This window comes from Primulina eburnea, chromosome 14, assembly GCF_022965805.1.
Source record: "Primulina eburnea isolate SZY01 chromosome 14, ASM2296580v1, whole genome shotgun sequence".
Classification (NCBI taxonomy): domain Eukaryota; kingdom Viridiplantae; phylum Streptophyta; class Magnoliopsida; order Lamiales; family Gesneriaceae; genus Primulina; species Primulina eburnea.
This window is the reverse complement of record NC_133114.1, coordinates 21342475-21412413: the sequence shown is the minus strand read 5'-3', so window position 1 is coordinate 21412413 and position 69939 is coordinate 21342475. Positions and strand designations below refer to the sequence as shown.

The 69939-nt window shown below is 35.5% G+C and overlaps 3 protein-coding genes and 1 pseudogene across 3 annotated transcripts; 1 reads left to right on the top strand and 3 right to left on the bottom strand.

Annotated features, from left to right (window-relative positions):
* Positions 1–19384: 19384 nt before the first annotated feature.
* On the bottom strand, positions 19385–20353 carry LOC140812007 (NAD(P)H-quinone oxidoreductase subunit U, chloroplastic). Its single transcript, XM_073170167.1, has 3 exons — positions 20052–20353; positions 19854–19984; positions 19385–19764 (listed from the first exon to the last, which is right to left on the bottom strand). Exons 1-3 carry the CDS (start codon positions 20260–20262, stop codon positions 19519–19521), a joined length of 588 nt encoding a protein of 195 aa, XP_073026268.1. The 5' UTR covers positions 20263–20353; the 3' UTR covers positions 19385–19518.
* Positions 20354–21924: 1571 nt separating this feature from the next.
* LOC140811252 (probable pectinesterase/pectinesterase inhibitor 21) lies at positions 21925–40865 on the bottom strand (annotated as a pseudogene).
* A 1900-nt stretch (positions 40866–42765) lies between these two features.
* On the bottom strand, positions 42766–50219 carry LOC140811661 (probable acyl-CoA dehydrogenase IBR3). The gene is made up of 17 exons (XM_073169691.1): positions 49848–50219; positions 48931–49065; positions 48649–48789; positions 48392–48523; positions 48093–48278; positions 47867–47944; positions 47654–47773; positions 47167–47265; positions 46932–47046; positions 45691–45953; positions 45349–45543; positions 44641–44783; positions 43930–44014; positions 43641–43850; positions 43401–43553; positions 43177–43281; positions 42766–43089 (listed from the first exon to the last, which is right to left on the bottom strand). The coding sequence occupies exons 1-17, from the start codon at positions 49980–49982 to the stop codon at positions 42898–42900; spliced, it is 2487 nt and encodes an 828-aa protein (XP_073025792.1). The 5' UTR covers positions 49983–50219; the 3' UTR covers positions 42766–42897.
* A 6583-nt stretch (positions 50220–56802) lies between these two features.
* On the top strand, positions 56803–57785 carry LOC140811251 (uncharacterized). Its single transcript, XM_073169120.1, has 2 exons — positions 56803–57083; positions 57162–57785. Exons 1-2 carry the CDS (start codon positions 56991–56993, stop codon positions 57783–57785), a joined length of 717 nt encoding a protein of 238 aa, XP_073025221.1. The 5' UTR covers positions 56803–56990.
* The last annotated feature ends 12154 nt before the right edge of the window (positions 57786–69939 follow it).

The following is a 69939-nucleotide window of genomic DNA, read 5'->3' as shown; positions in this document are numbered from 1 at the left end:
GTCCGAGGCACACAAGTCAAAATTTTCACTCCACCCCGACAGTACCAAGATGTACAGTGTAACGGACCGTATTTTTACTACTCAAAATTTGCGAAAAAATTAAAAATTTTCTTAATTAAAACGTGAACATTCAAAATTCGATAAAAGAATTAAATTGTACGTCTCGCAAGTTGTTGCAACAAAAGATTTGAAATTTAAAGTTTGACAAAAGTATTGAATGTTTTCATAAAACTTAAAACATGGCGGTCCTCGAGTTTAGACTCCCGCTCAGTCCAAGCCTGCTCTTTGGTCCCCACCTCCAGCCTCCTCATAAACATCCTCACCTGCATCGATCAAGTTTAGTGAGTCTAAAGGCTCGACACGTATAAACTGGAAGTAACAAGTAATACGTAATAAAACCACATGCAACTTTAAAATAGAACATACATACTTAAAACCTGAACTTGCATATCAAAACCTGAACATACGTACATACCTACTTAGATGTGCCATCAACATAAACTTTTCTTAAACATGCTTGTATACTTGAACATACATAACTTCATCATTTTGCGTAGAGGCATGTTTCAAAGCAAGTGACCCATAACATAAATCTCCTGATCAGACTAAACCACAGTACTGGGTTGACAGGGAAAAATCCACTTCCACATACATGAGATCCTCGTTCATAATTTAACGAGCTGATTGGTCCGCGTTCATGATTTAACGCTTTCCAATCTTGATCTAAACCCGTTCATAATTTAACGGGTGTGTTGGTCCCCATTTATGATTTAATGCTTTCCAACCCCATACATGAATGGGCCACAAGACATTTAGCATACCTAAAAAACTTGAAAATATTTTCTTGCACGTCAACATACTTACTTGGCATTGAGGGATTCGTTGAATTTCGTTTGGAGCCGCTGCTGCTCATACTAACATGAATATAAATACATAATTTGCATAACTTAGACGTAGGTACACATGCTCACCACCGAATTCCATAAATAACTTAAAGACATTCTAAAACACTCGTGACTTGACCTAATTTTTAATCATCGTACTAAACCCAGACATGATACTCCCAAGCAAACAATCAATTTTTTTTCCAAAGTCATGAAGTACATGGACCCCGTACCTGGGTCCGTGTACGGGTCCGTGTAGGTGCGCAAAAGGAATACCGAAAATAAGGAAGGGCACGACCCCGTGCCAGGGTCCGTGTAAAGAAAACGAAGGCACGGACCACGTGCGGGGGTCTGTGTACCTGCACGACTTGCTAACCCACGAAAATTCAATACATGCAATGCTTATCATTCTAGACTCGATTGTCCGGACCATGAACCGACACCCCGAGAGCCATCCTAGTATGCCATAACATCGATCCAGATTCGTAAAAACACCCAAAGCAACGACGTCCACCCTATGACACATACAATTAAAAAACGTGGCAATTGACACCAAATCGTTTCCTATGACTTCTAATGTATTCAAGTGCCTATCGACACTAACCCACAATTCAAATGTCAACCCAACGTCATACTAAGCATACCTAGATGCAACAACGATCACCCGTCGTTACCCAACGAAGCCTGCAACAAATAAACTTCAAGAACGCATCAATATCATCGTTTTCTGAAAAACGCAGTTTGAGCAGTCCCACGAAAAACCTCATAACTCACTCAATTTTTATCCAAATATTTCGATTTTACTGTCAAATCGAAGGTATCAAAAATCTATACAATTTTATTGTTGAAAGTTTTCTCAGAATCACGACCGAAAAATCGCAGTATTTAAAAAGACAGTAAAAACATAATTTAAGATTTAGAAATTGTTTCAAAATTGATATAAACATAATTGCTCAAACTTCTACACATCACACATGTATTTTTACGCATAAATAACAACACAACATATAATATGATGAGATCGATGCAAAAATAACAGAATATACGTGCCTTTGATATGAAAAACTCACGATACGGCGATACCGAAGCGGAGACGGAGTGAGGCTTGATCCGAGACGATGGTGGCTCGATTTTCTTTGAAGAAACTACACGAAAATTTGCTGGAAGATGGAGAGGGGAGGGGGCGGCTGCTGATGGCTTAAGAACACTAAGCCTTCTCTTCTCAAAATAATAAAAGTTGGGATGAAATATGTGTGTGTGTGTATCGGTATGTGTGTATGTGTTTGGCTAAAATTAGGAGAATTGATTTGCTTAATTACCCCATTAACAACTAATTAAAATCCTTACCTTCCTCTAACTTTTAATAACACCTCTAGATTTGAAATAAAATGTACAAGTGGCGAATATTTAAAAGTTACCATCATAAAAATCACATAATCAATATATTAGGCTTTTTAAATACCAAAACTCTATAATTTATTTAAAATGTCCCATCCTCAACTTAAAATAAATTACCACATTTTAAATTGCCAAAATCGTCACCGCTCTCTTTTCCTCAGTCCCGCATCGAATAATCGCCTGAAACATGAAACTCGAGAAAACATTTTAACGTGCATCACATAAACATTAAAATAATGCAATTTAAATAAATCATGCATCACTAAAATCATTTTAAACTTAAATAAAATATTTAACAATTAAATAAATGCGTGGGTTATACGTGTACTGAATTTGTGCTCTACATACAGAGATTTGAAGAAAAACTTCTGGTAGAGTGGAATGAAAAAATATGTTGCAATGTTTGTCTTTAAGTGTCATGTGTGCCAACAAGTCAAAGCTGAGCACCAAAGACCTGGAGGACTTATTCAACTTTTGGAAATACCGGAATGGAAATGGGAACATATTTCCATTGATTTTGTAGTCGGTTTACCAAAGTCGAGACAAGGACATAATGGAATATGTGTAATTGTAGACTGACTCACGAAATCTGCACACTTCTTACCTGTACGCATGAATTATAATATGGATAAACTGGCCGCCTTATACAAGAATGGTATCGTACGATTACATGGAGTTCCAACCATCATAGTATCAGATAGAGATCCAAGGTTTGCATCCCGTTTTTGGAAGAGCTTTCAACAAGCTATGCGAACTAAAGTTACTCTTAGTACAACATATCACCCTCAAACTGATGGCAAAACTGAGAGGACAATACAAACTCTTGCGAACATGCTGAGAGCATGTGATATAGACTTCAGTGGTAATTGGAGTAATCCCATTTCTTATTAAATTAATTTATCGACGTGCTATCAGTGTCCTTAATCAAGTTTACATACAATAATAGTTATCACAACAGTATTGGAATGGCACCGTACGAAGCTTTGTTTGGACGAAAGTGTCGATCACCACTTTATTGAGATGAAGTAAGAGAAAAAGTCATCGTTGGACCCGAGCTGATCCAAAAAACAGTGGATAAAAATGAGACTAAAAACTGCACATGATCAACAGAAAAGCTGGGCTGACCTGGAAAAAAGTCCCGTGGAATTTGAAGTGGGGGAAAAAGCATATGTGAAAGTGTCACCCATGAAAGTTGTAATCTGATTCAATAAGGCTGGAAAACTGAATCTCAGATATGTCGAACCTTTTGAGATTCTAGAGAAAGTGAGAACACTTGCTTACAGATTAGCACTTCCACCCGATATCTCAAGAATCCACAATGGTTTCCATGTTTTGCAACTAAGAAAATATATTTCCGATCCAAGTCATATCCTTGAGGCTAGATCACTTATGGTTGAGGTTAATCTAAATGAACAACTAAAGTATGAAGAAATTCCAATTCGAATAATAGATACCAAAGACTAAATACTTCGGCGACGAACCATTCCATATGTCAAAGTAAAATGGTCTAATCATACCGAAAGAGAAGCTACTTGGGAACTTGAAGAAAGAATGCGCAGACATCACCCCTACCTTTTCAAAGACCAAGCTAATTCAAGTTTCGATGAAGAAACTTTAAACAAGGAGGGAAGGATGTGAAGACCCAAAATTTTACTATACAAATAGACAAAGTGCAAGTTGATGTTAGTGTTACATTGAAGATGAATTATTTCATGGAGGATAATAAATTACATGTAATAAATCATACAACCTTTGGCATGGATGATAATAAATAGCATGCAATAAACCATGCAACCTTTGGCATGGACGAGGATAAATTACATGCCATAAATCATGAAACCTTTGGCATGGAGGGGGAATGCCTAAAGTCATATTGGTGCCTATAAATATTGGCAAAAGAATGAGTGAAATCACACCAAAACAACATCAAATTTATCTCCAAAATTTGCAATTTTTGAGTATCAAAAATTCTGTCCAATTTCAGAAAGTTTTGCTCATTGTTTTACACGTTCAAATCCTATCTCCACCGTTCAGACTACACCTACACGGTTTTGAGCAACATATCCAAAATTCAAATCAATCCAACGGTTTAATTAGGCGCAAACATTTTTGCAAGGTGACTGATTTTTCAGTGTCAAACTCCAACTTGTTCATTCCAAGAACAATCTTTCAAGTAAGTGGGTTTTAGTCATACTTTTATGTACACTTGCATTTCATAAGTGTACTATTTGATATATATATTGACATACTTGTTTTTCGTAAGTGTGTCCACATTTGCTTAAAAATAAATTATGTATGTCCTTGAAATTCGATCGGTATAGTATATTCGTTTATATTTGTTACGAAAATCCTTGAACAATTTGTTGTTGATATTAGTTATAATATTGAAAGCATGTTGAAATATTTGAAATACACTGTAATTATTCGAATTAGAAATGGCAAGGAAATTCCGATATTTTATATGTTTTGTTTAAGGCTATGATGCGGTGGGATATGATAACCTTTCTTTTGGCCTCGCCCCTTAGAGGAGTAACATATAGGGGACTGATCAGTAAACACTAAAAATGAGATTATTTTTAGTGCTATGTTTGTATCTTGTTTATATTCGATTCAACATGCTTATTAATGAGGTTATGATAATGTATTTGTATAATTATAACCTTGATATTTGTTATGCACGATCGACCCTCATTTACTAAGTATTTTCCAAAATACTCACCCCTTACATTCACACCCCAGATAAGAACGAGGAACAAATCGAAGATAAAGAACAAGAACATTTATGGAGATGGTGATGAAGCCAATCCAATTCAAGAACAGTCTTGTTATTCTGTCTTTTAGTTAGATTATCGTATTTTATGTTTCCGCATTTCGTTTCAATCGTATTGTAAATACGATTATTGATTTATGTAAAAGACTGGATTTTTGGTTATTTGATGTACTACATGGCTTGTTGTTACACGATTTTAAATTGTTAAACAACGCAATGACACGTCTCGGTTTTAGGACGTGACATGATTGATATTAGAAAAAATGATAAAAGAATTAAATACAATTATTTCTAATAAATAAATCATGTTTCATTAAAATATTTAGATAATATTTATTAAAAAAATTATTGAGCACAATCAACTTTATCATCATTATAGTTTCTATTGAATAATAATTATTATTAATATATTGTTATCAATAAATTATTGGTATTATTGAGTTAATTTTTAATATTATTGAATTGATAGTCACTTGTCAATATCTGTATGTTAACCATGTATTAAAATGTATTCTTCTTTGTTCTAGTTTTTCCATTATCCTTTCCTGATGTGCGATGTTATTATGAAACCTGGACATTTACTTCTGCCACTAATGGTAATAAAAAGCTCCAGAATTGTGTGCTTTTTTGAATGAGGGGAATGGTTTGCGACACATCCCTATTCCTTTTATGGCTTGTAATATAAGGAGAAGTTACGAAGTTAGGACAAATATATCTATATAAATTATGCTATCAACTAAGCAACTATCAAATTTTTTTTATTTTTACGCATATTGACTATAATTTTTTTGATTTGCTTCCGGTTATTCTTCTGTTCTCTTTTGCTTTTGAGTTAGTCTCATGTGAGACCGTCTCACGGATCTTAATCCGTGAGACGGGTCAACCCTACCATATTCACAATAAAAAGTAATACCCTTAACATAAAAAGTAATACTTTTTCATGGATGACCCAAATAAAAGATCCGTCTCACAAATATGACCCGTGAGATCGTCTCATACAAGTTTTTGCCTTTGCTTTTAATTGGTTAATGTTTGTTTGTTTGTTTGTTTTTTTTTTTTTTGAATTATGGTCCATGTTTGTGTAGGATATATCCACCCGTGGAGACCATGCATATGGTACTCGTGGGAACCAAGGACATGTAATCATCCCAACTAGGTGAAGTATTTTTTCTAAAAAAGTAGTCATGAAATTCTCTTGTACTTTTGTCTATTTCCCATTCATTTGTCATCTTCTCTATGAAATTACGTTAGAGGCAACTACTTTTATCAATCGAAATCTTTTAAATATTTGATTGATTGGTGTTTTATTACTGTTTAAGGTGCTTAGTCGATTTTTTTAGTCATTAATTTTCTAATTAGTGTTTTATTAATATTAATATTAAGGCGAAATTTTATGCTTCTTGTTACGCAAGATCAACCAGCTCTAATCTACCAATAACTGATCAGAACTCTGTTAAGGCTAATGAGTTGCTAAAATATTTATGGAAGTACATAAATTTACGTTACCCTTTTTGAAATATCGTGTGCTGGTGCTTTTGATAACATTTCAAACACAATATTCTCAAATGAGATGCAATAGCTCGTATTCTAAGAATATTAACACCGATGAATTAAATCGAGTTTGGTTAAAAACCAAGCGGAAGAAACTCGAAGTAATCCTTCATGAAGAAGACTGATGATTAGAAAACATTTTAACTTGTGTAAAATGAATAACAAAAAAGTAGGGGATCAGTTGTCACATTTATCAGTTCACTTATGGCAAGAACTGAACTGACGGATGCTCTAACTGATCAAGTCAGTTTGAAAACAACAGTTAATCAGTTAAATACACAAGATATGTTTATGGATATTCAGAGACTTCAATTGCTCCTACGTCACCCCTTCTACTACCTCAAGTAGGATCCACTAGAAGACTTTGATTCATACAACTACTTGTATAATCCCACCCAGCTCAGGACTTACCCTCTGCCTAACTGAATTTCTAGTCTAGACTGAAGGCATCACCTTCCAGCCAACACTTCTTTAACGTCTATGTGAGAAAGACTATATACACAAGTTTAACTTCTTTGTACAATAGTGTATTTGGGTGGAGGTGAGTGTGTTTGTGTGTGAGAACTGAACAAGGATGTTCTCACACAACTAAACTAAGCTGATATGGCTGAGAATAATTCTCTCTGGGCTGATTGCTTCTGAAAGCTAATATGCAATAAGCGTGCCCTTTCTTTTTATCTTCACACTCTTGTATCTCTTTCTTGTTCTATCTGTTTTGTTTTCGCTGATCTCCTCTTTATATAGACGGGAAACTGATCGTACAGTGAGACTCAATTATTGTAGCTGTTGCATCTTGAATTCATTCATTGTACTTTGTATCTCGTCTTTTTAACTGCCTTTCTGAAACGTTTGTCTTTAATAATTTGATGCAACGTTCATTATTGTCCTTTGACTGAACAATTGCTTTGTACCTTTGTGTATAGCTGTAATCCACTGAATGAGTTTTCCTTCATCTACAACTGAAGGATTCTTAACTGACGCTCTAAACTAGTCAGCTGAACTGATCTTCAGTTGGGCTGGTGAAATCAGTTTGACTCTTCAGTGTAATTGATTTCACTCTCGTTCAGTTGAACTGATCATCTGGGTTTTTTCATCAGTTGAACACTCTTTCGGCTGGACGGGCTTATGAGGTTCTCTTGCTGAATCACCTATCCATTGGACAATCAGCTGAACTACTCATTTGACGTATCAGTTCTCTTGATTCAGTTTGTGCGATCAGTTGTGTCTTCAGTTTGCGATGTAAACAGCTCTAACCGATCCTAGCTTCTGTACACTTAGGGTAAAACATTAGTAACACAAAATAAAAAGTTTTGTTAACATAAAAATTAAGATTTCGAACTTGAAAAGTTCCAATAATTTTTCTATTTTTCTTGCACTGATGTTTCAATCAACAGATTCAATTTGTTGTAAAGATATTGGTAATGAATAAATTACACGAAAATCAATATGCATTTTTTAATATTAATTTAACTTGTGGTATGTTGATCTTCTTGGTATAAATCCAGTTCTTCAACTTGATATGCAAAAAGAAGAAAATAGAAATATTATTGGTGATTTTTGTGAGCAAATAGGCTTTCAACCAATACAATATCCTAAAAGGGATAAGAAAAAGAAACGATTTCCTTTTAAAAGAAAGAAACATTACTTAAAAGATAAAGAAAAATCTAAAAGATATTCTAAGAAAAGGTTTAAAAAACCTATAAAAAATGATTCTAAAGTTCCAGTATGCTGGAAATGTGGAAAAATTGGACATAAAGCTAATAAGTGTTATGTTAAGAAAAAGATTAATAATCTCAATATAAACAATGATTTAAAAGAATCATTGATAAACATTCTTCTAAATAAAGAAGAAGATTCAAAACAAAAAGATTTCTATATTAATATTATTGATGAATTATCAGAATATTCTAATAGCAGTTCAGATAATGATTCTGATAATGAAATAACAGAAAATAAAATATGTGATCCAAATTGTGATTGTGACACCTGTCTCATAAATTTTATGGGATTAGAAATAAATGTTATATCAAATGAAGAAACTTTCATTTTAGATCTCATAGATCAAATTAACGATCCTATAGAAAAAAGAAAAGCTATAGAACATTATTTAAATATGACAAATCATAAGCCTACTAAACTTGTACAAAATACAGTACAAGAACATGAATTATATTCTTACAATAAAATATTAGAAAAGGCTAAACAAAAAGAAAGAGAGCCTACTATTTCTGAATTAAAAGGAGAAATAGATCAGATAAAATCTGAAATAAAATATTTAAAAGAAAGAGTAAATACTCTTAGTATCAATAATAACACTTGGGAAAAAGATTCGACTTCTGATGAAGAAAAAGAAGATATTTTACCAAAAAATGATAATGATCATGAAATAAATCAAATGGTATGGATCAATAAAATTGATCAGATTATTTCCCAAAAATGGTACTCAAAAGTAACATTAATTATTAATAAAAAATTTAAAATTACTATTGAGGCATTATTAGATACGGGAGCTGATATAAATTGTATCAGTGAAGGAATTGTTCCTTCCAAATATTATAAAAAGACTACTCAATTTATAACAGCTGCTAATAAGCAACCTCTTATAGTTAATTACAAATTGTCTGATGTGGCAATATGTAATTCTGGAGTTTGTTTAAATACAACTTTTATTCTCATTAAAAATATATCTACTCCTGTGATTTTAGGAACTCCATTTTTCCAAATGTTGTTTCCTATTAATAAAATTAATGAAAAGGGTTTATATACCAACATTAAAGGTAATGATTTATTTTTTCCATTCACAACAATACCAGTTTCAAAATCTATTAATATTTTACAAAAAATAGTGTGTAATAAAGAAAATTTTATTACTTCATTAAAAGATGAAATTCATTTTAAAAATATTAAAGAAAAATAAATTTTGAAAAAATTCAAGAAAAAATAAAAATTATTTATGAAAATATATCCAAAGAGATATGTGCTGATGTTCCTAATGCCTTTTGGAATAGGAAAAAACATCAGGTCAGTCTTCCTTATACAGATGATTTTAATGAGGATAAAATTCCTACAAAAGCAAGGCCTATAGCTATGGGGCCTAGACTTTTAAATTATTGCAAAGAAGAAATTGATAGTCTTCTTAAAAAAGAGTTAATCAGACCAAGTAATAGTCCTTGGAGTTGTCCAGCTTTCTATGTTGAAAATGCAGCCGAAATTGAAAGAGGAGCTCCAAGACTTGTTATCAATTATAAACCGCTTAATAAAGCATTAAAATGGATAAAGCATCCATTACCAAATAAAAGAGATTTACTAAATAGATTATTTAAAGGAAAAGTTTTCTCTTCTTTTGATTTAAATTCGGGATTTTATCAAATTCTTCTAAAAGAAGAAGATAAATATAAAACAGCTTTTACTGTACCATTTGGCCATTATGAATGGAATGTAATGCCATTTGGATTAAAAAAATGCTCCAATGGAATTCCAAAATATAATGAATGAAATTTATAATTCATATATAGACTATATTATTGTCTATATAGATGATGTCCTTATATATTCTGATAATATTGATCAGCATTTTAAACATTTAAATATATTTATTCAAGTTACTAAAAAAGCTGGTTTGGCAGTAAATCAGAAAAAAGTAAAACTTTTTCAAACTAAGATAAAATTCTTAGGACATTATATTGAAAATGGAATAATAATTCCTATTGAAAGAGCAATTGTTTTTGCTGAAAAATTTCCTGATAAAATCACTGATGTAAATCAATTACAAAGATTTCTTGGAAGTCTTAATTATATAGGTGATTTTTATAAAGATCTCGCTCAAGATTGTAAATTATTATTTCAAAGGTTGAAGAAAAATCCTCAACCATGGACTGATAGTCATACTTTAGCAATACAAAAAATAAAAGAAAGAGTTAAAGAACTCCCTTGTTTATCTATTGCTAATCCAGAAGCATTCAAAATAGTTGAAACAGACGCCTCTGATATTGGATATGGAGGAATACTTAAACAAAAATTAGATAATACATCTAAAGAAATTCTTGTGAGATATACTTCTGGTACTTGGAATAATACTCAAAAGAATTATTCTACAATAAAGAAATAAATTCTTTCAATTGTTAAATGTATTACAAAATTTGAGAAATTTTTATTAAGAGTTGATTGCAAATCTGCTAAAGATATTCTTTTAAAAGATGTTAAAGTAATAGCATCTAAACAAATATTTGCTAGATGGCAAGCTATATTAGCATGTTTTGATTTTGATATTGAACATATCTCTGGAAAATCGAATTCTTTACCAGATTTTCTAACTAGAGAATTTTTGCAGGGAGCAACCTTGGAAAACGGTTCTAAAGAGACCAGCAACAGGAAAAAAGCCTATGAATAAGCCACCTTTTAAAAGAGGTGCTAATGTTCAGCAGCCTAATATGGCTACTACAGATGAAGAGAAATTTGATCCCATTAAAGAATTCGCAGATGATCCAACTGCATATGACATTCATTATTATAATAATGCTATATTTGCCTTAAAGGGATCAAAAGAGGAATTAAAATATCCTTATCTAATTTCAGGATGTCTTCATTGCTGTCCTGTTGACAAAGATCTAAAAGGTCTATCTCCAATTCATATAGTTCAAAGCTATTTAATTAAAGATTTACAACCCATATTGGGAAGAAAAACTCGTGATTATTTTGAAACTATTCTAGTCGAAACTGGCTCAGTTGAAATCCAACATATGGATCGCAATCGCGATTTTGCATTCTCTAAAATGATTATAAAGAAAATTATCCCAGCGGCTAATTGGGGTTTACCTCTTGGACAAGCCAGACAATTAAACACTTTTCAGGCAATGCCAAATATGTTTAATTATCATGATTATATCATGGCATGGGATACAATTCTTATTTATGAGAATTCTCAAAGAAAACATTCATGGTGGATTAAATTCCAATTAGATGATATTCATCAATTTATCCCCACCTGGTTCAAAACTTTTTTCTTCTCATGGGGGGTAATGCCCTCTATTTTCCCTAGAAATGTTAAAAACATATGGATTAAGTTTCAGCAAGCCAATCCACAATTCGACGGAAGACCGCAATAATTCAATTCTCCATTAATTATAATGTTCCCTGGATTATAAGATGGGAGTATGGATTACAGGATTTGCCAAAAGAAAATTTGAAATCAAATTTGCCCCTACTATTTTGATCAGAAAAATATTAATAAAATGGTGGGGAAAAGAAGACTTCTTTGGAGAAGGTAAAGCTTATGATCGACAAGGGGTAATAGCTCTTGGACCTGCCAGAGAAACTATGAAAAACATGAATCATGATACTCCAACTCAAACCACTTTACTTAAAGAACTTTTCCAACATTTGGACAAAGATACCATTACTTCTATGTTTTCAGAAGTATTTGGTGAAAAATCAAATATATCTACACAAGCATCTACCTCTTCAAAAGGAAAAGATAAAATGGAAGATGATACTACTATGGCAGAAAATGATGATCAAAATCAAGATGCACAGGATCCCTATGATGATGATGGTGATATTTTCGCATTACTTAATGCATGATTCAGTAGATGCAAGTTGGATGCCACCACCGATTGAGCTGGATGCCACTACCGACTAAAAGTCTCTTGTCATATGTGTGTATTATTGAGTCTGTAATTTTTATATTTTATTGAGTACGTGTCTTAATTGTATTGGTTTAAGTATTTCGATAGTGGATGTACTGTTTGTTTTTGGAGTCTATAAGAGTAGAGGTTTTCCTTTGTAATGGACACACCGAAAAACAACTACTCTCTTTCTGAATAAAAGGTTTAATATTTCGAAGATTTCTCTCAAGCTTTGCTTTTCCAAACTTCTGCAAGATTATGTAAGTTTTAGTTTATGCTTATAATTATATTTATGATCCACCCTTCGATTATATTATGCCATCTGCAAATTATCTTGTAATTTTAAAAAAGAAAATTAAATTAATTAAAACTCAAATTGAGGTTCTTGAGAATCAATTAAAAGACCCCGAAATCAATCCTGTTTATAAACAGTGGTTTACACATCCTCATCTGGAAAGATCCAGAATTACCTTAAAGGCTTACGAGAAACAAAGCTCACATTTAGCTGCTTAAAGTCGAAGATTTGAAGATTAGAGACTAAATCTCTTGTAAAATCTAGATTAGAGATTAAATCTCTTGTAAAGTCTTGTGTAAGTGGTATCAGAGCCATTGTAATTGAAGAAATTCTTCAGAAATTAATAAAAGTTATTCTTTTATTACGATCTTATTCTTTTATTCTGTAAGGAAGGAGGTAGTTATACCCAGGAGAAATCCTTAAGTCGGGTTCCATAAGGCCTGTAAAGCCAAAAGGTAAGGCAGGGTAAATCCTTGATAGTATCTACCATATTCTTGAATGGATAAATTAATACGATATTTTACGAAGAATAAATCTTCAAATAGTAATACTAAGAACAAAGAATTAATTATTTCTGAAAATTTCGAGAAAAATATTCAAAACTGGAAAATACCAGCATCTTCTAATATGAAGATCTATAGATCTAATGGATTTAATTTTAAATCCGACTATATTATTAAAACAATTGAAGAAGCGATTCCTTTAAAAGGAGGATACGACTCATTTAGTTTATTATCTCAAAAACTTGTTAATATTCACAAGCAAAATTACAAATTTATGCATTTGGGAATGATACAAGTAGGTTTAAAACCTCTTACCAGATTAGGCCTAAATACTTCAGCTTTAATTTTGGTAAGAGACCAAAGGCATAATAAATTCGAGGATTCCTTATTAGGAATAGTAGAGTCCTCATTATGTGAAGGACCAATACATTTTAGTTGTTTTCCTAATTTTCCAATTTCTCTTTCTGATCCAAATATCATGAAAGCCCTCACCTTAAATATAAAAACTGAAGGTTTTGATATGATAGATGGAACAGAAAATGTTGTTCTATTATATAGAATTTGTTACAAGGTCATGAATTCAACGATATCTAATTTTAGAATCAATACTAATCAAATTAGTTCAAAAAGAGGAGAAACTACTCTTTTCATAACTGATATTACTAAAAGCAATATTATGATTCCTAAAACAATTAATTGGAGTCAAGTCACTTTGCCAGAAATCTGGAAAATGGAAAGTATAGCCCCTTCTCTAAAAGAAGAATCTAGAAAACTGGAAAGTATAGTTCAATATGTTGATGGAGATGTTGAAATAAAATTCTCATCTCAAAGACATCTACGAATTAAACTTCCTGTAGAAAGTAGAAATTCTACTTCTTCTATATCTGATTTTGAAAAAATTAGTATATCTGGTCTTCAAAAGACTAATGATAATGTATCTCATCCAGAATATAAAGTAGATATTCCCGAATCTAGTACTTCTCGATTTCAACGAAGTTATTCTGTTAATAATAGAAAATCAGATTCCCCTACTTTTTCTGATATGGGATATAATGTTATGGTTATTAATAATAACTCTATTCAAAAAAGTTTAGATAAGATTAAAAATATTAATAAGAAAAAATGGTTTTTAAGTTGTTTAAATTCTAGACAACAAACATTATATGTTTCAAGATATTTAGAATGGATTGAAGAAACTAAATTAAATTTAGATTTTTTCAAATGGATGGAAAATTTATATTTTCCAGCAACAAATAAAATATTTCCAAATTTTAAAGATGAGTTTTTTATAAATACTCTTGAATCAACATATAAATTATATGTTCATGAAACTGGAGAAGAATCTTTTGAGATTCATCCTCCTTTTACTACTTTACAAATTAAAAAAGGTAATAAAGAAATTTATGCTACCCCTATAAAATCAGAAATAGGGCATGGTAATTTTGACCATATTATTCAACAGAATAATTTTACTAATCTTACTTTACATTCTATAAGAAATCAGACTACTAGAATTGAAGAAATTTTATCAAAGTCTAAACCAGGAATTTCTAGTGGGGAAAGTTCAAAAACTTTGATGATAAAACCTCCTCCTAATCTTAAAAAAGAAAATTTTCTTTTAAGTTCTAAAAAGGATGATGATTTTATGGAAGGTCTAATAGATCGATTACAAAAAATCAATATTAAAGAAAAAGGTTCTATTTCAGTAATTAACAAATCTGAACAACTAGATAATATTTCTAGTTCGTCAGAAGATGAAATGCAGATTAATAAAATGCATAAAGTATCAATTGTAAAACCTTTTTATAAAAAGGCAACACCTGTTGATCTTCAAATTGAAGAGAAAAAAAATTATGTTCAGTTTAATGGAGAAGCTATTACTGAATGGAATATAGATGGAAAATCTGAATATCAGATTAAAACTATTATTAAACAAATGTTAATATATTCTTCTGCAGCAAAGATAAAAGGTAATAATGATAGGCAAATTGCTCAAGCCATTATTACTGGTTTCACAGGCCAACTTCAAGGTTGGTGAGATTTTTATCTTTCTAAAGAAGCAAAGAATAAAATTCTAAACTCTTCTATAGTTGATCTTAATGGACGAGAAGAGTCAGATGCTGTAAATACACTTATTTATACAATTTTATCTAATTTTATTGGAGCAAATGAACTCCAATTAGATAGATCTCAAGAACAATTAATGAATCTGAGATGCCCAACATTATCTGAATTCAGATGGTATAAAGATGTTTTTATGACCAAAGTCTTAACCAGAAATGATTGCAATGCAAATTTCTAGAAAGAAAAATTTATATCAGGACTTCCGGTACTTTTTGCAGAAAGAGTAAAAAATAGATTAAAATCTAAATCTCCAACAAATTCTATAGATTGAAATATTCTTAATTATGGAGATTTATCTGCAGAAATAACTGCAGAAGGAATTAATCTTTGTAATGAGGAATCGATGGGTATGCTTGGATTAATCTTTCATTCTTTTTCATTACCTCTTTTTCCCTCATTTTTATTTCTTTTTTTTTTTTTTATAAAAGTATTAATCTATTAGTATGCTATATTTTATTTCAATAAGATATATTTTAAGAATTTTTAAAATCCTAAATCTATCATTAAAAAAATTTACCAAAGTAATCAACCAGACACAATTGGGTGAATGTACGAAGGCCCAATTCGATTCTAATGAACTAATATTCAAAGTTATCCGACCCGTGTTATTTCAGTGATATTTTATTGAAAGAAAGAGGTACCCGCTAGCATAAGGGTAGTACTCTGACACAAAATCCATAAACTCAACTGAAAAAGGTTATTATTATATTTTTAGTTTTATTTGTATTTTGAGGTTATTGAACTAAAATTTATTTGAACATAGTAGCAAAATCTTCCTAAACTTCAAGAATTTGTTTACTATATTCTTGATGTTGAAGATTGAACCAAATAAATCTTGGCCGAATTTGAATATTAAATTGAGTAATTTTTTTTTATTATTCAAGCTTCAAGTGGACCGGTAAAATCAGAGATCAGACATAAATATGAAAATAGGTAGAATTTGATTGTATTTGGTTTTGAGTAGCTCTCATGTGATATTGTTCACGGATCATAATCTGTGAGACGAGTCAACCCTATCCATATTCACAGTAAAAAGTTATACTCTTAGCATAAAAAGTAATATTTTTTCATGGGTGACTCAAATAAGAGATCCGTCTCACAAATACGACCCGTGAGACGGTCTCACACAAGTTTTTGTATGCCAATCAAAATAGAGACGAGTTTTTGTCTCTCAGATCCCCGAGGTTCAAAATTGGAAAATTCAGTAAAACTCAAAAGAAGAGTCGTGAAAGTTTTGAGGATTTTAGTGCCGTGATTTTCACAGGTCATTTCTACCATTAGTTTTAACCACTAAATTTATGGAAGGACACACTTGATCAAAAGTTGTAAACGTTTAGGACTAAACCAAGAACACCGAAACTTTTGGGAACAAATCAGGAAGAGTCCAAACATTTGAGATTGAACCAGGTCTTCTCTTAATGTTGGAACATTTTAAGTTTTGATGATATAACAATGCTGCTTATCAAACAGATAATTATATAGCCTAATCTAACTAAATTCAAGAAGGAAAGCTGAATATTCATAAGATTATATTTTCTAACAAGACTAACTAATTACAGAGTCAGACTGATATAGGAAAAAAAAGGATTCTAATAGCCAAACTGATACAAGATATAGATGAAGCCCAAATGATCATTTATCTAAGATGATCAGTCAGACCAAATCCAAATATTACATGAAGAATCATTATAATCAGTGATAAAAGACTATAGCCCAGCTAAATAGCAGATAAAATTTTCCATACCAATGGTCACTGAATCTTAAGTTCATGTGCAATACCAGGATATATCAGAAAAGACTAAAACATGACAACAACGACCCAACTGAAGTATCATATTGATGCGTGGTTTGATCATCTTTCGACAACCCTTGGTAGCTAGCTGCAAGAATCCTTGAGTATATGCAGCCTGGTGATGTCAAAATAAAGTAAATAGACTGCAAAAATCTTGAGGAACAAAAAGGACAGCCTGATAAGGCTATGTACAAAGAATCTAAGAGGGCAGATGAAATAATAATGCAAGAAGAATAATCCAAGAGAAAAAGAAGTGATGGTATTAATGATTCAAGTTTAAAGAGACATATTTTTTTAGGTGTAATAGGATTTAAATTTACACCTATAACAATTTTATTTCATTGAGTGGTAGCAGCGGTTCATGTTTAAGAAGATATATATTTTTTGTAGGTGTAATAGGACTTAAATTTTTTTCATGCATATGTAACAATGTTATTTTATTCATTCAATGAAATACACGATTCTTTAAATTGTGTCTCTGGTAGTTATTCTTTTATGTAACAATTGTATCTAGTTTTGTAAAGCGGTTTTGTCATCACCAAAAAAAGAGAAATTTTTGGAACATAAAATTCCTAAGTTTTGGTAATGACAAATAACAATATCATGTTGTTTCGGGTCAACTATATTTTTCATCTAATTACAGGAGTCTAGCCGCTGGACAAGTCAGACCGCTTAGCATAATATCACAAGCTCAAGTTGCAGATAGAAGATCATGACTTAAATGTTATAAGTCGGACCGTTCTCTCGATACGCTTAAAGAATGATTGTTCAACTCTAACCGATCAGACATTAACAGATAATTAGTCATTTAGTTTGTCTTGCGACATTATTGATCGAAAATAATTCTTAATTAACTTAAATTTCGGGAAAATTCTTTCTGTTTATATAATTGTTATTGATAAATTAACAAAATCTTATATACAATATAATTATTTATTTTTGAATAAACCATTAGTTGGCCATCAATTTCTCTTTTTTACATTTGTTAAATATCATCTAATGACCATGAACTCTAAACACAACTCATCACCTTTAATGTCTGAATATCCATCGTGTCTAAATATCTATTGAAGCTTTATACAAGACTTCGTCAAATTAGTTACCGACTCATTTTTTAATTTCTCCAAATAAAAAAACCCAAAAGTCTCTTTATATTTTTAAAATTTTTCGCACCGAACTTGAAAAGAAGATTGAACTTGATCAATTTTAAACGAAAAATATTCAAATTGATCTTCTTTTAACTTAATATTGGACAAGGTTTCTCATTATATTTCAATGAGAAACCAACTCAACATAAAAGGTTCGGCCCAGCACAAAAGTAGCATTTTGTAAAACCAACCAGCCTTTAATTTTCTCTGCCAACCCAGTCAGTGTCTACCACAAGTTATCTATCTACCACAAGAAATGAGCCCTCGACCAGTTTGATTATGCTAGTCGGCAATAAATTAAAATATCCTTAAATCTTCCATCTACTATTTATGTTGCGTTTTTCATTTATTTATTTTGATTCTATGGATGTATTGTATAGTTTTATTAGTAAATTAAATATGCCAATTTGTCGGATGTGTGTATGCATGAGCTGTTTAGAATGCTAAATACTAGCTTGTAGTTCTTGTTTATTGTGTCATATAGGGTGGAGATCATTTGATATGAACTGTTGTAGAAGATCAACTCTCCAGTGAATTGAAGCGAAGCAAGAAGTTGAAAGATTATGGGAAGAGTGAAAATTTTAAAAATGAAGAATTGAGGTGAATCGAGATAATTATGAGCTAGATTTGTCTTATTTCTGGCTCAAAAACCTTGTTATTTTATTATTTCATATTATTTTTATTAGGCTGATTTTGTAGGCTTAACCAAGCTTTATTTTATGTATGAAAACCATCTATTATTTTGTGTAGCAAATAACATTTTACGAAATTTAAAGTAAGTCCGTTTTTTTAACATGCAAAGTCTAAGCTGGTGTGTTACTTCATCAATTTTATAATCGAAGTCAGATTATTATCTATTACTTTGTAACTCGAAATCGCTGAAGTAACCAGTGACGAAATATACTACTAAAATTCTGCTGTGGCTGAATGTTTGCTCAGTTTTGATGTATCATCCACACCGTATATATACACGATTTCTCCTCGGTGGTTGCGTTTATTTGTTTGAGAGGGTCACTCAAGGTAAGGTGGGAAATATAAGTTTCAACTTTCAATACTTATATATGGACGGGTATATAGATTTTGACTATACATTATTTTTAAATTTTAATAAATATTTTATAATCTTACATTAATTATTCATATCTATATGATTAAACATATCAGTAGGTTAACCCATCACTCAAGCTAAACGCCCATGTTATGGAAAGTAATTTTTCATATATATATATATGATTAAACATATCGATTTAAAAATTGGTCCTTAATAGTTAACAACAAAAATAAAAGAACAAGAAATCGGGAATCTAAGCGTATGATTTATGTAATTATCATATAATTCTCGGGAATACAGTCAAAGTCTCGTATTAAAAATACAATAAATGATTCCAAAAAAATAAATTCATGAAGATGAGTGATCTAAGCAATGTAACTATGTATTCAACAGTATAAAGAGTACGATGGATACGAAAAACCAAGCAAAGAAAAAATAACCGAGCCATGTGGTTGGCCGAACGTCTTCCGGCGTCTGAAGAGAAGGGGGGTCGTCAGTGGAGACTATTGGGGTTAATTTGTCTATCTCAAATGGCCACACGTATCTGTCTTGATTTTCATTCCTTGCTAAGCTCCAATCATACAGTCTCCTCTCCTCAGCCGTACCCAGAATACGATATGATTCCTAACCAAAAAAAAAAAAAAAACAAAGAATCATCTAATCTTAATCATCATACATATATATCAGTAATCCATTAATATATAATTAATAACCTTTAAGAGTTCCAGTTGTTCCTCGTCCAAATCCAAATCCAGCAGCTTGTTCTTGTACGCAACTCTGACATCATCGAAGGAGCATCCCCTCTCAACTCCTAGCGTCCCATAATGATCTCCATCCGTTATTGCTGCACCTCTAGAAAATTAATTATATGTCCATCCCTGTATATTTAATTTCTCAGGTATAATAATTACCAATGCCACGCAAAGCTTTCTCAACGTTTACGGCAGATATCAGAGAAGGGACTGTCCCAGCTTCTAGAACCTCCACCTCCTCCGGAGAAACAGGATCATCTCCACTTGAATCATTTCTCGTCAGCAAACGTAGCCTGCTCCTGGCCGGTCGGTAAGTTACTGTGCAAAAAGATGCACCGACTGGAAATGAAATGTTAATCCCTGTAGCCATGCTTCTCTGTACTTTTTATGGACTGGACGGACAACTCTTGTTTTTCAGGATAGTGTAGAGAGACCTTTCAAAGCCAAACAAATGTTATCTCAGAAATTGCACCTTCTTTTTAATTTATAATTTAAATAAAATCAGTACGAATTTACAAATATAACACCACACAGACAAGGGGCGGAGCCACCCTTGAGCTAGGGTGGGCTCCAGCTCCACCTAAGTTTTACAAATTTTTTTGATATTTTTTTATTTTTGCCTTATTTTTTTTTGTTTTATTAGCTTTATTTTATTGATATAAATTTGAAGATTTTTTGTTAACTATGAGTAATTTTTTAAAATGATCTTCTACAAATATCTATAATCAATTTTGACTTTAGCTCGCATTTTGTTGAAAAGGTTGAAAAATAAGTTGATTTTTAAAATTAGTTTTAAGTTCCAAATATATTTTTAAACTATATTTACAATAACACACAAATATATTAATTAAGTTTAGCTAATATGATAATACAATTATGTTGTTATTACATATTTTATTATATCTTTATTTAATTTCTATTAATATTAAAAATTTTATAGAATTTTAATTTTCTTAGTATGAACTAGTGTACGCTTATAAGAATTGATTTTGAGAAAAATAAAGTAATGATTTTGAGAAATTGCGTAAATTTTTCATGTGAAGTATGTGATATTATATGATTTATCAATTATTTGAATTTTGTGCATAATGATTTAAATGATGTATCAAGCTTTTTGTTTTCTATCAATGTCCATCTTATTCTTTGATGTTTGTCAATATTTTTGTTTTTTTTTACCGGTATGTTTGTCAATATCATTATTTTTTTCTTACCGTTGGTTTTAAAAAATGATGTGAATTACCTTTGGCTTTTGATCGCAATGATTCTTAAGAGTAAAAAATTTGAAAAATCTTTTTTGGAATTAAAATAAGGTCATACATCAATTCAGTCTATGGTTGAACAAAACATCGATTTCAACCCAAAAAACTTATCGAGCTGAATTAATTTAAAAAAACAATTTGTTTAATTGGAATTTTAGTTTTTAAATTCTGGTACAAGCCGTTCTTGTCAAAAAATGATTCAATCACAGTTGAGCACAACTATCGATTTAATGTATTTACAGCTACAATAGATTTTCAAGTTGAAGAGCTTAATAATAGATTTAAGGATGAAACAGTTGAACTTCTTAAACTTAGTTGTGCTTTGGAACCTAAAGAAAACTTTAAGCTTCTTAATGTTGATCATATCTATCGACTTGTTGAGAAATTCTATTATCTTGATTTCGATTCACAAGATTTGCATCACTTGAGAATGCAATTGGATCACTACAAACTTGATGTTGCTAGCCATGAAAGATTTCAGAATTTATCAACTATGTCAGGAACCTACGATTTGATTGACACGTGATTTATACATTTTTATCTACGTCGTTTACTTATTTATCGAATCTGATATATTTATTTAATTCACAGCTTGATTCGTCTTGTTTTAACTCGTCCCGTTTCTACAGCAACAGAACGAGCATTTTCATCAATGAAACTTGTTAAAACAACTCTTTGTAACAAGATGGAAGCATAGTTTTTCGGAGATTCTATGGTAATTTACATCAAACGAGATTTGATCGAAAAAATTGGTAACGATTTAATAATTAATTAGTTTTATTCTAAGAAAAGTCAAAGAGCACAACTTTATCATTGTTTTAGCTCCATGTTTTTGAAGGTATTAAATACTCTTGTTCTATGTTTTCATGAAGTCAATGTTTACATATTTTTTATTTTAAATTTTTTAGTTAATTATTTATTTTATTAAATACAGTATGGGACAGAGCCAATCCCAGGTAATTTTGAATCCTGACTCCGCCCCTGGTCCTGGACTACTCCTTCCATGGCCGTCCCAGGTATGCTTCCAGCGCCGGCTTTGTCGCAGTGAATGCGGGTTGGAGGACTATGGCGCCGATCCCGCGTGGGTCTTTGAGGCCTGAGCCATAACCATGCAGGCTTGGTTGTTCAACGGCATGCGGACGACCATGCGCGTGTTCTGGAAGATGGACAGGGAATCTCCGAAGATGAAATCGATGGTGCCGGAGATGACACAGTCGTGATAGAACTGGCGGTAGGCGTGGGCATAGAGGGTGTCTTGGAATCCGTCCATGTTGAAGTTGTAGAAGATGGATTTGTCATCGGAGACACTTGTTAGGATTAATTGTGTCCGACAGATATAGAAAATAATAAGAATCTCAGTATAGGATGTAAAACAGAGAATTTGTGTTTTATCAGAATTAAGTGTTGTTCCAGATGTTACAACATCTCGGACAACATACAGCGGAAAAATAAAGTTTGTAACACAAATTCGCTCAACATAAATAAATGGACGAGATTAAATATGCACAAGTATAAATACTTGTGCGGTACCTTATGGCAAAAATTAATCACTAGAAAACTCAATCGTTTACAAAAAACCTAACACTAGTGACTATGACAAAAATCAATTTTCTCAAGACTTTGAGAAAAATAAAACTTTCTAAAAACTAGCAACAATATTAAAACGTAAATAAGAAAGCAAAATGTGATCCCGAAAAGCACGATCAATTATATGTATTCTTCAGTCAATATCATTACGGATGTTGTCTGTAGATGTTGGCAACATTTAGAGCAACACGGAATCACCACTCTTCAAACCACAGCATGTCTCTTGAACAGGATTTTCTCTGAAATTCTGAACGTGCACAAGAGATTGAATATTGACCGAGAGGAAGAAGCTTTCAATGATGTCCTTGGTCTCTTATTTATAGATGTAGAGTTTCATTCCATAGGGAAACCTATTTCACAAGGAAAGATAAGACTTTTATTAGGAATAAACTCTTTTGAAATATCAATAACATATCGTTGAATATATTTGAATGATTATCTCCTTGTCTAAGAAAGGAAAAATCATATTAAATAATAAACTCAATTAGATCAATAAGGAAACAAAATATTAGGGACATAATTTTAAATCAATAAGATATATCATTCAAAATTAGAAAATTATATTTCTCTTAAATCTCCCCATTTTTGTCTTTCTTGGACAAAATGAGATCAAACCTATTTATCATAGACTGGTTCACATCAACTCCCCCTGAGTTAGAGATTTTCTCCCCCTGACTAAACTTCGGTTAGTACGGGTGTTGTTAAAATTGTTGCCAACACTTGATATAACACCTGCAACAATTTCATTAGCCGCAATAACAGAGCTAACAGGAACCTTAAAAGAGATTAAAAAAAACTCTAAACATCATCATCTTCATCTTCATCATCACTGTCATCCTCTTCTTCACTGTCATCCTCATCTTCCTCATTTCTGGTCCCTGATGGACCAGCACCAGTTTGATCATCATCTCCCACTTTTTGTCCATGAACGACACCCAGTTCTAACATGACGCGAATGGCAGTAGCCAAATTCTCATAGTAGGTCAAGTCCTCCTTAGCCTGTGCAATTTTCTTAAGAGCATGAGCCAGATGGGCCTGAGCACCAGGTACAGTGATCTGCACAAAACCAAGTTTAGGCGGATGAGAGGTAGACGCAGGAGCTGGTCCAGTAGCAGAAGGTGCTCTGGATGAGTCTCTCCATGGAAGGTCAACTTTGCGGTTTCCTTTGAACAGGGCTTTGACAATTTTGATTGTTTCTCGAGAATCAGACAGTCCCTCATCAACATTGCGAACAAATCCCTGGGACATCAGTATCCCATAGATCAGACTGGGAAACGGGAGTTTGGATGACTTTAATCCTACATCAGCATACTGCATAACAGTGTAAAATACCATACGCCCAAAATTCAGAGTGCCATTGCCAATGGCAAACAGAGTCAGTGCTTGAGACTTGGTAACCATCGTGGTGTTTGTGGATGAGGTCCAATTCCGGGTGGCAACCTTGTGCAGGACAAAGTATAGGGTCGTGAGTTTTGCAGCTGAGACCTTGTGTGGATGGGCAAGAAATTTGCTAATCAATCCACCAGTTAGCACATAGACTACCTCATCAAGATCTGGTGGAGGGCCTTCAGGAACAAATGGTGTGCTGTAGTAATCATTAATGATTTGCGGGTCAAAGTTATATATCTTGTTCCATGCAAATACCTTGCCAAATTTGGCCGATCTTGGATCACTGACCCCCGATGAGAGGTTGCCATAGAATTCAACCACAGCTTTATGGCAATAGGGCAATATAGATGAGACGGTAGAGAGCAGGCCGCGAGTTTTTAGAAACTTGATCAAATTGTTTCGTGAGAAGGCTACCATATCAGTGTTGCGTTCTTCAATAACCTCCCTGTTGGTATAGAGATCCCAGTTGTAAAATGACTTCTCGGTATAAAACTTGGGATTGTAGCTACCGTCCAGATCATACTCGCTAAGATCAGTGTTGTCAGAGGTGTCGGCAACATCGTTGACAACATCCTCGTCCACAGCCTCTTTTGCTTCATGGGCTTCATTTACTGCAGCAGGAGTAGCAGCAGAACTACTAGAACCAGTGGACTTCTCAGTTTCTGTGGAAGCAACATGAGCGGCAGAGGCTTCACTTTTCTGGTTTTTCAGGTTGGTCATAAATTGGGCCAACGTGATTTCTTCTTCAATGGAGGGAGAGGGATCTTGTGGAGGAACATGGTTTGTTTTCTCAGAAGTTTTAGTGGCAGTGCTGGAGGTAGACTTCCCTTCCGTAGGTGGAGGGGCACTTTTCTTGCGGGCCACAAACTCATAATTCGCATCATCAGAATCATCACCCGAGGTGTCTGCTGGATCAATCAGCGATGGGCGAGTGGATGGCTGACCCTCGTATCGGAAACGTTTGGCCGGCGTGAGGTCTGGGTTATACCAAGCTTGTCGTTTTGAATGTCTTTTTGGAGGAGAGGGTGGATCGAAAACCCTAATGATAGGTGGGTTATCAATATCCAGTGGATTTCCAGGCTCACCTGGCTTAACAATCTCCAGGGGACTGCGTCTTCAACAGCGAGTACCAATGGTAGAGGCGGTTCCACAGTGGGTGTTGTAACAGATGTTGTCGTGTTGGGGGCAACATCATCAGTGTATCCCATTTCACTTCGAATATCATGGGGGTCAAATCCCTTTCCTGCCATTGATGGTAGATCGAAGATTAGTTTACGAACAGGGAGGAGAGTCGAAAAATTTTGAAACGATGAAATATTTCTTCAGAGAGAAATTTCGAGATGCCGGTGTGAAAATTCGAGGACTGATTACGTAAACAGAGATTAATTAGGCGTGTAAATCACAGAGATAATTCTGAGTGCACAGTACAACGGTAAGAAAATCAGTAACAGATTATTCTAAAAAAAAACAACGGGCAAAAAAATAACCGTTACTGGCTTCATACTTTATCGCAATAATTTTGTGCAATATCATTTCAAAATTAATTCCAGACATAAAACCCACATCGAATTATCGCTCCATTTACCATCAAGGTGCACATTAATTCGATTTCCTGCAAAAATTTGATTTGTCACAAAATGTCTTTGTTGAAATACGCATATCCTTTTGACCAAAAATATTCACAATGTTATGTTTATGCATGACCTATTTATGCCTAATAACATAATGTAACAGAATGGAAACATGAAGACAAATATGAGATATGTTCACAAATGAAGTGTTTTCATAAATGTTGGCAATATCTTCTGATAATACGCACTTCAGAAAAACAATTTTGATTTTTCTTCACACTTGGACCTTGGTGACTTAACAGCTTTCTGATCATAAAAGTGGTAGCTCCCACACTAGAAGAACAGTCTTCTTTAGGACTCCTCTAGGTAGCTTTTTCCAATTTCTTCTATTTCTGTGTTAATTTCAAAAGGGGTAGCTCCCACACTAAAAGCACAGCCTTCATTGAGCTCTTTTAGGTAGCTTTTTCCTTCTTTCCTTTTGACACAGACTCAATTTTTTTTAAAATAATAATATTAAGTCATTTGTCACATTGGTCAGAGTTTCGTGACCATTCATTAAATTCTTTGCGACTGAGTTCACATGTATAAGTGTGAAGATTTAAAATAAAACAAGGAATTGTAAGTGCATCAGAAAAGTATGCAACACAGTTTAAACACAACATATCACAATATGAATGCAATGCAGTATGTCTAAGTCTTAAAGATGCATATGCAAATGAGATGTTGTCCGAGATGTTGTGACATCTGAGACAACATCCAAGAATGATTAGGCAGAAAACATGCTGAGAGATTTCATAAGGTTGGAAAACCTCTCAAAATCCAATGCTTTGGTGAATATGTCGGCCAATTGGTTATTTGTATCAACAAACTCCATTCGAACCAATCCTTTCTCTACAAGATCTCGAATTAAATGATGTCTTATGTCAATGTGCTTTGTTCGAGAGTGTTGTACTAGATTTTTTGAAATGTTAATGGCACTTGAATTATCACAGTACATAACTAAGGTTTCACTCTTAAGCCCATAATCTTCTATCATTTGATTCATCCATAAAAGTTGAGTGCAACCACTTCCAGCTGCCACATATTCAGATTCAGCAGTTGAAAGTGATACACAGTTCTGTTTTCGACTATACCATGATATCAAATTATTTCCAAGATAGAAACACCCACCAGAAGTACTTTTTCTATCATCCAAATCCCCAGCCCAATCAGCATCAGAAAACCCTACTAGATTTGAGTTGGTTTCGTGTATATACCATAATCCTCAGTCAATAGTTCCGGCTATGTATCGTAAGATACGTTTTACGGCTTTTAAGTGAGAAATCTTAGGATTAGATTGGTATTTATCACACAAACAAACACTAAACATTAAGTCTGTGCGGCTAGCAGTCAAGTACAGAAGGCTTCCTATGATGCTGCGGTAAAGGGTGTTGTCAGCATCTTCGGCCGCAACATCTTTGGATAACTTTTCATTTAAGCCCATAGGTGTTTTCATGTGCTTGGTGTTTTCATTTGCAAATTTCTTAACTAGATTCTTAGCTTACTTACTTTGACATAAGAAGATTCCATCATGCATTTGTTTGTTTTGCATACCAAGAAAAAAGTGTAATTCACCAACCATGCTCATTTCAAATATAGTAGACATGCATTCAACAAAATCATTAGCACGCTTTTGGGATGAAGAGCCGAAAATGATATCATCAACATAGATTTGACAAATGAGGATCTCACATTTGGATTTTTGAATAAAGAGAGTTTTATCTACCTCACCTCGTTTGAATCCAATTTCGAGTAGGTATTCAGTCAATCTGCCATATCAAGCACGAGGTGCTTGCTTCAAACCATAGAGAGTCTTTTTCAACTTGTATACATGATCAAGATTATGTGGATCTTCAAATCCTTTAGGCTGTCTAACATATACTTCTTCACACAAAATCTCATTCAAAAATGTACTTTTAACATCCATTTGAAACAGTTTTATTTTCATGTAGCATGCAATGGCTAGCAGAAGTTGGATTGACTCAATGCGGGCAACATGAGCAAAGGTCTCATCGAAATCAACCCCTTCAACCTGTGTGTACCCTTGAGCAACCAACATTGCTTTGTTTTGAATGATGTTTCTTGTTTCATCAGTTTTATTTTTAAAAACACACGTTGTTCCAATTATATTGCCATGGTCAGGAGAAGGAACTAAATCCCAAACATCATTTCGAACAAACTCTTCAAGTTCATCATGCATGGCATTGATCCAAAACTCATCTTTTAAAGCTTCGTCGACGTTTTTAGGTTTAACATGGGATACAAAGCATGAAAATCTAACTTGTGAGTACATCGTACTCATGCACACTAGTCCAACCATCTTTCGATAGTCAACTTTATCTTTCTTCCTGGTTTGGACATCCTCACGCATTCCTCCAATGATTTGAAATGATGGATGGTTCTTTTAGATTTTGCTTGGAATACACGGTCCATCATCTGCTGCCTCATTATTGCTATGATCATCTTCTTTGGGTTGGTAACTTCAGTATCACGTGTTGTGCCAGATGTTGCAACATCTGGGACAACATCTGTATTTTCCAGTGAGGTTTGAGATTCCAGAAGATCTTCAACGTCATCTTCAGCAGTTTTCTTCTTGAGATCTGCACAATCATCAAAGACTACATTAATAGATTCCATAATAGTCCTAGTTCTTAGGTTAAACATTCGATAAGCACGACTATTAGTGGCATATCCCAAGAACAAACACTTATCACTCTTTGAATCGAACTTAGCAAGTTGATCACTGTCATTCAAGGTGTAACACACACATCCAAAAACATGAAAATACTTAAGGTTGGGCTTCTTTCCTATGATAATCTCATAAGAAGTCATGGTTGATCCACTTCTTAAATACACCCTATTTGAAATGTGACACGCCGTGTTAAGTGCCTCTACCCAAAAACACTTTGCTATGTTTTTTGAAGCTAGCATTACTCTTCCCATTTCTTGCGAAGTCCTGTTCTTGCGTTCTGCAATGCCATTTTGTTGTGGAGTTTTTGGTGCTGAAAATTCGTGTGAGATACCTTTCCTATCACAGAAGGGTGAGAAAGAAATGTTTTCAAATTCTTTACCATGATGAGTTCTGATTCTTCTTACCTTCAGGTCATGGAAGTTGGTGATTCTTGTAATCAAATTTTTGAATACATTGAAAGTTTCTGATTTCTCTCTAATAAAGCCGACCCAAGAGAAACGTGAGAAATCATCAACACACACAAAAGAATATTTCTTACCTCCGAGGCTTTCCACTTCCATAGGACCCATAAGTTCCATGTGAAGTAACTCCAGACAGCGTGTTGTCCCAGATGTTGGCAACACTGGATGCGACACGCGAGTCTGTTTACCTTTTTGACAATCTCCGCACACATATGGTACACCAGAAGAGAGATTAGGCATACCTCTAACTGCATCGTACTTACACAGATTCTTTAGGGTTTTGAAGTTTGCATGGCCAAGTTTTTTATGCCAAAGATCAAGTTCAGTGATTTGCACATGTTTGCATGAAAGTTCTTCGCCTATTTGATAGCAATTGTCTGAGGACCTTGTACCTGTCATAATGCACCGGTTAGCTTCATCAAAAACTTCACAGTTATGTTTATCAAACTTAATAAGTAAATTATCATCACACAATTGACTTATGCTTATAAGATTGGAATTTTAATCCTTCAACATGAAGCACATTGTGGAGCTTTGGCAGTCCTTCAACATTCAAAGTTCCCTTTCCAACAATCCTTCCTTTAGCTCCCCCTCCATAGGTTACTCTACCACATTTTTGTTCAACATAATCGATGAGATGTTCTCTTGAACCTGTCATGTGGCGTGAGCTTCCACTATCAAAGTGCCAATGACCTGCAGTATTAGTCTTCAACGAAGTATAGACAACTTTACAGTGAGTTTTTACCTTTGGGACCCAAATTTGTCTTACTGTAGGTCGATCGTGGGAGGTGTTGCGGGAAATGTTGGACAACTTTTGGGGCAACATTTGACTCGACTTTTGATTCATGTGATCATCCCTGATTTTAAAACAGTAGGGCCTGATATGACCAGGCTTAAAGCAGTAATGACATACGTACCTTCGTTTTCTTTTCTTAGGAATAGGTGCCGCAGTTTGTCTTTTTGGTGGAGAGCTTTTGATTGGAGATGTAGTTTGTGAAGATGTGAATGTTTCAGTTTTTCCTTTCACAAAAACAGTTGACTTCGAACACACTATCTTTGAACCCTAAAGCCTTTCTTGTCATATCTTCCCATTAAAAGTATGGAATCAAGCTTTGATGTGTTCGAATTAAACTTGGCCAAGGTTTCAGTTGCCTTTTGAAGTTCTTCTTTGGTCTTTCCAAGTTCCAAATCCTTTTTGCTCAAGATTACTTCAAGTTTGGCAACTAAGGCTTTTAGATCAGTGTTCTCTTTCACAAGACTTGAGTTCAACTTGTTTCTTTTGGTCCAATCTTCAAATAACTCTTCATAAAGCTTTTGCATACTTTCAAGAGTGATTTCTTCATAATCAGCCTCTGATCCATCATCTCCACTCAAATTTCCAGAAGTTGTGGAGTACAAACATACTGAATTTTTGCAGATGTTGCGGCCAGGTGTGGCAACACCTAGGGCAACACTTAAAGGATTCACCTGTAGTCTGTGATTTTCTGTCAATAATGCAATCAAGGAGGTTTGATTTTCTTCCTCAGTGGATTTCTCCTCAGCGTCGGATTCTTCATCGCTTATAGACACATTATAACCTTTGTTTTTTCGCAATCAGTTGGCACATTCATTGACATAGTGTCCAAAACCCTTGCACTCTCTACACTGCACCGAATCAGACTTTTTTGAATTGTATTGTCCCTTGCCTTCATATCTTGGTTGAAATTGTTGCTTGGCAGGGTAATTTTGTGATTTTTGTGGTGCAGGAAAGCTAGTAAATTTATCTGGTTGTGCATCCTTCTGTTTATCTCGGATTCTTTTCAAGTAATCACCAAATTTCTTTGTGATAAAAGAGATAGAATCCTCGCAGAGATCAGAATCATTTACTTCTTGAGATATTTGAAGAAGTTCATTGTAGGAGTCATTTGAGGCTTGGAGTGCAACTGTCTTCCCTTTGTCCTTCTTCTGCATGTCCAGGTTCATCTCAAAAGTGCGTAATGAACTGATACGGTCTTCCAATGCCATCTGAGAAGTGTCCTTAACCTCATCTATTGCGCAAATTTTTATGTTGAATCTTTCGGGCAGAGAACGGAGAACCTTGCTAACTAGACGCTCATTGGAGATGGATTCTCCAACACTGAATGCCTCATTAGCAATTTCCCGTAGGCGGCGATCGTACTCGAGTATGTTCTCAGTTTTTTCCTTCCTCATCATCTCGAATTTAGAAGTAAGCATTCTCAATCTGGTTAGTCGCACACTCTCAGACCCTTCACAGTGTCTTTGGAGAATATCCCATGCACTTTTAGCCGAAGTACAGTTTGTGATTAAACTGAACATGTTCATGTCAACCGATGTGAATATAGCATTCAAAGCCTTTGAGTTGTGGTTCGAAATTTGCACTTCATCAGCGGTCCAGTCAGTTTCAGGCTTTGGCCGTTTGTCACCCTATTGATCTAACATGACCGGTAAAGTCCATTCATTGATGACACGCTGCCATGCCGTTCATCTAGAGATTTTATGTAGTATCTTATTTTGACCTTCCATAGGCTGTAATTGGTACCATCTAGAACTGGTGGTCGAAGTGCTGCGCTTGCAAATGAATTGTCCATTTGATTATTTCTGTCAAACAAAACAAAAGAAACCAGAATCAGCACTTAGTATATCAAGAGTAGGCTCTGATACCACTTGTTAGATTAATTTTGTCCGACAGATATAGAAAATAATAAGAATCTCAGTATAGGATGTAAAATAGAGAATTTGTATTTTATGAGAATTAAATGTTACTCCAGATGTTACAACATCTCGGATAACATGCAACGGAAAAATAAAGTTTGTAACACAAATTCGCTCAACATAAATAAATGGACGAGATTAAATATGCACAAGTATAAATACTTGTGCGGTGCCTTATGGCCAAAATTAATCACTAGAAAACTCAATCGTTTACAAAAAACCTAACACTAGTGACTATGACAAAAATCAATTTTCTCAACACTTTGAGAAAAATAAAGCTTTCTAAAAACTACCAACAATATTAAAACATAAATAAGAAAGCAAAACGTGATCCCAAAAAGCACGATCAATTAGATGTAATCTTCAGTCAACATCGTTACGAATGTTGTCTGTAGATGTTGGCAACATTCAGAGCAACACGGAATCACCACTCTTCAAACCACATCACGTCTCTTGAACAGGATTTTCTCTGAAATTCTGAACGTGCACAAGAGAGTGAATATTGAACGAGAGGAAGAAGCTTTCAATGATGTACTTGGTCTCTAATTTATAGATGTAGAGTTTCATTCCATAGGGAAACCTATTTCACAAGGAAAGATAAGAGTTTTATTAGGAATAATCTCTTTTGAAATATCAATAACACATCGTTGAATATATTTGAATGATTATCTCCTTATCTAAGAAAGGCAAAATCATATTAAATAATAAACTCAATTAGATCAATAATGAAACAAAATATTAGGGAAATAATTTTAAATCAATAAGATATATCATTCAAAATTAGAAAATTATATTTCCCTTCAACACGGACAGCCACGGCCTGGTGCTTTTTCGCGCCGGCGGTGTTATCAATGGCGATGTCCTTGGCGATGAAACCATCTCCGTTCACGGCTGAAATTAGTAGTAGCACCATGCACTGTGCATGTTTAGAAATAAGAATTCGGAATGCATATTTTTGTGAGATCTAGAAACAGTAGTAAAAAACTCGCCAAGGGTGGCAGAGTGGAAGGTCCGAGTGTCGTCGACAAAGTTCTTGTTCCCGGTGATTCTAGTCTTGTTCGGCCCTTCTCCAATCAACACAATGTTGTTGACTTTCTTTGTGATTTTAACAGTCTCCTTGTAATAACCAGCCTTGACAAATATGACAAACGTCTGATTATTTTTCTTGGGGATGGTGGAGATGGCGGAGATGGCGGCGCCGTTGGTCTTGTACTGACCACTCCAGTCTTGTGCCACCACAGCGTTGGGATTCAACGATATGGGTGAGGAGGCGAAAAGCCTCATTTTCTTAGCAGCGAAAGAAGGCGTGCCGTTGGATTCGAGTAGCCGACGGCTGCTGCCCACGCTTCCTAGCTGCAAGGAAAACAAAATGGAGGTGAAATCAGCGACCATGGCGAGGCCATTGCTTGATAGCTCCGATGCTGTTTTCAGCAGCTTCTTCATCTTCTCTCCAGTGTCACCTGTGCCCTGTTCACACATTAAGCGCATTCCACAATGCGAAAATAATTCTTACATATGAGTCACAATAAATACGCATTGAGATATTCTCATGCAAACAAATTAATTATCCTATATCATGGCTGATTTTGTTTTCTAACATGCTATATATTTGTAGTTAAGAAAAGTAGTTAATTTTCTTGTGACATATATTACGACCATCTAAATTATTTTTTTTGTGATAAATTATGGAGACCACTTTGTATATTGGCAAAAGCTTGTGTGAGACAGTCTCACGGGTCGTATTTTGTGAGACGGATCTCTTATTTGGGTCATCCATGAAAAATTATTACTTTTTATTGTGAATATCTGTAGGGTTAACCCGTCTCACAGATAAAGATTTGTGAGACCGTCTCACAAGAGATCTACTCCATTATATATATTTAATTGGATTTATATATAAGATTTATGGACAAGTAATATATTGTACCTGTGGTGTTCTCAAACGCATCAATGCAAGTCTCCTGATATGAGTTGGTAGGTTTTTTTTTTATCTTGGAAAATCTCGAGATAGAAATGGGTGAACCAAATGGTTACGAGAAAATAGTCGAGGCAATAGTTTCAATTTTTTCTTTAAAACGATATTGCCCCGCCTCGGTACTCACGGTTGTTGGCAATTCGTTTCCTAAAATACAACTACTACGACTTTAAGATAGTAGAACTACAAATTTTAAAGTCACATAATAACAATTCTAACATTCGAAATTAGAAAGTTTGCATATCATCTTGATAACGTTTAAAAATTTCAAGTTCGTGAAATAATGCACCACTTCATAAATTGAATCTTAAAAGACATGACCTTTCGGCCAAGTCTAATGTTAATACAATATATTAATAATATATATATATATATATATATTATAAAATATATATACATAATTATTTTCATTCAATCTTTTCACTCGATAAAATTTGAACTCAATTAATTTCTCATTTACCCTAATTGGTAATCGAGAAATAATTATGTTCGTCACGTAACTTGTTCGAATTATTTTATCGATTTTAAATGAGTACTAAACTCATTTTTTTCTAACAATCCCTCACATAAATGAAAATTCATGCATGTGACTAAGATGACTCGACAAATAGCGTTCTAGCGAAAGATTATTGCATCGGGATAGGTAGCTTTTGGCTTTGAACATTCCTTAGTAAGATATAATCGGATTTACTTGCAAATCAGTGGACATGATGCCTTGAACTATTCACCATTGTTGAAACATTTCATGTTCACAATCTTGATTTTGATGTTAACAAAACTTTTTTATTTGTTTCTAATGAGTTTACCTAAGTGAGCAGAAACTGAAACTGATCAGGCTTTGAACTGATCAGTTATCAAGCTTAAACTGAAGCTATCGAGACGCAAACTGAAAGTGCCAACTGATTGATCGAACTGACCAGTACAACTAACGTATCCAGAGCAATTCAACTGATTGTCCAGATGATAGGAGGTTCAGCAGAAGACCTTCAGAAGCCCGACCAGCTGATGAAGTATTCAACTGATGAAGAGCCCAACTGACCAGTTCAACTGAATCAGTTAAATCAGTTCAGCTGACGAGTCAACTGATTTCACCTCACCAGTTCAACTGACTAGTTCAAAAGATCAGTTAGAAGCGAACCAGTTTGTAGATACGACAAGCTTAATGCAGCTGTGCACAAAGGTACAAAAGCTATTGTACGATCAAGGTATAATAAAAGACGTTGCAGCAGCGCTTAAAGCCAAATGTTCCAGATACCTATTTGGGGGAACAAATTCAAACTGCAACAGATTCATTCACTAAGTCTTACCATACGTTCGGCCAAACGCTTATTAATAAAAGCCGAAGCTCAGTGGAGACTATGATGAGAGATGACAAGTGAAAAAAACAAGAAAGAAAAGAAAGGGCATGCTTATTGCATACTGGCTTACAAAAAAGAAATCAGCCCAGTCGATGGAACACTTCAAGTTATATAAGCTTAGTGTAAATGCTTATTTCCTTCAGTGTGTGAGAACACCATTTGGGTTGTTTTCAGAGATCAGTTCTCACACACATACAACAACACTCAAATTTTTTCTTGCACAAAGACGTAAAACATGTGTATATAGTCTTTGACACAGACGTTAAACACGTGTTGGCTAGAAGGTGATGCCTTCAGTCTAGACTATGATTCAGTTAGGTAGTTGGTAAGTCCAAAGATGGGTGGGTTATTACACTTGTTGTAATTAATCAAAGTCTTCTAGTGATACCTACCCAAGGTGGTAGAAGGGGTGATGTAGGTGCAGTTGAAGTCTCTGAACATCCATAAACATATCTTGTGTACTCTAACTGTAAATGTAACGCCCCGTACTTTTAACTATTTTAAAATTTGCGGAAAAATAAAAATTTTCTTACATAATAAATAAACTCTCAAATTTCTATTTAAAATAAACACTTCTTCCAAAAATAATTGAAATAAAAGGGTCACGAATAAAGTTTGCTAAAAACACTAGTTTAAAACATCGTAACCTCAGAACATGAAATCAGAGTAATAAAATTTGTCATGCGTGAAATCTTAAAAACATTGGACGGTCCTCGGGTTTAACCTCCCACTCAGTCCAAGCCAGCTCACTGGTCCGCACCCCTCGTCTCCTCAAAGTCATCTTCACCTGCATCGATCAGTTTCCTAAAAACACTAGTTTAAAACATCGTAACCTCAGAACATGAAATCAGAGTAATAAAATTTGTCATGCGTGAAATCTTAAAAACATTGGACGGTCCTCGGGTTTAACCTCCCACTCAGTCCAAGCCAGCTCACTGGTCCGCACCCCTCGTCTCCTCAAAGTCATCTTCACCTGCATCGATCAAGTCTAGTGAGTCTAAAGACTCAACATGTATAAACTGAGAATAACAAGTACTACGTAGTAAAACCACATGCAATCTTTAAAATAGAGCGTACACACTTGAAACTTGGATATGTGTATAAAAGCTTGAACTTGCATACATACATAGACATGCCATAACGTGATACTTTCCTCAAACATGCTTGCAACATACATACTTGAACATACATTAACCTCATCATTTTGCGTATAGATATATTTCAAAGCAATTGACCCATACATTAAACGACTGATCAGACTAAACCACAGTACTTGGCTGACAGGGAAGATCCACTGCCACATACATGAGATCCCCGTTCATGCTTTAACGGGTGGATTGGTCCATGGTCATGCTTTACCGCTTTCCAATCCTGATCTAAACCAGGTCATGCTTTATCGGGGTGGATTGGTCCCTGGTTATGCTTTAATGCTTTCCAATCACATACATAATTTGGTCACAAGACATTAGCATACCTCAAAAACATGAAAATATTTCCTTTTGCACGTCGAACTTAATTACTTGGCGTTGAGGGATTCGTTGGATCTCGCTTGGGGCCACTGCTGCACATACTAACACATTTCAAGCACTTAACTTTCATAACTTAGGTGTAGGAAATCGCGCTCACCACCGAAGTAAATAAATAGCTTATGACATTCTAGATCACTCGGGACTTGACCTCGTTTAATCATCGTACTAACCCATGACATCGAACCCGAACAATCTCTAAAATGATGTGTGAAAATTTCCCAAAAATCAAAGACATGAACTCACTATTGAAACTTGAAAATAAGTGGAAACCGGACCTTCTTACAGATGGGGCCGCGCTCGGGCGGTAAAATATTACCTCTTGAGCGCCAAGTCTTCTGGAAGCCTACCCTCGGACAGAAAGAGTGGCGCTCGGGCAGTAAAATATTACCGCTTGTGCGCCGAGTCTTCTAGACTCCACGACTTAGAAGCTTATTCTCTCCAAATTCGATTAAACGCACAGTGAGCAACGCCTCGAGACTCATCCTAGGACACTATGGCACTGACTCGACTCCACAAACGTCCCAAACGTCTTCCAAAACGACGCCTCATAAGTAACGCAACATAACCCATAAACACGACCCTTGGCGCTAAAACCATTACTACGACTTCTAATTCGACCATGTGCCTAATGACCCGAAACGAAACACCAACAATCATCCCAACATCATTCTCAACATACCCAAACGCAGCAGCACTCACCCATCGATTCCCAACGAAGCCTGCAACAATAAAACTTCAAGAACACATCAAGAACATATTTTTCGAAAAAACGCAGTTTGAGCAGTCCCACGAAAACGACCATAACTCACTCAATTATTATTGAAATAATTTGAATTTACTGTCAAATCGAATATAACAAAAAGTTATACGTTTTATATGTTGAAAGTTTTTCTAAAAAGTCGACCGAAAAGTCGCAGTAGTTAAAATGACATCAAACTTAGAGTTTTGAGATCCAAAAACGTTTCAAAATCGATCCAACCATTTTGCTCAAACTTTTGCATAACAGTCACATATTTTTCATACAATAAACATCAAAGTTAATAATATGACAAGATCAGTGCGAAAATGGAAGAATATACATGCTTTTTGATGATTTGAAATACCGAAACGACGATACCGAAGCGGGAAGGATGCGAGAGACGATCCAAGACGAACATGACACGATTTTCTTGAAGAAAATTGACGGAAACTTGCTGGAAATTAAAGAGGGAAGGGGGCGGCTGCATTTTCTTAAGAACCCTAAGTTTTCTCTTCAAAAAGATGAAATGGAATGGGATGAAATATGTGTGTGTGCAAATTGTATATGTCGTGTGTGTAAAAATGTGTAAGCGTGTGTGAGTGTGTGTGACGTGTGTGTGTGTGATTAATTATGGGTAATTAGGTGTAACGTGTGTGTGTGTGTGAGATTAATTAGGGTTAATTAGGTTGCTTAATGATAAATAAAAATGTTAGTTAAAAGTTAATCCCCTCTACTCATACAAAATCCCCTAATTAACAAAATAAAATGCACAATGACTAAACTTTAAAAGTTTTAAAATCTTAAAATCACCTAATAAATTAATCAGGCCTTTAAAATGCTAAAAATTAACTAAATCATTTAAAATACCCCAATCCTAACTTAAAATAAAATAGCGCATTAAAATTGCCAAATTTCGTCGACGTCTCTTTTCCTCAATCCCGCATCGAATAATCGCCTGAAACATGAAACTCAAGAAAACATTTAACGTTCATCACATAAACATAAATAATTAAAATAATGCGATTTAAATATATCATGCATCGTTATAAATCATTAAACTTGAATAATTAATTTAACACTTAAATAAAATGCATGGGATTTACGTGTACTGAATTTGGGCTCGACAGTTAACCCCTGGCTTTAAACTGATTTGATCAGTTCGAGTATCTATCAGTTCAATTCTCACCATAACTGAACTGACACATGCGAGAACCGATCCACTTATCTTCAGTTAATTAGTTACACAAGATTAAAAGCTTAAACCGACCACTTTTCTTAACGAAAGATTACTTCGAGTATTTTTCGTTTGGTTTCTAACCAAACTCGATTTAATTCATCGATGTATACATTCTTAGAACACGAGCTATTGCAGTTCATTGAGAATATCGTGTTTGAAGCACCTTCACAGGTGCCCAAACAGAGCCATCAGCCGTTTTGTGTAAACCAAGACAATTATATTCACATAATATGATGTCTAACATTTCATTATGTCCTCACTGTTGGGTCCATTTCAGTCGTGGACACCGCTTGGTTTTGCGAGTGCTTTTCATATTTGAAGCGGCCACATTTCGCACTTACGTTAGTGATCTCCTAGGAGAGTATCCCACTATACTCCAACATACGTATTAGTATCTCTTAGGGATCATTAAAGGTAAAACCTAGCATCATACTCCTTTGTGGGCAACATCTCTTATCATAGGAATAGGTAGGATATTTCTCCAAGGTGTTTCTACCAATCTCGTAATTTAGTTGTCCATTTTGAACCTCGATCTTGGGATCTCCAGTCAACTAAGTTGGGTATCCACTACAAGATTTAATTCGGGGGTTTTAATCTCATTCCTCTTGATAAACAATTCATTTGATCTCTCAGTATATCTTTTGTAAGTGGATCACCAATATTCTACTTTGATTTTACATAATCAATGGAGATAATGCTATTGGAGATCAATTGTCATATGGTATTATGTCTACCACGGATGTGTCGAGACTTACCATTATATATATATTGTTTTGCGCCCTTCCAATTGCTGATTGACTATCACAATGAATTATTATTGAGGACACTGGCTTATTCCAACAAGGGATTTCTTCTAAGAAATTTCGAAACCACTCGGCTTCTTCTCCAGCTTTGTCTAAAGCTATAAATTCCGATTCCATTGTGGATCGAGCAATGCAAGTTTACTTAGAAGACTTAATTGTTATAGCCCCACCACGAATGGTAAATACGTAACCACTTGTGGATTTTGAATCATTTGTGTCAGATATCCAATTTGCGTCACTATAACCTTATAGGACCGTGGAATATCTCGTATATTGTAATCCATAATTTAAGGTTTATCTTAAATATTTAAGTACCCTTACTAATGCCTTCCAATGATCATTACTAGAATTACTTGTAAATCTGCTTAGTTTGTTGACATTATAAGCAATATTTGGACAAGTGCAGTTCATGAGATACATCAGACTGCTTATGATCTTCGAATACTCTAATTGAGATATGAGTTCACCTTTATTTTTAGAAAGATGCAAACTTAGATCCACGCGTTTTTTTCATCAAGGACATATCATTCGCATTATATTTTTTCAATATTTTCTCAACATAGTGAGATTGCAACAAAACACGTCCTTCCGATGTTTTGGTAACTTTATTCCCAACATGACATCTACTTCTCTCATATCCATATCGAAGTTTTTTTTGTTAACATTTTCTTAGTATTCTTGATGATATTAACAGAACTCGTTTTGGAGGCATCTCTGTACATGTCGTCCAAACCACGTAACCAACATACATTTGAATTTAAAATTACGTCTAACTTCTTAATTTATGTATCATATAAGCATTTAAAACTCAGCATATAAATCTTAAAGCAGAAAAACTCACAAACTTGAGGCTTGACTTCTTGAGCTTCTCGGAGTGGCAGTAACACAACTCTTTCGGGATCCTTCGCTCTGATACCAACTGAAACGTCCCTTACTTTTTAACTTTAAAATCCTTCTAATTTTTATATATAAAATTTGAATCATCCATACAAAAATAACTCAACATTTCGAAAAAACATAAATTCATAACAATCCATAAATCGTCAATCACCAAAATCATACGTCAATATTTTAAAATAATCAAAAATTAAACTTCAAAATAAAGCATAAATATCTAAATATAAAATCCTCAAAATATTTTCGTAAAAACTTTAAAATACTAAGAAAGTACGGAAAATAAATGTCTTTCGTGAGTGTACTGCTAGACTCGATTCATTCAAGCGTCGGTGCCTCCTTCATTACCATCCTCACCTGCAGTCATCCAAACCTAGTTAGTCCAATTACTCAACACGCTCTAACCATATGTAACAAATAATACATATACAAGCGCATGCATAAAAACCATGCTTTTATTTAAAATAGCTAGTATAAATTTGTAAGCGTAAATAAATCTTAAAGCTTTCCTTCATCGTATATAATTTTTGGGTGAAGTTTGATCCTTGAAAGTGACTAGCTGTAATTGTATCATCATGTGATCGACTGATAAGTCTTAGCTCACCATTGTCCATGGGGACGGGCACTGGCCTCGTCAAAAGTGAAAATACGATCGTTGGGCTCCTTCTAGGGCCTTCTCCATAAACGAGCTCCTTCGAGGCCTTCTCCCTCACGATATCCCCAATCATGTCATATCATATTTGTCACAGTCAATTCACATATCTTAAAAATATTTTCTTTCCTTTTTATTGATAAAATATCGTGTCATTCAAAATGCATAAAATAGTATTTAACATGAAAATCGTACAGTTTTAACATAAATAATAAAATTCTATATTTTCATCATAAACCTTTTAAAATATCATTTAGCATGTGTTATGATTTTTCGAGACACTGCCAGACCTTCCGTATTTAAAATTATATATTTTCATCATAAACCTTTTGAATTTTTTCTTATTTTTGTTGACTTGAGCCCTATCCCAAATCATCATATAAGCTTAAATTTTACTTCTAACATCTTTGTTAGACGTAAACTGTTGCGTTATTTTCCGCTCGCAAGCGTACGGTTGTCAAGTTTTAATATATGTGAGTAAAATATGTTCCCACGAGCTAGGAGTGTATATGTAAAAATATATCAATACTTGTAATTAAAATAGACACGACTTTATTTTAAAAAATCAATAAACTGTTTGGTTAGCTTAAACAAATTAATTGCAAATAAATATTAATCTAATCACCGAATCGAGAAAATATTAATTAGAGAAAATATCTAGAGGAGTTATTTCACTAAATCTTCATGATAATTATTCTCGGTTGAATATATATTCATGAATTCGAATTATTTAATGGCCAAGTACACTTAATTATTTTATTTCTCCTTTCCAAGTGACGAATAAATTGTATCATTTTGGATCCAAACATTTCTAATAAAAATCTTAATTTAAATGACAAATGCAAACGATGTTTTTACCTAGGCCTCGCTTAAGTTTTACGCCTTCCGAACGATATAACCATTTGACAATGTGCCTCTAGTGATCTATAATCCTAGTCCTTCTCCCGAGTTATAGAATTAATCAGACAACAAACAATTCATGGACAGTAAATTATAGTCGAATAAGAACAAAGAAACACAATTAAACCAAAAAGAATTCAATCATATAAACAACCACATCAAATTATCGGATCTACAAAGCTACGTCATCCTCTAAAATGAAAAATTAGTTCATAACGAAATCTAAACAACACATAGGATATCTTCACCCGTAGGCAAACAGTGAATCTCCGACTCCAATGTATTTGCTCATATGTATTTCGAAACTACACCCAACCTCGTCATCTCATGACCCTCAATGGAGTCGGTAAACGGATCAAAGCGCATATTAATACGTATAGCCCCTACATTTTTCTAGGTCAAATGACTAATGATGTACAACCATCACCGCAGACTATTCCACTCGATAAGTGAGAATCATTTGGACAGTCTTAGGGAGGGTTGTTTAGTGTATCATCATATGATCACTCATCTGTATGAATGGATATCTTCATGCCTTTGCTAATGAAACATGTAGTTTACATCACAGATGCTACTCTCGAGCTCAAGCGACCTTTATCCTTATTTTAGGCGGCTGATTCGACTTGAAACCTGTTTAGAATATATGGTACAGTTCATAATGAGTTTCATTATCTTACGTTGTGATGCAGATCTCATAGTACTTATTGTACATTCAAGGACTTTATCTATACAGTTTGCATGAGTATAAAAATAATACACAATGGCACAATTGAATAAAATCGTAAAATATTATTAAAATAAAGATCATTTTATATTAGAGCCAATAAAAGCTCAAACTATAAGTTGGCTTGCTGAGCATTTACTCTAACAATTTGTCCTTATTTTATGTGGATGAATCGGCTAGGAACATATTTAGAATATACAGTACATGCATGATAAATTTTACGATCAACCTTGCAAAATTTACCTCATTGTACTAAAATATATTCATGTTCTTTATCTATGTAGATTGAATACGTATACAGATAAATAAATGTCATAATTAATATATATACAGATAAATAAATGCATAGCTATTGTTACATCTTACAAGGACAAGACAGGATTTCATTTATTTATTTTTCTTGTACATTATATAATGTCCAAAACACCCATCACCCCAAATAAAAAAAAAACAGATGGAAACTTTGGATAACACACAAATTTTGTCAAAGCTTGGCTCTTCTAAGTTCTAATTTTGCAATAGTTCCCAAGTGGACTTCATCAGGACCATCGGCAATTCTCAAAGTTCTAGAAGTAGCCCAGAGATGAGCTAGAACTGTATCTCCCGATAAACCAGCGGCACCATGAACTTGCATCGCCATGTCAAGAACCTTCAGTGCCATATTGGGAGCCGCAACCTGTTTAATGACATATATATAAAGTACAAAAAAAAATAAGAAAAATTGTTCAATCCTCAACTCCAAAAGTAGAATGAGCAGAAATACCTTGGCCATGGCAATTGTGCCGCGAGCCTTAATGTTTCCAAGACGATCGAGCTGGTCTGCAGCTTCCAAAACCAGTAATCTGGTTCTCTCTAGCTCTATACGGCACTGCACATACATTAAATATTTAACAGGTCGGGGTTAAAGTTCGACAACAGAGATGGAATACCAGGCCCATACTTGGGCACTATAAGTGCTGTTGGTTTGACTGGTCATATAACACCAACCTTGGCAATATCTGAAAGAAAAGATCCATGCTCAGCAATAAATTTTTCGAAAGCTTTTCTCCGAAGTGCCCTCTCAATCATCAACTGCATGCCTCGCTCAGCAGCACCAATCAACCTCATGCAATGGTGTAATCTTCCGGGCCCCAGCCTACCCTGTTATTGAAGAGTAAAAACAAAGCAAAGAACAGTTGATAAGCCATCTCCCACAATCTGATAAGTAACTCATATAGACCATTTTACCTGAGCAATTTCAAATCCACGCCCCTCTCCAAGTAGGATATTATTGGTTGGGACACATACATTTTCAAACGATATTTCTGCATGCCCATGAGGTGCGTCATCAAATCCAAACACTGTCAATGACCGCTTAATGTGCACACCAGGGGTATTAATGTCCACTAAGATCATAGACTGTTGTCTATGTTTCGGGGCATTGAAGTCAGTTTTCCCCTGTATTTCTAAAATTAGCCCCCACTAATCCAAACATCAACTTCAAACAACAAAGTGGATATGGATAATCATGACTGACCATGAGAATAAGGATTTTACACCTAGGATCCATGGCTCCACTAGTCCACCACTTTCTGCCATTGATAATGTACGAGTCTCCACGTCTGCTCAGGACATCGACAAATATAGAACAATATTTTTTGTTGAAGTTAATCAAACAAAATCTTGTGGCACAGAGATATTCATTTGCTAAGATATTTGGGATTAAAAGGGGAACAAGGGCAAAAACAAAACACAGTTTTCGGGAAATTTGAAATGCATCACTATCCAATGCGGAAAAAGGTCAAAATATTGGCCAATCAATTTGAACTTCAATGGTTCCCACAGTTCCAAAATAAGTTCAGTGGATTTGTGCATGATTTCAATTTCTCCATTTTACTATCCATCTGAATAAATTTTCATTTCTAAAGGATAAATATCTTTCATCAGCGCATATACTGGATCATATTTGAATTGAATAACCTGATATATGAGGCTATAGAGGATCATTATGCATTTTGCTATCCATCTAAATAAATATTCGGTTCTAAAGGAAAAATATCTATAATCAGCACATGTATTGGATCATATTTGAATTGAATCACCTGATTTATGAGCCTATAAGGATCATTATGCATTTTACTATCCATCTGAATAAATGTTGATTCCAAAGGATAAATATCTTTCAATTTTTTCCAACCAAATCAATGTTGGCATTTAAGATAATTTTTCCAAGTTGTAGTCACTGTACCTTGCAATAGAACACTCTATATTTGTTGCATCAGATGATGCAACTTGCGGTTCGGTCATTGCAAATCCAGATCGGATAGTTCCTTCAAGCAAGGGTACAAGCCATTGTCGGAGTTGTTCAGCATTCCCATAGCGCATTAGCACCTAGAAGAAGAAGGGATGACATAATAGAACAGAAATCAGGATAAGAGAGTATGATATCATTCTTCAACACATAATATATACTCAAGTGGGACATACTCGGATTTATTATAATTATTATAGCAGAAGAGAAAATCCTCAAGGCCAATAAAGTGCTCTCGGCTTGGACGTATATCAATTCTATTGTACGTTCGTACTTAATTTGGGGCAAAGCATGATATCACAGGTAGTTTTTTAACAGTGCTGCAATTGGAATTTATTATCATACACGTAAATGTGTGCGTGTGTGTGTGTGTGTGTGTGTAGTTGGCCGAACAGTGCTACAATTGGGATTTATTACCAATTATATAATTATAAATATAGTATATACATCTACACACATACATATGTATACACTATACATATGTGTATGTAAATAATTTACAGAAAACCAAATCTTTAAGGCCAATAAAGTACTCTTGACTTGGGTGGATGTCAAATCTAAGTATGGTATTACTTTTGGTGAAAAGCATGGTATCACAGATAGGCAACATTGCTGCAATTGACCATAATCATAGCTTGTCCTGACCTCCATATTTCCCGTGTCCGGTGCGCCACAATTAAAAATCTGAGGGGCCCAGACCGAACGGCCCATTATCTCACAAAGATATCCATACTCAAGGTTTGATAAACCAGCACCCAGTAATTCATCGAATGCCTTGTCGACAGGGGCATCCCTTTTTTGGCCAGAAATGATTTGCTTAACTCTTGCCGCACTATCAACCTGCAGAAAAAAATCAAATAATTTTCGAAAAGAATTTAAAGAATACAGCCAATAATGTATGCTATAACTAAGAAAATAGAGGTATATAAGATGTTTTGAAGTTGTCAAGTTAAATGAAATGATAAAATAACATAGGATATTACACACAGGTATCCACATGTTCCACAGCCCTTCCTTTCTTGCAAGCTCCTTTAACCTCTCCTCTTCGGGGTGAATAGACCATCGCATCTCAGATTGTGCAAGTTCATAGAACTTGTGTTCCATTGGGTATATATGATCCTCCATAAACCTAATCAATCTTTTCCTCAACTCTTGGACCTTTTGATTCGGCACAAACCCGCCTCCACTGGAACGAGGACCATCTTTTTTTCTTTTTCCAAGCTGTTGTGAAAGTTCTTGACCAACTGATTCTGTTTAAATGTACGTAAGACAACACTTCAGAAGGGTTTGAGAATGAAATAAATGAAGTTTTTAAAATTTCTTTTCTGGCTATAACCACATATTCTTCAGATTTCACAACTTAACAAACCAGAATCGCTAACATCTAAAGACTGAAGAAATTTATGTGGAAAGTTATAATGTTTCACAAAAATCTAAAGCACAGCAAGTAAACCTCTAACGTCACAAATCTTCCAAACAAAACCAATCAGTGTCACTAACGTCTATAGAGTATGAAGAAAATTATGTGAAAACATTTCACCATACTATAACAAGTTTTCAGAAGCATCGCAAGAAACCTTTGACGTCATAAATCTTTCAAACTAATTGTACTTTCGTCTAAGACACGGATGCAAGAATCAAAAAAATAGACAGAGTAGCTAAATTTTTTTGAATATCGAAAAAATTCACTCTATATCATCAACTGTACTGGGCATAGAACTAGACCTTTAAAGCTTGGGAAATCATGATAGTGAAAAAGGTTAATTTTGCTTACATATTAGACAGACCATTCAGAAATAATTGTTCAAGTCTTTGCAGTTGAACTTTCTGTTGAACCTATACTAGATTGGGTTAGCCTATGCAATACCTAATCAAGTCTCTAGGCTTGACAGAGCTTCATTGCATTGAGAATTTTCTTCCCGTACTTAAACTATTCTTTGGTTTGAATTTGGAAATTCATGCCTCATATGATTAATAATATTACCTCTCAAGTTGGAAAAAGAAAAGGAAAAAAAGAACAGGAAAATCAGGTTAGCAGTTCATCCAACCTCTCTTCCACATAGTAAAAGAATCCAGAGCTAAGAAGATGAATCTGATCACTTGATGCAGTGGAACAAAAGCGTCAGGGAGGGAAAAGTAAATTGACAAAACATAATAGTCCTTATACCAAATTTCCAGACCAGGTAAACCTAAACATCAAAGAAAAATATAATAGGAAATGAGTTCACCTGGTGGATGCTGGGGAATAACAGAATCTCTATCAATAAAGGCCCAGGCAATTTCAACCATAGCATCACCCTTCTGCCCAGCGTGACGAGCACGCTCTCCTCCTGAAGCATTTCCCTAAAAGAAGATGGTTGCAACAAGAATAGATTGACGGTATCCCACACAAAAAATCTTTGAAATTGAATCAGTTAAAAAACAGATCATGAACACTGGCTAGTCAAGTTTTGCAGTTGATACCAAGATCCATCTACAGTGTACTCCAGCATAGATAGAAGCCCCACGAAACAAAGAAAAGGCAATATAAAACTTCCATTGAGAGGCTGGCCATGGTTTTCCCTGCGATGAAATCATCAATCAGGGAGTTCTCAAATCTTAATAAAAGTAGTAACCGCTGATAGCAGCTAGTAAATTGTATAGCAGTCTTAAACTCTCCAATGTATTTCAGAAGCTGTGAAAGCTAAATGGTAGTGCAAATGACCGTAAACACCCTTCAATAATATATAGTACAATGCTTCATCAAAACCATATCATAATCTTATAATAGTTGTGTTTCATATGCACTTGAGATTCTTAATATTGAATTGTTAAAGATTTTTTCACTTTTTTTTATAAATAGAGACAATACTTTTAAAAATTAAAGATATGCTGATGGTGATGCATCGAAGTATCTAGAGCAAGATTTGATACAAGTGCTAAAAATTAATAATCGTCAAGTAAGTCTTACAGCTGCAGCACAATAATATGCAAGATACTCGGCTAGTGAAGGTATTCCATCAGGTATCCCAGACGATTCAAGACCCTCATGCTCTTTTAATTTGTCCAAAGAAATATCTACAATGTAATGCTGTGATGAAATGGAGAAAAATAAACATCATTAGAATGCTGATGTTTTTTCAGGACTAAACATCATTGCAAGAGTCGCAGTGGGCTTGAGTACCAAACAGCTGTAGGCAAGATCACACATTTGATTGCCTAGAGTAGATAGCTCCCAATCTAGAATGCCAATGACTCGATCCTGCAGCAACAAAATATTAAAAACTTTAATTGTTTCCATAAAAATCTTATAGTACAGTTTTGAATTTGTTTAGGTACAAAGGTAACGTGATTGTATGATTGTATGAGCAAGGGCACATACACAACGTATCATAAATCAAACCACTTACTTCAGTGGGATGGAATACAAGATTATCAATTCGAAAGTCGCCATGGACTAAACCTGCTGCTGTTCCTGAGACGTCGTCAAGAGGAATGTTCTGACGCAACCAGTCAATAAGGTTCAACATTCTTGGATTTCTGTAAGATTTACCCTCACCAGTAGAAACAAGATACTGTTTGGACCATCGCTCGACCTAAATAAAGTCAAATATTTCATTAACTAGTTGTTGCATGTGCATCAACATGAACTAGGGAATTGCAACCATTAAGATTAACAAAAACACCAAGCAAAAATGTGATTACCAACCTGCCTTTTACAATAGTTGTTTGGTTTGCCAAAGCTATGTAGACCAATGGCACCAACATCAACAGAATGTAGAGATGCCAAAACTTCAGCAGTTTCCTTATATAATGCTCTCCTTTGCTTTGGTTCTATACCCTAATCAATGAGATTAAAAAAAATTAAAGCTTCCATGCTCATGTGCCATTATAAAAAACACTAATCTTCCCTGAAATCTTTCCAAATGACTAGGGAAATGGCATGAGAAAGACTGAGATTCATACTGGGAGCTTGGGGTCTATATATATGCGTCCTTCCAGGTACTCCATAATATAAAATGGAGTCCCGATAATCCTCGAATCAGCACACAAACAGTAAACTTTAGGCACTGGTACCAGTGAATGAGTACCCAAAGCATGCAAAACCTGAATACCGAAAGTCATTAATAAAATTGGCCAACCAATACTAGAAAAATAATGACCACATTAAGCTAATACATAGGACATGAGCAGTTCAAAAAATATGTTTCCGAAAAATTAACAAAACAAATATGGATTGAAAAGAACCTGAAATTCCCTCTCAACAGCATGAGCAGATTCAAGCAATTTTCCATGAGGTTTTTTTCTCATCACATACCGCTTCACGACAGATCCAGAATGGACTTCGATAAGAAACGTTGGATTTGACTGACCATGTCCAAACTGAATTTACAGAACAAAATGAAAATATACTAAAAAAATGAGGCTAGAGCTTCTTGAATTGTACTTAGAAAAAAAACTCAGTATCAACTTGAATGTCTCTGTCATTTATGAATTGATATGCTCGATATGAAACATAATGCAGAAATGCCTGCAAAATGTGAATTCATAGTTGCCTTAAATGAGTGTAAATTATGCCTCTATTCAGTTGAGTTGCAGCTTTGAAATGGTACCAAAATATTTAGATCGTATCTCATCATGTGATTCATCAAAATTTCACCAATCATACACAAAAATAAATTCAAACAACAAAAGTAACACAGAAACCATATTTTGCATTTTTTTCCTCTCCTAGTTCGTGGAACCATGTTAAGTTTTGAGAAATTACCCCAAAGCAAAAGTCTTTCAAATTATTACAACATCGTCACATATCAAATACCCACCTTCCATTCTAGCTTACTATTTTTTTCTTGCTCATCCACATAAACATATAAGTTCAATGAATTACGAAAGAAAAGGATGAAATATTCTTTCCTCTACAACCCAATTCCTAGTTTGAGTCTCTCATATACAACAACTCAATCAGACTCCTAAAAGGAAAACATCTTTACCAATTATCAAACTTTCGCCTCTCTTCCTTTACCTACATCTCATTTTACATATAATTAGCAACACGCTTCTAACACACCCAACGCCAAGAACTGCTTTCAGTCCCCGCATAAGGAAACTAAACACAAGCATCGAACTATATTAAAAAACAAGAACAAAACAAACGAAATGAAAACCTGAGAAACTTTAAACTCGGAAATAGGCTGAGGAAACCCATCAACATTAGCCATCGCATATCGAAGCAGAGCATCAGAGTCAAAGCTCTGGGCAGGGTCGATCTGCCCCACCATCTCGAATGTCCGCATCGCCATATTGACCAGGTTCAATCAGTGACGAATACCAGTTTATTCCGACAAAAAAAAATGGTGATTACAAAGAGAAGGCGGGCTCAACGGAACTTGTATCGGCCTTAACTATTTTCCTGGCTTCTTTGTTTGTCTTTGAGCTTATCGCCTTTTGAAATACCAATTATGTCCGGCTAATTTTTGAGAAAGACTATGCGGCAGTGTCGTGGCCGGCTGAGGTATATGCCGACGGTATACAATGTTATGGGACTTTATATTTATTAAAAAAATTAATTTTTAAGTTTAAAATATTTTTTTGATGAATCGTCTCATTTAGTATTTAAGATAAGATATTTAAATTTGATTTATTTTTGTATATTTGACATCGACACCAATTATTCTATTTTTAAATGGTAATAATTTTTCTTGTAAATCACTGCTAACAAATCTTTCTTCTATTATGATCACAAATTTTATTTCTCGTATAGATTGCCATAGAGATCTAAACGGAATTTCAGAAATCCGGTGGTGATATGGTGGAAAGAAGTGGCTGAAAATATTTTCTCCAAAATATAGGGTGGTCGATTTTTCTTGTGAGAAAATAGATGAGGAATTATTTGGTGGACATAAATTTGTGTGTAAAATTTATGTTATTTCATATAATTTTTAATAAAATATTTATAAGTTTCAATTTCTGATCAAATCAAAAATCCAACTTGAATTTTATTCCGAAAAGCATTTTGTATGATAGGGACCCAAGGTTTGTTCCGATTCTGGAAATATTTGCAGGAAGATATGGGTAACAAGATCACTCTTAGCATGGCTTGTCATTTCCAAACTGATGGACAAACTAACAAAAAATATAGACTTTTAAAGATATGCTTAGGACATGTACCATAGACTCCAGAGGAAATTTGAGTAATCATCACCCCTTGATTGAGTACCGATAACAATAGTTATCTTGGAATTATTGAAATGACTCCTTACATGACCATGTATAGAAAAAAGTGTAAGTCACCTCTATACTAGGATTAAATCGGAGAAAAATCTATCATGGTATCTGAAATGTTCATCTAACGTACCGTATTTTCATACTTAAAAAAAATGCGGAAGAATTAAAAATTTTCTTAAATGTAAACGTTCATACGGTCGTCACTCAACATTCATAAAAATAGATCTCAAAATCATCCGTCATCAACAAAATTTTTGCTAAAAGAAACTGCCTCAAAATATTTCGCATCCAGATATTTAAAAATCAGAGTATTTTGAAACTTTGCATAAAACGTAAGCATTGCGGTCCTCGGTTCTAGCCTTCCACTCAGTCCAAGCCTGCCCCTTGGTCGCCACCTCCTGTCTCCTCAACATAGTCACCTGCATCGATCAAGTCTAGTGAGTCTAAAGACTCAACACGTATAAACTGGGATAACGAGTACTACGTAATAAAATCGCATGCAACTTTAAAAATAGGACATACATAACTTGAGGCTTGAACTTGCATAATAAACTTGGACATACGTACGTACATAACTAGACGTGTCATCAACATAAACTTTCATAAACATACTGCATACTTGAACATACGTAACTTCATCATTTTCGTAGAGGATGTTCCAAAGCAAGTGACCCATACATAATAAACGCCTGATCAGACAAACCACAGTATTGGGCTGACAGGGACGTATCCACTGCCACATACATGAGATCCCTGTTCATAATTTAACGGGCTGGTTGGTCCCCGTTCATAATTTAACGCTTTCCAACCATGATCTAACACGTTCATAATTTAACGGGGTGGAGAGGTCCTCGGCCACGTTCACCGACTTCCAAACCCATTCATAATTTGGTCACAAGACATTTAGCATACCCCAAAAACTTAAAATATTTTCTTGCACGTCATACATACTTACTGGGCGTTGAGAGATTCGTTGGACTTCGATCGGGGCCGTTGCTGCACATACTAACATGAATTCACATACGTAACTTGCATAACTTAGACGTAGGTAATCATGCTTACTTACGAGTTCGTTCAATTACCTAGGACGTTCTAAAATTCCCATGGCTCGACCTTGTAAATCATTGCACTAGACCAAGATATCGAACCTCAAACATGTTATAATTTTACTCCCAAAATATGAAGGACATGGACCCCGTGCCTACATCCGTGTAGGGGTCCGTATAGGCTCGGGTGAAAAGGTTCGGAAAGAAGGGTGGACACGCACCCCGTGTCAGGGTCCGTGTGGAGGTCCGTGTAGACTATGGAAAAAGACACCGAGGAGAAACAAAGGCACGGACCCCGTGTCAGGGTCCGTGTACGGGTCTGTGTACCTACTGTGATCGCGAACTTACGGAAATTATGTACATGCTTTGCTCAACTATCTAGACTCGGTTGCACGGACTATGAATCGACACCCCGAGACCCATCCTAGCATACTATAACATCAAATCACTTTTGTACAACATCTCAAGCAACGATGTTCACCCTATGGTACATACAAGTCAAAAACGTGGTAATTGACACCAACTCGATTCCTACGACTACTAAAGTGCTCGAGTACCTATCAACACTAAACGACGTATCAATTAACATCCCAACATCATACTAATCATACCTAGACACAGCAACTATCACCCGTCGATCCCCAACGAAGCCTGCAACATAAAAACTTCAAGAACACAATTTTCGTAAAAGTCGCAGTTTGAGCAGTCCCACGAAAAACGTCATAACTCACTCAATTTTCATCCAAAAATCTCGAATTTTATATCAGATCGAAGGCATCGAAAAGTTCTACAATTTTCTAGTTTAAAGTTTTCTCAATATCCCGACGAAAAAGTCGCAGTTTTAACCATAACAGTAAAAACGTAAATTTCATATCTAAAAAGGGTTTCAAAAGTGATTTAAACATGATTGCTCAAACTTCTACACCACATACACATGGTTTTACGCATAAATAACAATGCACGTATAATATGACATGATCGATGCATCAAGAACAGAATATACGTGTCTTTTGATATCAAACGTTACCGAAACGGCGATACCGAAGCGGAGAAGGAGCGAGGCTTGATCCGGGACGAATGTGGCACCGTTTTCTTGCAATAAAATCCACCGAAACTTGCTGGAAAATAAAGGGGGAGGGGGCGGCTGCTTCTAGGCTAAGAACCCTAGTTTTTGCTCTCAAAGAATAATAAAATTTTGAATGATAGAGTGTGTGTGTGTGTGTTTAGGCGCATACTAGTGTGTGTAAAAGTGTGTAATGAGTGTGTGAGGCGTGTGTTTTAATATAATTAGGAGACTAATTTGCTTAATTAATAATTACAAGTTAATAAAATAGTGCACCACTAAACATCCTAATAACATATCCTAATTTTAAATAAAATGCTTACTTCTCATCTTTAAAAGTTTTCAAACTTTAAAATGTCTAAATTAATAATTTATCCTTTAACCTGCTAAAATGCTACTTTTAAAAAAGGTTTGAACTCTTAAAATTACTAACTACATATTTTAGGCTTAAAAATGCTAAAACTCAATAAATTATTTAAAATGCCCACAAACTCAACTTAAAATAAAATACCATCTTTTGAAATTGCCAAAGATCGTCACCGGGTCTTTACCTCAATCTCGCCTCGAATGATCGCCTGAAACATGAAACTCGAAAGACATTATAACGTGCATCACATAAACGTAATTAATTTAAAATAATGCATTTTCATAAATTATGCATGGCTAAAACTCATTTAAAATTAATTAAATGATTTAATAATCAAATGAATGCACGGGTTATACGTGTACTGAATTTGGGCACTACAGTTCAAATAATTGTTGATAAAGTAGTTATCATCTGGGATAAACTCAAGGAAGCACAAGATTGACAAAAAAGTTGGGCTGATTTGAAAAGAAGAACGTTGGAGTTCGAAGATGGTGAACAACGCTATGTGATCTCACCTATGAAGGGAGTAGTCAGATTCAGCAAATCCGGAAAGTTGAATCCAAGATATGTCGGATCTTTTGAGATTTCGGGAAATTCAGAACCTTATCTTGTCGACTGACCTTGCCACCAGACATTTCAAGAGTTTATAATATATTCCACATTTCACAACTACAAATATAAATCTTAGACCCAATCCATATTCCTAAAGTCGCACTATTGTTAATGGAAGGAAACTTTAACGAAAAAATTAAATATGAAGAAGTCCAAATCTGTATATTGGATACCAGAGACCAAATTCCGAGATGTCAGATCATCTCATACGTCAAAATTCAATGGTATACCATACTAAACGAGAAGCACCATGGGAGCTAGAAGAGAAGTTGCGTAACCTTCACCTTTTTTAAGATCAAGCAAACTCATGTTTTGGGGATGAAACTTCCCATAAAGAGGGTGTGATGTGAGTACTCAGATTTTCGAATAAAATCATGAAAGCAATAAAAATCTATATTTGTAGCTCAAACTTACCAATTAAAAACTCAACTTTAGACATAAACTTTCAGCTCAAAAAGCTCAAGGAGTTTACTCAAAAGAAATCGATGTAATCCAAACCACAAGGACCGAAGTGTAAGACCATCTCCAACCCACTGCACTACATTCTGCACTATATTCTGCACTACAATAGTATAACACTAAATTCATCTCCAACCTATATACACTACATTCTACACTAAAAAAGAATATTCTCAGAATATTCTTATAATATTAATTTTAATTCAATAATAACTATTTATAACTCCATTACACAATTATACATAATAAATATAATTATATTATTTCATTATTTATTAGAAAATCGATTAATTATTTTATATAAATAAAATAATTATTTAATGATACAAATATTTTATTTCAATATAATTATTGAAAACGATATAAATATTTATTTCAAGAATAAAATATAATACAAGCATAACATTATATATAAGATAAAAAACATTGAAAATGATACAAATATTTATTTTAAGAAATAAATACGATACAAGCACAATATTAAATATTAGAATTACTATATTCTTCCCATAAGTGCTCAATTAACGCATTTTGTAGTTCATAGTGAGCATCTCTGTTTTTTATTTTCTTATACCGAGAGAGAAATTCTTCGAATCTTGTACTTTCGTCATTGACCACCATTTCCACATCGGCAAGCGGTGCTTCCCTTGCATCTTCAATTGGTGCACTGAGGTCACGTTCATCTTCAATAATCATCTTGTGCATGATAATGCATGCTGTCATTATATCATGCAAATTGTTTTTACGCCACGAATGTGCTGGATTTGCCACGATTGCAAATCGAGATTGAAGAACACCAAATGCTCGCTCCACATCTTTCCTACACGACTCTTGTTTCATAGCAAAATATCTTTTTTTCGGTCCAAGTGGGTTACTGATAGTTTGCACAATAGTTGACCACTTTGGGTAGATACCATCTGCTAGGTAATAGCCAGTATTATATTCTTTGCCATAAATAGCATAATTGGCAGGAGGAGCAATGCCTTGAGCCAAATTTGAAAATATATTGGATGCCTCTAAAACATTGATGTCATTATTTGATCCAGGCATACCAAAATATGCGTGCCATATGCAAAGATCATAATCGGCCACTGCTTCTAAAATAATTGTTGGAGACCCACTTCGACCTGAATATTGCCCAGCCCAAGCAGTAGGACAGTTCTTCCACTTCCAATGCATACAATCCAGACTTCCCAACATTCCTGGAAAGCCTCGTTGTTTACCAATATGCAAGAGTCGAGCAACATCGTTGGCTGTTGGAGCTCGTAAGTACTGGGCTCCAAAAACTTCCACCACTGCTCGACAAAACCGTTGCAAGCATTCAATTGCAGTTGACTCTCCTATTTTGATGTATTCATCGGTCGCATTCGCGGCCATGGCATATGCTAACATTCGAATTGCAGCTGTTGCTTTCTGATTAGTTGATAACCCTAGTCGTCCCAAGCCATCACTGCGTTGTATGAAGTAGCTATCATGATTCTTGACACCATCCACAATGTGAAGGAATAGATGACGAGACATCCGAAATCGTCGTCGAAAAATACCTTCATGAAATCTGGGATGTTCAGCAAAATAGTCGTTGAACAAATTCTGATCGGCTATTTCTCTATCGCGGTGAATTACAATGTGACCTGGAATGGATCCTCTTCTCGGAACTTCGTTAACTTGTTGATTGATGTAGGTGTATAGTATCGTATTGCGTGCATGAATATGGCTAATGATTGCTCCTTGAATCTCATCAATGGTTTTGTGATGATCAAATAATTAGTTATTTCATCTTCATTATCGGATAATGACGATGAGCCTGATGAAGAATTCATTTTTTTAATATAAATTGTTTGAAAAATGTATACCACGAATTAGAGTTTATATAGAATTTATTACGATAATATGGATGAGATTTCCTATCTCGAAATCTTTCCATCCATAGAATTAGATTTCATTAGATAAGGAATCTCATCCAATGGCATATATCTCTTACCATGTGACTCAACGGTCACGAGGAAAGCAGAACTGCAATTTGAGTTTGTCCACTAGTTATTAATGAATAAAGAAAGGTATATAGTAATAGAATTTGGTGTTTGATAAAAGAATTCTACCAAATAAATAACTTTTAAAATGTCAGGCATTTGCTTTTGGTGATCTCATCCTTGTACCATCCGTAGGATTAGATTTTGGTAATCTCATCCGACGGATGGCACACAGATGAGATTTCAATGGCTGATATCCATCGAAATCTAATCAAACAACTATCATTTCTTTTGCATATTTTCTAAAGATAATCCGAAATACTATAAATAGTAACATTTATATTCAAAACATATCAATACACCTATAAGCATAAGAAAGTTCAAGAAAGAACTACACCGTTGATGAAGATAAGTTTTTGTGTCATATTTATCTTGATGTTTCACAGGATCCCATTATAGGTATAAGTCAATCGAGAACTCAATTCTGGTCTCGGGTTGCTGAGAAATACAACAAAGAAAGAAGAAGTGATTTATATCCACGACCTCAAAGATCAGTTGAGAAGCGCATGGGAAACATCCTCACTTCTGTTGCCCGTATGAGAGGATGCATTCGACAAATTGAAAACCTCAAGCCTAGTGGTGCATCTGAACAAGATATCGTAAGTTATTTTTTTAAAAAAAGTTATGAGTCATTCACATTCAAATTTCTTAACTAAATTTTAATGGTTTTTATGTAGATGAACCGCGCAAAAGTACTGTATGTACAAGACAGTAAAGATAACAAACCATTTTCATTTGATCATGTGTGGGATATTGTGAAGGATTGTGAAAAAATTTCAGGAGATAAAATTTTGATAACCAAAAAATCTAAACTACGTGCTACTAATCTGGATACTTCACAGCCTGATACTCCAGCTGAAGAATCGCCACAATCAGGTTCACCTAGCTTCTCTGCATTTGCAATGCATTTAAATGACGACAATATTGATGACAGTTTTCAAAGGCCAATTGGAGTGAAAAAAGCCAAATTGAAGAAGAAAATAGATGAAGATATTTCTCAAATTCAGCGTACAATGGAAGAACAACATCGCGAACTTTTGGATGTTTTGAAACAAGGAACCGTTGAAAGGCAACAAAATTATGACCTTCAAAGGATGAAACTTCAACAAGAGGAAAGAAAAATGGAGGATAGAATTTTATACAAAGATTTGAGCAAAATCATTGATCCAAATTTGCGTGAATACACTAGAACTCAACAAGAAAAGATTTGGCAAAAGAGACTTCAAGCTGAAAATCGAGACAACTTTGGATCTTATTTTGGCGATATTGGAGTATCAGGATCTGGTTTACCAGATTACTAAATATCATTTAATAAATTTTATTATTTGTATCGTAATTTTGTTGTTTGTTTGTTGATGTTTTTAAAATTATTTCGTATTATGTTGTAAAATGTATCATTTTAATGTACTAGTAATATAATTTGGTTGTTTATTAAATTAATTTAATATCTATTAAATTTTTAAAAAAATTTAAATTAATATTTAAGTTTCAAGAGGAAATTATTTTAAAAATTTAAAAAATAAAAATAGTAATTATATAATTAATATATAATAAAATATTAAATATTTATAATTATTTAAAATCAAATAAAAAAATTAAAAAAGAAATAAAAGAGATGTGGCGCAGAACTTTGTACTGCGCCACATCTAGAGTGGGTTTTAGGACAACTCCAGTCCAGCACCATTTTTGGTGCTGGATTGGAGTGAAAAACCTTGCTCCACAATGGAGCAACTCCATTGTGGAGCAAGGGTTGGAGTTGCTCTAATGTCCGAAAATTTAATCCTATTAATCTGTAATTATTGATTTATAATTTGATATGATTATAAGAGGATTAATCGGGACACGAAATAAGACTACATGTGAAAACGTATTGTAACGTCCCGAAAATTTAAAAGGTCACGTAAACCACATGCATGCAAGTTATTAAATTTATTTGGTATTTTATTAAATTGTTTTAAAGTTTTAAATGTATTTTTATTTCATTAATTTGAGTTTAAATATTTTTAGGCATTTTATGCATAATTCGTGCATGGTAGAATTTAATTCATGAAATTTTAAAGGTTCATTCATTAAAGATTTTTAAGTTTCATTTCGCGCACGAACGAGGAGCGGAGACCGGGAGATTTTCAAGAAAATTATTTTAATTACACGATTAATTTTTATTAATTAATATAAGATGTTTTAAAGTGTATTTTTCAAAAATGAGATTTTATTGGGTATTTTTACCCGCAGAATTTTATTTTATCCGGTACGTAAATTTTATTGTATCGGGGGACTTTTTGAGGGTTCGGTTAATATTTTCAAACTTTTTCCAACACAAAATATTTTTCGAGAGTATGTTTGGATTTAATGGATCTATTTTTTAGTTTATTGGACTTAAAACACTTTTTAAATTCTTAAAAGATCATTTAGGAACCATTATCTTTTTAATTAATTTCCTAATTAAATCCTAGGCTCCACTAAACTTATTATCATTCACCCAACACCCGACAACCCCTCATCCTTCATTATGTACGTGGGTTCAGTAGCATTTCCCCTCTTGAAATGCAATTGGTTGCTTCGTTTCATTTGTGCTTGTGAATTAATCCATCCGGTGTTCTTCCATTTCTCTTATCTTCAACCACTCCATTATCTTGGTTTCAGCAGCTCCGCCCATCCTCATTCTCGAAAAAACCAGCTGAAGGCTTCGACCATCTCTTGCTCTTGCAACAAAGTTCTCCGGCTTGATTCCTGACGTTCGTTCTTCGTCATTCTTGCGTAGGAATCACCAAGGCACGCATTGTATCATTATTTCTGCATCATTCACGTCATATATGTGCTGTCATGTGTGTTATGTTTATGCATTTTTCGGTATTGGCACGGCAAAGCTTTTATGCTCTTGGTTTGGCACGAAAACCGTATTTTATTGCATACATCTCACGTTTTTGTTACTATGGTGCAAGGGGCTGTCGAATTAAGGTCCTAAGGTGCTGAACATGTTGAGGATCGAGATGGCTATAAGCTGGAGTCGAGAAATTGAGAGCTGGTTGTAGGCCGAGAGTTGAGGTTTGAGGCGCCGTGTTGGTTGTGGGACTCGGTCTGGTGTATGGATCGGCTAAGGGCCTGGGGCTATGGTCTGGTGCGTGTCTAAGGGTCCTAGGATGAGTCTCTTTATGGTGGTTCATGGCCTGGAGCGGCAGCCAAGAGGCTGAACAAAGAAAGCTGCGGCTGTGCAATTTGGGTTCACGTAGAGCAAGTCACGGCTGTGGGGTTTGGGGTGGCTGCTGGACGGGGCCAGGGCATGGGGCAGTGTCTTTGGTCGTTCCTTATGGTCCTAGGGAGGGCCTGGTGGTGTTGGTTCAGGGCTGGGTTGGCTAGGGAAGGTGGCTGGACCAGCAAGCAACCAGCTGCACCAATGGGAGACGGGTTAGGCTAGTCACGGCTCTTGTTTGCTTTGGGGCTCAAGCATTAGTTCTGAGTTTGAAAGGGGTGTATCATGGTCTTAAGTTATGCCTAAGGGTTGGTTCTAGGGCCTGGTTCGGGTCCGGTTTGAGTCGGTTTAAGCATGAGAGTTGAATCAAGGAAAGATGGTGGCTAAGGCTTTCGGGTTAGCGCATGCTGGAAATTCCAGCCGCTTGCTGGCCTATTATTCGAGTGTCTAAAGGTCTGGTTTTGAGGTTTTGAGGACCTTTTAGATGTTTTTAAGATATGACAAAAAATTGGGAAAAATTCGGTTAAGTTTTAAGTCGATTCGGGTTAAAATCGGGACCCCGGTCCAAGTTTTAAAACGAATCGGTTAAGTTGTAAAATAAGCTCGAGTTTACGTCTAGGAATGCTTATAAATATGTTTTGGGATATTTTTAGGAATTTGGTAAGATTCGGATCAAAATAATGGGTTTGGATTTATCCGGGATTTAGTCGCCGCACGAAACGTTAATTAAAGAATTAATTTAAACGCCAAGATTTAGGCTTAATAAAATTATAAAAAAATATATTTAAGCCTAAATAATTATTAGAAGTCTAAGTTTTTAATTTGGGAATTTTATGTTAAGGTTTGATTTAATTCGGGAATAAAGCTCATTATTATGTTATAATTAAGGATTAATTTAATGGTCATCGATTTAAGCCAAATAAAAATATAGGAAAATTCTTGTAGGGTTAAATAATTATTTGAGACACGTTAGTGTCAATGGAATTAAGAAAATGTCAAAAACATGGAATTTTACGTCTAGGGCAAAATGGTAATTTTTGGATTTTCAGGGGCAAAATGGTCATTTTGCACCCGAGGTGAGATTTTGATCAAGACAGCGCCCTGAGCACATTTTATCATGTTTTTAAATGTTTATGCATCACGTTCATGAATTTTATGGAATTACGATAAATACATTGCATGCTTGGTTTAAAATAAAAGTTACGTATATACATGTTTTTATTAAGTGATGATTATGATGCTGTTTTGAAGGATGAGATTTGGTTGTGACTGACGATGTATATGTATACGATGATATGAGATATGATGAGCTGAGGCCCGGGCTCAGTGGACGGGTAATGCTGTCGCTGATGTCCCTCGCCGCCGGATACCACGGTTACATGTAGATGGATCCATCGATAGAGCTGATACGAAAGTCACAACTAATGAACTGAATTCAATTAAAAAGAAAATATATACGTATATGATGACATGAGATGGCATGCTTTAATACACTATGATTTTACACGACACGTTTATATATATGATGACATGCTTCGACATGATGAGCTGTTTTGACACGTATATGATGATATGAGATGACATGATTCGACACGACATGATTTTATACGACACGTTTATGTTCATGTTTTAAAGTTCATGAAAGGTATGTTGGCATTAAGTTTTTTTAAGTTCATGAAAGATATGTTGAGTATGATATTTTTCACTGATGTGTGCTATGTATATGTACTTGTTATTCCTGGTACAGGTGTGTTGAGTCTTTAGACTCACTAGGCGTGTTTGATGCAGGTGAGCTTAATGATGAGGAGACTGGAGGTGCCGAACTCTGAGTAGGCATTGGTGCGGTGACATGACCCGATGACCACATGTTTTCCGCATTACGATTTATGAGATTGAGAGGAGATAATATTTTCATACGATTGTTCTTTCGAAAAGCACGAGCTATAATTTTAAAAAACACTATTCCGCATTTTTTTAAAAATTTGTAGACATTTCACGTATGTGCGAGGTCAGTACCATCGGCGCACATGCGCGACATGAGACACGCACATGCACGAGTTGGGCAGAAGGTCTCGCGCATATGCGCGACGTGATGGCCCACATATGCGCGAGATATGTAGGAAGTCGAGTACCAAGACAGTAGGTCTCGCGCATATGCGCGAGGTAAGTCGCGCATATGCGCGAGCTACCAAGGCCGAGACCAGTAGGTCTCGTGCATATGCGCGAGACATGCAAACGGAAAATTTGACGGGTGGCTTATTATGCAACGTTGGTGTATATATATATATATATATATATATATATATATATATATATATATATATATATATACAAAATGTACGAAATCATTCAGAATCAGAAAAGAATCGAGGAAATGTCTCTGTGAAGTTATAGAAAATCCTTACGCCTTTTGTGAGAAATCCGTCCGTCTGATTTGAAATCTGACTTCAGTACTGTGTTCATATCAACGCAGGCTACAACTGGACGTAAGTTTTACTACGTTTTGATATGCTTTGAAATTATGGTGTTGTCAGAATTGAATACACGTCATATATGATGTTCTTGACATGGTAGACGTCATAGAATCGAGGTCAGATTGGGAAACGGACTGATTATGGAATTGTTATGAATTTTTAGGGTATATTAATTTATACCGGACAGATTTGAATTGGAACTGGATTATAGATTATATTGGATATTGATTATGGATTGTAACTGTTATCTGGTGATGTTGTATTGACGGGGATATTGAGATTGTACCGTTATACCATTGATTTTGAATTAAATCCAAATTAACTAGATTCAGTATTGAATTGAGAATGGAATATTGATATTAGTATTCCCGGTATGTCCTTTCAGATTTACAAAGACAGTCTTGAGTTCAGAACTGAGATTGCTTCAGACTGTGACTACAAACGAAAGGTATAAGTCAATGTGTTGGGAGATCGACTTGAGTCGGTTTAGACTTGAGTTTCCCTAAATCACATACTTTATTTTATTGCATTGATATTTGCATGTATTGGATTGATATACTTGTTTTCTTGATATATAGATAGCAGGTATCCGATTACTTGTTCTCTTGATATATAGACAGCAGGTATTAGTCGAGTAATCTTATGACAGAAGTGCCTAATAGTGGTGGGATAGCCACGGGCACATTGCACGATGTCATGAGATAGTGTATTGGCGGTAGTGCCATAGTCTGTCACTGGATAATTGGCTATCGATGTGGATAGAATTATAGCTCCTTCTATTACTGGTGATCGGTACTGTATCGATGTGGATAGAATTATAACTTCTTCTATTACTGTTGATCGATGTCATATCGATGTGGATAGAATCGGAGTTTCTTCTATTACTGGTGATCGATACTATACCGATGTGGATAGAAACAGAGCTTCTTCTATTACTGATGATCGATACTATATCGACGTGGATAGAACTGGAGTCTTTTCTATTACTGTTGGTTGATATGGAATGCCAATGTCTGGTAACCGGGATTCCTAGGCTAGGACTGAGTCTAGTCTGAGTCGTGGAGTCACGAACATTGTCGACAGTTTGATATTGATTATGTTTCAGCTTTTGATATATATTCCTGTTATCTGTCCATGCTTTTATGTTTATCATATGATTGCATGTTTCGTTGATTTATACTGGGATTATATTCTCACCGGAATTATCCGGCTGTTGTCTTGTCTGTATGTGTATGTAATGCCTGAGATTCTTGTAGATAGTTGAATACGAAACGCAAGAACAGACGGGGCGAAACGATGCGATAAAATATGAAATTTTAATTGTGCAAGACCGCACCCGCGGTCTGGCAAGCACTGCACCCGCGGTGCAATTGGCAGAAAGTTAGTAAAATTCCCGTAGCCACACCGCACCCGCGGTAGAATAAGACCGCACCCGCGGTGGTGCAACCGCACCCGCGGTCGTGCAGTGATCGAACCCGCGGTCCTCGAAATTCCGAAAATGATAGAATTGCCGAGAGCTTGGCGCACCCGCGCTCCTTACAGTTACCGCACCCGCGGTCATACGTGGAGAGTGAAAAATAATAACACTTGTCTATAACCATGCAATATAGATGTGGTGGCCTTCTCTCCTTTATTACTCAGCACCTACAGCCGAGAGATCTTTAGAGAATCCTACTTGTGCTTTGTAGCTTTGAAGAAATATTGTGCAAGATTTAGCAATTCAAACTTGAATCCGAGTTCGGTTTTGAGCTCCTCTCATTGTTAGCTACAAAGTAATGTAAGTTTCATTTAATTCCAGCATGTTTTGGTAATTATGTGTTGGGAAAAATGATGAATTGAACTCCATATTGTGTTCTTGATATGTAAAGCATAATATAGTTGCAATCAGATTGATTATCGGATACCGTAGGTGAATGTTTCGAATTTCAGTACATATGGACATGAGATTATGCAGATTTTGAGACCTTGGTAGATAGATGGTGTAATATTGAATTGACGACATGGTTCTTAGGTTGATTATATTGAGTTGATATGACCGGTATCGAGAACTACGCCGTTATGCTATCGAATTGGACCAGGATTAAATAATGACTTGTACCGGACTTGATGTAAGATATATATATATATATATTGATAGAATGCATATCACATTGCTATTTCAGATTGGTGTCGACGACTTTGACATCGAGGTTTTGACATCGACAGATATTGTACGACAAAAGGTATAAGCAATGTTTGTTTGGGAAGCCACAACTCAAATAAGATATTATTTGAGTTTCCCAACCAAAATCACATACTAGTATTGTTGTATATATAGTAACATGTTTATGACTTGTTTATGGAATTATATTCAAATCTTGTTACATGATTATGCTTTGATTATAGAATTGTATTCAAGCATGTAAGATTATTGTAATATTCAGATATGAATATGAGCATGCTTTGTTACAGGTTGATAATCATTGCATTTAAGATAGGAGAGTCGTTGACAGCCATTGTCAACTATCTTGATGTTCGGTGTATCTCAGCTTAGGAGCAGCCTCGACTCCGATTGCAGTCGTTGATACAGCTCAGACCGAAGTTTAGGAATAAGACGTACAGTCATCCCGAGTGGAAGGGTAGGTGACAGCCATTGACGTCTTATTCACACCGGGATCCCTAGAGTTCTAGTCGAGTCGAGTCCAGACATGGTTTGATTCGCATTACATTGCATGTGCATATAATGTAATTTATGATAGCATGTTTCATGTTTAATTGATTATATGCATGTATACATGTTTATACTGGGATTTGTTCTCACCGGAGTTTCCGGCTGTTGTTATGTCTGTATGTGTGCATAACAACAGGTGGGGCATGATCTGAGTCACGCAGAGGATGAGAGATGGACATAGCGTGGTGATCTCGGGCTTAGCAGCAGGACTAGTAGTTGTACCTTTGGCATGTACTGTATTTAATTACTAGTTTGTTGAGTATGGACGGACAAGATATGTTGTACGTTATGTTTGTACATTATGTTCGTAATTTAAATAAATAATTTATGCTTGTTTAATTACATTTGATTAAATGTAAAAGCGAAAAATTTGACCCACTTTTATATTAACGATCCATTAAATCCCAAAGAAAAAGTTAGAGCCCGGGTCCCCACAACAGGTGGTATCAGAGCCATAGGTTCTGTAGACTAAGATAGGATAGAATGAGCGGGGTAGATCGAGTCTTCTTCCTTGCTCTATGATGTGCTAGCATGTTTATTGCTTTCCTTGTTACATGTTGTTTGTTATTTGATTGATTACAGCATGTATTGGTTAAGACTGAATCAGAACCGATTCTAGATCAGAGGTAACTGACTAGAGGAGGGCTGAGACAGTTGTATATCTTGTATTCTAATCAGTTGGATTATTAGATATATGCCTCCTAGAAGAGCCGCCGTTCCTTTACGACCACCAGTACCAGAACAGGGTAGCACATCTGGTGATACGATGGATGTCACTGCGACGCCCATGGAGACTCTATTAAAGCGATTCCAGTCATTTCGACCCCCGACTTTAAAGGGTACAGAAAATGCAATTGAATGTGAAAGCTGGTTGGAGGATATCGAGATGTTATTTGAGTCTCTGGAATATAGTGACGAGAAGCGAGTGAAACTCATTGGCCATCAACTGCAAGATGTGGCTAAGTATTGGTGGGTGAATATAAGGAGAGCACTAGAACAGCGTGGCACCGAGGTTACATGGAAAGCATTCAAGACGGAGTTTTATCAGCGATTATTTCCTGTATCCTACCGTAAAGATAAAGGCGCTGAATTTGCAAACCTGAGGCAAGGGCAATTGAACATTGAAGAGTACATTGCTAAATTTTCTTCTTTGCTTCGCTTTGCACCTCATGTTTCAGGTAATGATGAGGCCGTAGCAGATCAGTTTATAAATGATCTGAATCCAGATATCTTTACGTTGGTAAATACGGGGAGGCCCAACAACTTCTCGGATGCATTGAATCGTGCCAAAGGAGCTGAAGCCGGGTTGCTAAGACAACGGAGTGTTCCGTATGTTGCTCCGAGTCCAAGACCGCTACTACCTCCAGTACAACCTCCTCCTCGATTCGAAAGTGGTGGTAGCAGTAGTGGACGCAAAGATCAGTTGAAAGCAAAGGGCAAACAGTTTAAGAGGGCAGGGAGCAGTTCTTCGAGCTCCAGCGGGTCAAGACAGAGAGGTCCTGGCCAGGGTTTAGAGGCGATGAGTGGATATTGCAGTACGTGTGGAGGTAAGCATGCCACAGAACAGTGTCAGGGGGTAGTGGGCAGATGTAACATATGTAAGCAACCGGGGCATTATGCCAAGGTTTGTCCTCAGAGAAGTGGAGCATCGAGATTTCAGGGTGCAGGGTCATCAGCATCAGTGACTCAGCCTGAGAGGCAAGCTTCTTCTGTTCACTCATTTCAGCCGCCACCTGCACAGACGCAGCCTCGAGCCAGAGATGGTCAGACCGGGAGCCAGCCGACCCGACAACAGGCTCAGGTGTTTGCGTTGACAGAGGAGCAAGCACAGGATGCCCCAGATGATGTCATAGCAGGTAACTGTTCTCTTTGCGGTTATCCTGCTTATATATTGATAGATACGGGTGCATCGCATACATTCATTTCAGAACGATTTGCATTTTTGCATTCTCTGCCTGTTGAGTCTTTGTTAGATGTTGTGTCTATTACTTCTCCGTTGGGAAGTGGTTTGATAGCTGTGACCACGGTTAGACATTGCATCTTACGGTTTGAGGGTCATGAAATTGATCTAGATTGCATAGTACTCGGGTTAGATGATTTTGATTGTATTGTTGGAATTGACGCGTTAACAAAGTACAGAGCCACCGTGTATTGTTTCCACAAGATTGTCAGATTCAGACCAGAAATGGCAGAAGAGTGGAAATTCTACGGTAAGGGTTCCAGATCCCGGATTCCCTTGATCTCGGCTTTGTCTATGAATAAGTTGTTACAGAAAGGAGCAGATGGGTTCCTTGTGTATGCTGTAGATGTACAGAAATCTAGCCCGACATTGGCAGATTTGCCAGTAGTACGGGAATTTGCAGATGTGTTTCCAGAGGAGATTCCAGGGTTACCTCCGGTGCGAGAGGTAGATTTTAGTATCGATTTGATTCCAGGTACCACTCCTATTTCGAGAGCTCCGTATAGGATGGCACCGATAGAGTTGAAAGAATTAAAGACACAGTTGGAAGATCTTCTAACCAAGGGATATATCAGACCTAGTGTATCTCCTTGGGGTGCTCCGGTGCTATTCGTGCGAAAGAAAGATGGATCGATGCGGTTGTGTATCGATTACAGGCAACTGAATAAGGCAACAATAAAGAATAAGTATCCTTTGCCCAGAATTGATGATTTATTTGATCAGTTGCAGGGATCCTCTGTTTATTCTAAGATTGATTTACGTTCCGGATATCATCAGCTCCGAGTTCGAGATATAGATATACCGAAGACAGCATTTCGAACCAGGTATGGGCATTACGAATTTATTGTCATGCCTTTTGGTTTAACAAATGCTCCGGCGGTATTTATGGGATTGATGAATCAAATCTTTCAGAGGTATTTGGATTATTTTGTTATTGTCTTTATCGACGACATTCTGGTGTATTCTAAGAACAGGAATGAGCATGCCGAACATCTCAGAATTGTGTTGCAGACACTGAGAAATGAGAGACTGTATGCCAAATTGTCAAAGTGTGAGTTTTGGTTGAATCGAGTGGTCTTTTTGGGACATATCATATCTGGAGATGGTATTTCGGTAGATCCGAGTAAAGTGGAAGCTGTGATCAATTGGCCGAGACCGACTTCTGTGCCAGAAATACGCAGTTTCATGGGTCTAGCAGGATACTATAGACGATTCATCCAAGATTTCTCCCGTATTGCCAAACCATTCACACAATTGACACAGAAGAATGCGCCATTTCTATGGTCTGAGGAGTGTGAGTACTCAAGCTTTCTAGAATTGAAGAAGAGGCTGACCAGTGCACCTGTCTTGATGATTCCTTCATGTACGGGTAATTTCGTTGTAAATTGTGATGCCTCTCACAGAGGTTTGGGATGTGTTCTTATGCAGCGAGGTCATGTGGTCGCATATGCCTCAAGACAGTTGAAGACTCACGAGACTCGATACCCCATTCATGATCTTGAATTGGCGGCTATCGTATTTGCACTCAAGATCTGGCGTCATTATCTTTATGGCGAGAAATTTGAGATCTATTCAGACCATAAAAGTCTAAAATACTTGTTTTCTCAGTCGGAGTTGAATATGAGGCAGCGCAGATGGCTTGATCTGTTAAAAGACTTTGATTGCGAGATCAAATATTATCCAGGGAAGTCAAATGCAGCAGCGGACGCCTTGAGTCGAAAGGTTTGTTCCCTATCCTTATCGACGATAGGTGTTACCAAGCTAGTTGAAAATTGCTGTTTCTCTGGACTAGAATTTGATACAGATAGGAGGCCACTACGACTTGCTGTTATTCAAGTTGAGCCAGACTTGATCATGAGGATTAAAGAAGCACAACGAACAGATCAGAATGTGCAAAGATCGATTCAAATGGTCAGATCAGGGCATTTGTCAGAATATCAGGTACGCGATCATGTGCTGTATGTGAATAACCGCCTTGTAGTGCCAGATGTTTCAGATTTGAGACATCAGATTATGTCTGAAGCGCACTGCAGTCGGTTCAGCATCCATCCTGGTGGCAGGAAGATGTATAATGATTTGAAGACACAGTTCTGGTGGAAGCAGATGAAGTCAGACATCGCCAAATATGTGTCTAAATGCTTAAATTGCCAACAGGTGAAGGCCGAGAGGAAGAAGCCCGGAGGGTTACTTCAGAGTTTGTCTATTCCTGAATGGAAATGGGATCACATTTCCATGGATTTCGTGACGAAGTTACCCCGATCTTCCCGAGGCTGTGATGCGATTTGGGTCGTTATCGACAGATTGACCAAATCAGCTTGTTTCATCCCGTACCGAATGACTTACAGACACGATCAGATGGCGGAGATATATGTTCGAGAGGTAGTCAGATTACATGGAGTGCCGAAGTCTATCATATCAGATCGTGATCCACGATTCACTTAACACTTCTGGCATAGTTTACAGCAGGCCTTAGGTACGACATTACACCTGAGTACTGCGTATCATCCTCAGACAGACGGACAGTCAGAGCGGACTATCCAGACTTTAGAGGATATGTTGAGAGCTGTAGTGCTAGATTTTGGCACTAGTTGGCAAGATTCCCTACCTCTTTGTGAATTCTCTTACAATAATAGCTATCAGACGAGCATTGAGATGGCACCGTTTGAAGCTTTATATGGTAAGAAGTGCAGATCTCTGCTGTACTGGGATGACATTGTAGAGGTACCAGAACTTGGACCAGATATGATTCGTGACATGACAGAGAAAGTGAAAGTCATTCAGAAGAGGATGAAAACGGCGCAAGACAGGCAAGCGAAATACGCCAACATCAGACGTAGACCGTTAGTATTTGAGCAAGGAGACAGGGTGTTTCTAAAGATTTCCCCATTCAGAGGCGTTGTCAGATTTGGCAAGCGTGGAAAGTTGTCTCCTAGATACGTTGGTCCTTACGAGATTCTAGAGAAGATTGGCGATCGAGCATATCGACTGGCTCTTCCTCCTTCTCTATCTGGGATACATGACGTCTTTCATGTATCGATGTTGCGTAAATACATGCCTGATGTTTCTCATGTCATTCGTCCTGACGAAGCTGAGCTTGATCAGACCTTAAGCTACGTTGAAC

What these genes read in the sequence shown, in the direction of transcription:
- LOC140812007 (XM_073170167.1), bottom strand. Translation starts at nt 20,262, where the DNA reads ATGGCTACAGGGATTAACATTTCATTTCCAGTCGGTGCATCTTTTTGC. An exon ending in GAAAGCTTTGCGTGGCATTG is followed by an intron (nt 19,985 to 20,051) that starts GTAATTATTATA and finishes CTAGAGGTGCAG; the next exon opens with CAATAACGGATGGAGATCAT. An exon ending in AACAACTGGAACTCTTAAAG is followed by an intron (nt 19,765 to 19,853) that starts GTTATTAATTAT and finishes TTTTTTGGTTAG; the next exon opens with GAATCATATCGTATTCTGGG.
- LOC140811661 (XM_073169691.1), bottom strand. Translation starts at nt 49,982, where the DNA reads ATGGCGATGCGGACATTCGAGATGGTGGGGCAGATCGACCCTGCCCAG. An exon ending in CTGTTGAGAGGGAATTTCAG is followed by an intron (nt 48,790 to 48,930) that starts GTTCTTTTCAAT and finishes TTCGGTATTCAG; the next exon opens with GTTTTGCATGCTTTGGGTAC. An exon ending in ATCTTGCCTACAGCTGTTTG is followed by an intron (nt 47,774 to 47,866) that starts GTACTCAAGCCC and finishes ATTTCATCACAG; the next exon opens with CATTACATTGTAGATATTTC.
- LOC140811251 (XM_073169120.1), top strand. Translation starts at nt 56,991, where the DNA reads ATGGGAAACATCCTCACTTCTGTTGCCCGTATGAGAGGATGCATTCGA. An exon ending in GTGCATCTGAACAAGATATC is followed by an intron (nt 57,084 to 57,161) that starts GTAAGTTATTTT and finishes GTTTTTATGTAG; the next exon opens with ATGAACCGCGCAAAAGTACT.